Source organism: Phalangium opilio, unplaced genomic scaffold, assembly GCF_054372755.1.
Source record: "Phalangium opilio isolate 3A_F unplaced genomic scaffold, DU_Popi_V2 ptg000209l_1, whole genome shotgun sequence".
In the NCBI taxonomy this organism is placed as follows: domain Eukaryota; kingdom Metazoa; phylum Arthropoda; class Arachnida; order Opiliones; family Phalangiidae; genus Phalangium; species Phalangium opilio.
The window spans coordinates 11,197,946-11,270,034 of NW_028324217.1; the positions used below are offsets into that span (position 1 = coordinate 11,197,946).

At 36.8% G+C, this 72,089-nt stretch overlaps 6 protein-coding genes and 1 long non-coding RNA gene across 7 annotated transcripts in view; 5 read left to right on the top strand and 2 right to left on the bottom strand.

Moving 5' to 3' along the window:
- The first annotated feature begins 7,366 nt into the window (after positions 1-7,366).
- On the top strand, positions 7,367-26,316 carry LOC149619136 (uncharacterized). Its single transcript, XM_089855806.1, has 8 exons — positions 7,367-7,469; positions 8,718-9,500; positions 9,555-9,720; positions 9,948-10,162; positions 10,206-10,483; positions 15,644-16,768; positions 21,782-21,907; positions 24,756-26,316. Exons 1-8 carry the CDS (start codon positions 7,367-7,369, stop codon positions 26,190-26,192), a joined length of 4,233 nt encoding a protein of 1,410 aa, XP_089711932.1. The 3' UTR covers positions 26,193-26,316.
- LOC149619137 (uncharacterized) lies at positions 7,379-10,314 on the top strand. The gene is made up of 2 exons (XM_089855808.1): positions 7,379-9,514; positions 9,631-10,314. Exons 1-2 carry the CDS (start codon positions 8,690-8,692, stop codon positions 9,892-9,894), a joined length of 1,089 nt encoding a protein of 362 aa, XP_089711934.1. The 5' UTR covers positions 7,379-8,689; the 3' UTR covers positions 9,895-10,314.
- On the bottom strand, positions 18,880-21,365 carry LOC149619138 (multiple inositol polyphosphate phosphatase 1-like). Its single transcript, XM_089854285.1, has 3 exons — positions 20,308-21,365; positions 20,129-20,234; positions 18,880-19,365 (listed from the first exon to the last, which is right to left on the bottom strand). The coding sequence occupies exons 1-3, from the start codon at positions 20,368-20,370 to the stop codon at positions 19,085-19,087; spliced, it is 450 nt and encodes a 149-aa protein (XP_089710411.1). The 5' UTR covers positions 20,371-21,365; the 3' UTR covers positions 18,880-19,084.
- Positions 26,317-27,868: 1,552 nt separating the features above from the next.
- Positions 27,869-29,192, top strand: LOC149619139 (uncharacterized). The gene is made up of 2 exons (XM_089854286.1): positions 27,869-28,286; positions 28,398-29,192. The coding sequence occupies exon 2, from the start codon at positions 28,601-28,603 to the stop codon at positions 29,012-29,014; it is 414 nt and encodes a 137-aa protein (XP_089710412.1). The 5' UTR covers positions 27,869-28,286; positions 28,398-28,600; the 3' UTR covers positions 29,015-29,192.
- An 8,138-nt stretch (positions 29,193-37,330) lies between these two features.
- LOC149619140 (uncharacterized) lies at positions 37,331-39,204 on the top strand. Its single transcript, XM_089854284.1, has one exon. It carries the CDS (start codon positions 37,331-37,333, stop codon positions 38,060-38,062), a length of 732 nt encoding a protein of 243 aa, XP_089710410.1. The 3' UTR covers positions 38,063-39,204.
- Positions 39,205-52,365: 13,161 nt separating this feature from the next.
- On the top strand, positions 52,366-55,115 carry LOC149619141 (uncharacterized). The gene is made up of 2 exons (XM_089853862.1): positions 52,366-53,021; positions 54,723-55,115. The coding sequence occupies exons 1-2, from the start codon at positions 52,513-52,515 to the stop codon at positions 55,021-55,023; spliced, it is 810 nt and encodes a 269-aa protein (XP_089709988.1). The 5' UTR covers positions 52,366-52,512; the 3' UTR covers positions 55,024-55,115.
- A 16,929-nt stretch (positions 55,116-72,044) lies between these two features.
- Positions 72,045-72,089, bottom strand: part of LOC149619142 (uncharacterized) — a 3,026-nt gene continuing 2,981 nt past the window's right edge. The window contains exon 6 of the long non-coding RNA XR_016375173.1: positions 72,045-72,089. This exon is cut by the window's right edge and continues 1,141 nt beyond it. This is a non-coding gene — a long non-coding RNA (uncharacterized LOC149619142).

Genomic DNA, 72,089 nt, shown 5'->3' on the forward strand with positions numbered 1-72,089 from the left:
CACTGAAAATACTGCATTTTTCCCAACCCTTTGAGAAAAACTTGGTTGCCTTAGAAAATATTGATGCAGCTATACATGCTAGATCCTCGAAGGCTATGTCACCTTCATTCCACTGTAATCCACATATATTGTACGCCATCCATGTATTTGTCCGTTTGTCCTTGTAATTAAGGTCTTGATAATCATATGGTGCTTTGAAATGAAAAACCGTACTTTCCTATGGTGCTTTGAAATGAAAAACCGTACTTTCCTGAGTTTCTATATTACAAAAGGCTAACTCTTTTATGATGTATTCGTTCTTGGCTCGAAGAAAATTCCCTTCGATAATAAGTCATTTTTGGATTAATTAGTTTAAGTACAATACATTTAATTTAAAATGTGATTGACGTACAAACATGATAAGGAGTCTTTGTTTATCTCAAGCACACTTTCGAAAGAATATTTTTCTTCTTTAGAATCGCCTTATCTTATCTTAAAACTTGATAAAATCCACCAGTGATGGCTTTAACTGAAGCCCACCGCTTTTTGATTTTGAAACCCCACCCATGTTAAACCCTATGGGATTTTAACATGTGTTTTTTGGGTCGCCTCAATTCCACCTCTTTTCCACCTTAGATAGTGCAGGTTTATATACCAATAATTTTTGATATCTTTATCTCACAATAGATAAGATAACCACCATAACCGCCGCTTTTTTGGTTTAGTTCTCTCATCCCTCGCTATACTGAGCTTTCGTCGCTTTTTGATCTAGCTCTCTCAACCATGTTAAATGTCTATGGGAGCCTGCAGTGCGCCAAGTCCCCTCGTCCAATAAACACTCGTTTTTGATAAGTGAAACTGATAAGATAAGAGATAAGATAAGATAAGTACTGATAAGATAAGATAAGTACGATGACGTCACTGATAGGTGATAAGATAAGCACGATGACGTCGCAGGAGAACGATACGGTAACGTTTTTGATAAGTGAAACTGATAAGATAAGAGATAAGATAAGATAAGATAAGATAAGATAAGATAAGATAAGATAAGATAAGATAAGATAAGATAAGATAAGATAAGACTGCAGGCTGCAGGCCTGCAGTGTGCCTGCAGTGTGCCAGAACTGTCAAAATTACTCTACTAAGGTAATTCTTAACGCCACCTATAATTTAGTTTTCGTACTAATATCAGTGGCGGCGCCAGGGGTAGGCGACACAGGCTACAGCCTACTTTTCGTTTCAATTTGGGGGCCCATAAACGCCGTTAGGGGCCCAGCGACGCCCTGAATTTTAATGTAGTATATTTTGGCCCCACTTTCGTTGAGAAGGGAAATTATTAAAGCCCATTGTTTCTACTGACAAAAAGGATGTGAAAAATTTCACGTAAAAATAAACATGTCTAAGGGATCGTAAATAAACTACGTCACATTCTTATTGAGGGAGGGGGTTTCGAAATTTGTGACGGTCCGTGACAAATGGGGGGTGGTGTCAGATTTAACATTAATTTTGATACGAAGTTAGGACTGTTGTGTAGTTGAATGTAATTAAATGCGAGTGAGATTAACACTTAACCAACTCCATACATTGCATTTAGCTATTTTTATGCAAAAAGTTTTTAACAATAAGTATCCCGATTCCCGAGTACATAAAGACTATGTTTCAAAATCCAAATTCTTCTATTCCGTAAAAAGCAGGGGAATAAAATTATGGAACTCTATCCCACACGACATAAAAAGAATTAATTCAATATCTGTTTTTAAAACAAAGATCCTGGAATATGTCAAAGATATTGTTTAATTTTAACTAACATATTTAACTTAAACCGGACTCCTAAGTAAACCAGTTGTAAACTGATAGGAAATAAAGCTATTGTTATTATTACTATTATTGTTATTAAAACCCGCGGCTGTCGAAAAAAAAATCGCAATAAATATGACGCTAGAAAATATTGATGATCTATAGAGTAATGGCATCTGCATGCCTTGGCTATGTTACACTCTATGAGAAATTAACATGGAGTGCCACTACTCTATTGGTCGAGAGAAATAACGTAACCACTTGACTACCTGGTCAGCGCTTTTTAGGATAAAAGGGAAAGCAAATATCTACCCATGTAGGATATCAGCTTTCGATTATTTCACGCGAATCTGATTGAAAAGCGCCCAAAAAAGCGCGTTTGAAAACGGGTTCTGATTTCACTATAGTGTTATGCTTCAGTTTTTGAAGCAAAACCTTGAAAAGCTCGATGGAAAACGGGCCTTAAGGACTGCTAAATATAGAGTACGCGTAGTTTCAGCTTAAACTCTCTAATGCAACTGTTTATTCGCCACTAGCATTAGCTAGGATGAGTCGGATCCCCTTTCGGATTGAAATGGTTTCGTTTCTTTCGCACATTTTTGAAATCTGAATATCATGATCGATTAGACTAAGGTATTTGTCTATCAATGTCGAAACCTATAAAGTGTGCCCCTTTAACTAAGCTTTATGGAAAATGTTTTGAAGCTTACAAAAAAAAGCACAGACCGGCTTTGAGTTACGATAATAAATACTCACAAACAATTTAAACAATGAATTCTAAAATTTTCTTAACAATAATTAAAAGGGGCCCATATTTGTGAAAAACCTTTAGCCTACACCAAAGAATATCCTGGCGCCGCCACTGACTAATATACGGGATCCGCAGTAGAATTCGTCCGCTATGCTAGGCGTAGCTTAACCATGGCGTAACCTTTGTGTAAATTGTGCTACTATGGAACTAACTAACGCTTAGAAATTCATTTTATCCCTAACTTTGAAACATAATTTATTTACGGAACTAAGTATTTAACACTTTAAAGGTTGTACCGTTGTTTTTAAAATAATTATAAACATGGATATGTGTGTATAGTGGTTGTAGAAGTGACAATCGCCAAGCTCATAAACAGTACATGAGATATGCAGAGTTTATCGCTTTTCCTAAACCTAAGCGTAATTATGAAATAGCAGACTGCTTTTAAGGCTTTTTGTTACCCCCCCCCCCTTTTAAAAATTGAATCACTTTTCCGGTTCGCACCAAAATCTCGCTAGGGTGCGTTATCACCGAACATTTCTCAGATATTCACCCTTGCGGACCGTCCCTAGCGTTAGTTAGTTCCATGGTGCACACGAGACATCTAATCATTTATATGACAAATATTTCGAAACTTCGCGAAGATATGAAAACTGTTCAAGCACTGATGTGAAACCTGTCATTCACGAGTGCTTCATTTGCAAAACCGCGTTTTTTCAACATAAAGGAACGAGATTTTACCTCCAAAACTTCAAACTGCGAGCTTCCCATGTTATATTGGAAAGGTTATCTCCGAAGCAACTCGCCGAATATGGTGTTTTTTCATATCCACGATTGAGAATCCAGATCGAAGACTTCGTCATTAAAAAGGAACCTGAATAAACACAAGCCTTGTTATTATAAAACTTGAAAACATAACCATTTCTGAGCTCATATAATATGATATTCAGTTTACTTTAAGAATTTAAGGGTTTTGTTTTTGTAAAAATTATATTGCAACAAAATAAAAAATACTTTTCACGTCATGAAAGAGTTTTTGATTTGCTTTAAAGATAAGGTTTTTTCTCAGTATAGAATAGGGTAGCATTATTAGAACAGCCTGAGTGTCGTCATAACATGCTTGTTTTTTATCAATACTTTTTATTTGGAAAAAAGTGATTTACAGTATCATTCTTGGTTTGCTTTCAATAATTGAAGCTGATAAGTTAGTAAGATATGTTCCATAAGTTTATCACTAATTACTGAGAGCTTGTCCTGAAGTGACGTTGGTGAAACGTCATAGATTCTCGTGAAGCGACGCCTGGTCAGGCGCTGTCAAAGCGTTAGTTAAAACTAAATAGAAATATCGACTACAATTTCAGTCAAACCTAGCGCCTAGTCAATTCTCGCTTGTCGTTCTCGAACTAGCTCTCAGTAAGTCTCTATCACTACGAAATATATTTCGTACTTATGGAACATTACTTATAAACTTATTTAATACTAATGCACGTTTTATATGTGTGCATCGAAAGGATATGTATTACATAAAATGGTAGTTGGGGGTCTTAACGTGTCGATGAATTTCACGTAAAAAAACGTCTTCTGATGGGGGATTTGTCAGAAGACTTGAATAATATTCTATTGCGATTTCTGTCTCTTTCAGCAACCCGACTCGAGCCCGTAATGAAATCAAAATAAGACATGACTCTATTCTGTTCCTGTTTGGAGGAAAAACCTTCAGAGGAATATGATGCTATACTCTCTTTCATTTTTTCATCCATACATTTTCGATATAGAATTATGATTTATTGTAGAAACAATGTAGGTCATAGAATGAAAGTGAATTAACGGTAGACAAGCTATATCGTTGGTGTAGGGTCAGATAGAGCATGCAGATTCTTTATCCAATTAACTCACTCAAAATTAACAAGGACAAGATGTGAGACTGACCAACGAAAAAGTTCAAAGTTTCAGAGTGGGTAATTTTTTAAATAAAATGTCAAAATACACAAATTTATTACTGAAATTACGCGTTTAGTGGGTAACTCAAAATTTTTGGTCCGATTTCTAAATTTATAATCGTTATTTTCAACACCACCACCATCGGAAATCGAATCCGGGTTCTTGAAAGTCCGATGTTAAGCTGGCTAGCCTGTTAAAAATATACGAGCGGGGTATGAAAATGGGGGAGGAAGGAGTCGGTGCGGGCGACGGTGATTCTACCAAGGATTATTTAAAATGTCTAAGGATAAAACGCAGAGAAGGAAATATCCAGTGATGGGCATTTTTGATATTTTTCTTCCCTCTCCCACTCACACCTTTTTTCAAATATTGACCAAAGCGCCGCTCTCCTCTCCCATCTCATAAGATGGTGAAATATTTTTAAACCTCTCCTCTCCTTATTTTATCAAATTCAAATACAATTCCATCTCATCTCACGTGATCAAAATGGCGGTTTTCTATTGAAACCTCTCCTCTATGGCTCACCTCTTTTATTTTATAAAATGGAACCAAATATCAAGCGCACTACTGTTCGTCAGTGTTATTGAAAACTCATTTTTGAGTCCTCTCCTTTCAGTAATATTCATTTTCTCTCATTTCATGGCAGCCCTAAAATCAGAGCCTTAGTTTGGCTCTCCTCTTCTCCTCTCCTTTCAGTTTTTTTTTCTAGTAGATATATCTCTCGGTGAGTTTATCCCGGGTTTTGTATATCATCTCATTTTAAGCACCTGCAATGTCATCTGATATTTTTCACTCATCTCATTTAAACACCCATGAAGCCTTAGATTTGAACTCATAACTATTTCTTCAATCTCACATCATTTTATTATTAGCGCTCATCTCATTTCATTATTAGCATTTATCTCATTTAAAAGGGTGTTTTATTATATTACACGGCTCGAGCAAGCTTCAATGAAGTGTACTTTTTGTTTTTATACACGAGTATTTGGTGTTCGTTTATGCACCAATGCTATAAAATAAGGCGCAAAGTACCTTTTCTCAGTGAGCATCTAATAGAGTTTAATCAAAGCTAACCAGATAAAAAATTATGAAAGGCAAAATTAAAAGAGATGAAGTCAAACATTATTAATAAAATTGTCATTGTTCACAAAGACGGGAAAGTGTAAAAGATAAGTGTAGAATATTAATTGCCTGAAATAACAGATATTCAAATTTTCCATTTCGAAAACATGATTATAAAACATCAATAATTTGATAAAATTCTTATCTGAATTTTTTTCACCAAATTTACTTCAGTAAATATAATTTAACATGAAAGATCTGCATAATTTTAAAAAAAGAACACGTTTGCATTTTATTTTCTCTCATGCATTTACAATTAGGTTGAGAATTCGGCCCTATAAGAAGAATAAAATAGACAGAAATTTTTTTTCGTTAATTGTAAAGTTTTCGAAGTTTTAAAATTTACGTGTTGTGTAGCTCTCAAGATATCACGATCAATCTACAGATTTTTTCGACACTAATAGTGAAATCACAATGAAAATGCCTATGTTATTTTCCGCTTAGTATTATTTCCAATTTTAAAATTTTAAAATTTAAAAATTTAAACCATATCTATATTTCCAATTTTATAATATAAAACTTTAATCTGATGAAGCTACATTTTTTCATATATCTGAGTATTTGAATCTTCTATAAGCAAAATATAAAGTAGAACATTGTATCCCTTAAAAAATTCTTGAAGGTGACTTATTTTCTAGAACTACTAGAAAAATACTGTGTTTAAATTTTTTGGGCAAATAAAATTTAGGTGAAAAAACTAGGATAATAATTTTTTCAGATAATTAATGATTTATAATAATTTCTTCAAAAAGAAAAATTTGAATATCTGTACTTCAGGCAATTAATCTTTTACACTTTCCCTTTTTTGTCTACAAAGGCAGTTTTTATTAATATCTTCTAATTCAGTCTTAATATTATTTAAAATTGTTTAGAATCATTGGAAAGAAAACGTATTAGGGCGTAGCGCGTCCATCGGTAATCTAGGTTCATTACCAGTAGTCGGTAATCTACCGCTCTCTTAGAATATTAAAGCATATCTTATTAACGCGTGTTTTAAATTCTTTGAACCCCTATAAATAACATAAGTCGCTTCAAAGATAATCTCAAAATTTATCAAAAGTACAAACTCAAAACACGTTATCCCGTAATCTCCGTTTAGCTGAAAAACAACTGACATCCTCAACATAATTAAATAAACCTTTATTATGGTTGAGATAGTAGGGTTTCGGCTTTGAAAGTAACTCATTTAAGTTTCAGGCGGTGCAAAGTTTCTCTTTTCTATTTTTCAGTTAGAAACAAGTATTTTTTACATACTGCCCAAAATATGTCTCCCATCAACCACTCCTTTCATTCAGTATCTCACCAAGCACTTCTATCATCAAGTATAACGACATCTCGTCAACCTCTCCTTTCATCGAGCTTAAAAAACTTCTCATCAACCACTCATTTCATGACACATAAAAAAACCTATTTCATATCAACCACTCATTCCATGGAAAACCCAAAACGGATATCACAGACTCACTTCAAGAAAAAAAACGCTCAAAAATAGCCTCTCACCTATCACTCCACTCATGGACTACCGAAAAATCATATCTCACATCCAACTACTCTCTTCATGATCGAAAATAATTGCTCTCAACACTAGGTTATCTCTCCGAGTTTTGAAAATAATATATCTCACCACTAAAGTTACTCGTGGAGGTTGAAAAACCACCTCTCATCTCAAACTCACCTCCAATTTCAAATTTTAGTACCTCTCCTCTCCTGCTCATATCACAAGCTCAAAAAAGCCCTCTCCTTTACTCAGAAATTACTCAAAATTAGGAGTAGGAGATGAGAGCGCCCATCACTGGAAATATCGAAGGTAGATGTTCCAAACGGTACCTAGCGGGCACAATCGGCAAACCGGAAAGCCAATATTTTGAAGCGTCAACACGTGACCGGGTTCTTGAAAGTTTTGTCGCTCTCTGTCTGCTCTAGCAGATCTACCAAAACCTAAGTCTTGCCTATTAAACTCAATTAATGTAAACTCACCTCGTATATTCTTGCACTGAATGTTTGCTTTAGTCAAGGATTATTGCTTTAATCTATTATTAAAATTAAATTATGATTTTTAGTAACTAACCTCATTCTTGAATCTTGAACTAAATGTTCTTAACGACCGTTGACAATTCGAAAAAGAACTCTATACAGCATGCTTTCGCGAAAATAGGATAGGTGGCGCCATATTTATATTTCTTTTCCGTTTGACGCACCAAAACAGCAGGTGGAGAAGAGGGGGATGGGTTAAAATTTCGGAACAACTAGAGAACAATCCCTTACTATAGAAATCTGTGTGTGCGTTTTATCCTTAGACATTTTAAATAATCCTTGATTCTACAGAGGCGCGCTTTGGCGATTTTGCCCATAGGTTTAATGGTTTCTTCTTAGCTACTTGGTATCGATAGGACTAATAGTTTTACCCGAGTAGTTTTAGTAGTAGAAGTATTAATGACTGAAGAGAGGAAGTAAGTAGGGAGATAGCGACATGTGATTCACGTTTCCACGTAGCCATATATTAGAAAATACTTCGCTAGGATAAAGTTTATTGAAGTACGTAAACGGTGTGGTGTTATTATGAGCTAGGCCATCTTGTTCTTTAAAATCCCAAAGACCAGCGCTTTTGAGAAAGAGAGGTCGATGACACTGCTCGTGCTGCGTGGAGCCCAGTGTTCAAGCTAACCATCTCCTGGCTATGTAGTACCAGCCAGTCTTATATACGGTGCCGTTGGAGAATGGAGTGTCTTTAGCGTTGCTCTTAGATCGGAAATAAAATTTCTCTGAATAAGTACGTAAATACATTGTAAAAATAATTTAGATCATTGAATGAACGTGAATGAAATCAAAGTAAGTGCGATTTGACAAGTTCAGTAAGTAAAATCTTTTTTCATTAAGACAGACAAAAAGTCCTACGGTGTTTAAAAAAGCAAGCTACTTCTTTCTTACGTGGATGAATTCAGTCTCAAGACCAACGATGAAATATATATCAGTATGGCCGTTCTTCAAGCCTATTGAAACCTTGACGTTATTATCTGTAAAGGAGTAGAGACTAATTTCTTGGATACCAGCTTCATAAAAATATATAAGAACATAAAGTTATTACGATCATTTATTGGAATGTTTCGCCCAATTAAATTCATAAAAGCTGAGAAGCCGGACTCGGATGAGGTGGAAAATTTGGAAACACCTTCAAACGTTTTAGTGAAATGTCCAATCATCATTAAGAACGATGATGACGAGACTAGCACTTCTAAAGAAGAAGATTCGGTTCATCCCCCAGCGGAAAACACTGACAATGTGGAAGAAGTTACTGAGAATCAGGAACAAAGGAAGTTATCCCCATTAATGCAAGAAAGACAAACACACGATGCTAAGAAGCCTTTTAAATGTGATGTCTGTGGCTTGTCGTTTAATATTAAGAAACTTTTAACAAAGCATAAGGTTAGACACTCGTCTGATCGTCCGTTTCAATGTGAACTGTGTCAGAAGGCCTTCAAATCAAAAAGTAATTTGACAAGTCATCAACTCCTACACTCGTCCAAACGTAAATTTAAATGCCAAGTGTGTCAAAAGGCCTTCAAATCAAAAAGTAATTTGACAAGTCATCAACTCCTACACTCGTCCAAACGTAAATTTAAATGCCAAGTGTGTCAAAAGGCCTTCAAATCAAAAAATAATTTGACAAGTCATCAACTCCTACACTCGTCCAAACGTAAATTTAAATGCCAAGTGTGCCAAAAGGCCTTCAAATCAAAAAGTAATTTGACAAGTCATCAACTCACACACACTTTGGAACGCCCATTTAAATGTAGAGTGTGTCATATGACCTTCAAATGGAAAGATAGTTTGCTAGCGCATCAACTCACACACTCGTCCGAACGTCCATTTAAATGTCAAGTGTGTCATATGACCTTCAAATGGAACGTTAGTTTGACAGCTCATTAACTCACACACTCGTCCGAACGCCCATTTAAATGCCAAGTGTGTCAGAAGGCCTTCAAAGGCAAAAAGGGCTTGTCACGACATCAACTCCTACACTCGTCCAAGCGTAAATTTAAATGTCAAGTGTGTCATATGACCTTCAAATGGAAAGAAAGTTTGACAGCGCATCAACTCACACACTCGTCCGAACGCCATTTAAATTCCAAGTGTGTCGAAAGGCCTTCAAATCAAAAATTAATTTGACAAGTCATCAACTCACACACACGTTGGAACGCCCATTTAAATGTCAATTGTGTCCTATGGCCTCCAAAAGGAAGTGTGTTTTGACAGAACATCAACTCTCTCCCATGTTGTGTAACTCTAGTTACAAATCACAATAAGACCTTGACTTGAAACTTCACAAATGTTCTGAATGCGATAAAACTTTTAAAAGATTGCGGGCACTAAATGCTCATAAGGCTCATCATTCTTCAGAGCGAAAATTTAGATGCGAAAAGTGTGATAAATCTTTCAAAATGAGATCGAGTCTAAATTTGCACAAGAGAAGACACTTTGAAGATAAACCATTCAATTGCGAACATTCTTTCCAAACCATCGCTACTAAACCATATCAATGCGACTTATGTGACGCTAAATTTGAAACCAAAAGTAGTTCAAATCGTCACAAGATTTATGTTCACCAGAACGTAAGGCCTTTTTCTTGTGAACAGTGTGGCAAAGCCTTCAAAACCCCTTACACGTCAAAGCGACACATCAAAAGGGTCAGAAAGGGTGCATACTGATGAAAGGCCTTTCAAATGTACGCAATGCGGTTCAGCCTTCAAATGTGGCACACATCTGAAAAGACATAAATTGTTACACTGCCGTGCTAAATCTTTCAAGTGTTCTAAATGTCATCTGTGTTTCCCTTCCGAAACATCCCGTCGTGCACACGAGACATCTGTGGCAGCGCGTACTGAATATCTAAAGGTTTTGTAGGTCTGATTCGATAACTAGTACCCGCGTTTAAGTTAAAGTAAAACGACTGAAGTTTAGTAACGAGAAAAAAACAAAGTTTTTGTTTATTGGCAAAAAAAGACTGGTTGATACGAAAAAAGTTATAGTTTCAAAAGGGGTAAAAAATTACTATCTAAAAAGTCCTTGCGATTTAGCGGTCAGTCGATTTTAAGGGTCAGAGTTAGGCCAGAAATTTGTTAAAGTATTTCGTGGCGCAAAAACTGCCCAAAAAAACGGGTTACGACCAAGTGCGAGTCGATGAGAGAGAAGGCTAAGAGCTCGTTTCAATCTGATTATATTTTGGGGCGCGAGGTCCCTTTTATACTTTTTGGTCTAACAAAGGGGGAATGAAATTTACAAGATAAATATTTTGCGCGCCAAAATAGTTGCTACCTAGGTTAAAGGTTCTCGAACTCAGAGCGCGGGATCTCTTCTTTTTTTAAAAAACCCCAACGCAGAGAGTTCGCGAGTGCCCATTGTTAAAAAAAGGGTTAAGAATTCACGGTATTATTCGCTATGTAAAGAGATATTTGGCGCTTGTAAAACTTATGCTAACAGAAGTACATAATTTGAAGTATACCGGATTTTTAAGTGTTTTGATATTTAAAGTAAAGTTAAGATCTATTTATCATTTAAACTAAGTAAATAATAAGTAAATAATTTGGGGATTTAACAACATCTAATCATTTGTATGACAAATATTTCGAAACGTCGCGAAGATATGAAAACTGTTCAAGCACGGATGTGAAACCTTTCATTTACGAGTGCTACATTTGCAAAACCGCTTTTGCAAATGAATACGATTTGTTTCAACATAAAGCTGTGCGATGTTCTCTCCAAAACTTCAAATTACGAGCTTCCTATGTTGTATTGGAAAGGTTATCTCCGAAGCAACTCGCCGAATATGGTGTTTTTTCAAATCCACTATTGAGAATCCAGATCAAGGACTTCGTCATTAAAAAGGAACCTGAATAAACACAAGCTATGTTATTACAAAATCTCAAAACTTATGAGTAAGGTTTTTGTATACTAGGCCTATGCATTGGATCAAATAAAAATACTTCTCATGTCATGAAAACTTGTAGTCTTGGATGATGCCAAATTGTTTCTGTTACCTAAACAGATCAAAGCTTATAGAGCCGCATTGAACAGGTTAGTTCTTGAACTTATTCGAGACTTAAAGCAAAGGGTTATCTAACATAACGTTATCCTTTAAATGAACGTCCTTTTTCTAAATATAAAAGAAAAATATTAAGCAAAAGTATACACGATGTCTTATTACAAAATAATTAGCATTTAATTAGTCTTAAAAACGAGGACCACTGCGCCACCATTGGTTAAGTGGCGTCTCCCCTTGCCTCTCTCAGCCTGTGAGAATTCAACCAATTCCGTAAGGGTAAGTGGTTCGGTTTAGCAGACGGCACTTAACCAATGGCGGATGTCGCAGTAGTCCTCGTTTTAAAGACTAATTAAATGCTATTTATTCTGTAATAAGAGATCATTTACTTCTAATATTTTTCGTTTTATATTTAGGAAAAGGCCGTTCTTTTAAGGCATGACTTTATGTTTAAAAAATACCTCACCCATAGGGTAGGCCCACAATTACTGTTGTATATGGCAACAGTTACTAACAAATAAAGATCTACCGATCCCGAGTAAAAATTAGACGAATCAAAGTTAAAATAGTACACCAAACGTTCATAAATTAACTAACATAATTTGCAGCTTATAACCTTAGCTACATTTTTTTTTCCAAAATGGATCAAGTTCCGAAACAATTTCGATGACAATCTAACCTAAAACAGCTGTCAATTGAACAATTGTACTGTTTCGCAAACGACGCGCAGCACAGGTATCTTAATACAAGTTCGTAAAATAAAGTGACCGGAAATAAATTATAAAAACAAATTCAAAATAATGTGCAACAAAAATAAACTTAACATAATCAATTTTTTGCGACAAATTTTAAAGTTACAATATGAGTGTTTTCAAAAGCACCGTATCAAAACATTTTTGGACCCCGTTATGAAAAATAGTTCAATACCATTTTGATTTTCTTCTTCTTTGTCTCGCATAAACTAGTAAGTCTGCATTTGGAATAAAACTTTGCACTTACGCTAAAATAATAAATACAATAATTTCTATTGTACTTATGCTAAAACGAAGTCAGATCATATCCAGTTATATTTTACTCTAACAAATCGATACCAATATTCAATGACGTCAAGCCCGTCGTCTACTTAGTTTTACAATGATTTGCAAGTATTATGACGTCACTAATGTCTCAAATGTTCACGCTTGTAGGAGGGAAGTTTGATTCTGGAGTACCACAGTTGCATAAGTTTATAAGATATGTTCCATAAGTATGACACTTAATATACTTCGTAATGCTAGAGACTTACTGAGAGCTAGTTCGAGAACGACAAGAGAGAATTGACTACGCTCAATTTTGCAGTCCATTTTCCTGTTTAGTTTGAGACAATGCCTCACCAGGCGGCGCATTACGTCACTTCATAACAAGCTCTCGGTAACCGGCGACAAACTTATGGAATACATCTTATGGACTTTTATAGTCTGGGTCCATTCGTAGCCGCCTGAAAATATCAGAATGCTTTTCATTGTTGTGCATCATTGAGTTAATTATATTGTTGTAGCGAAGGTGCTTATGCCCAACCTAAAACCGGGGTACTATGGTTAAATTTTCAATAGCAGTAACGTTGAAACCAAGCCTTTCCGTAATTTGATCTAACCATGAGTTCATAACTCCTGATCTAACGTTGTGTTTATGGCATTTGATGTCAAAAACTTAAGCTCTTCCTCCGGCTTTTTTTCTTGTATTTTTTATCCCGAATTAGTTTAAAGTAAATAAACAATTCCCATTTGCAGTTGGAAGTAAAAATTCATATTTGTAACTTTGAATTTATTGAGAAATCGACATTGTTATTTTGAAGAGTCACTACAAATTTAACGACTTTTGAAACATTCTTTACTTTAAATACATTTCAAAGTTTCGCAACTGCAACTGTTTGTGACCGTTTGGCAACAAGTGGTACCTTCGGGACAATTGTCGCAAGGAGAACCGGGACAAACATTTCCGCAATGTACAATGAGCTCTGGACATTGACCAGCTGAAAAACCAAAAACACGGACTAATATTTCTCTTAAATTCATAAAATATGTCAATTTCTTTTCCTGGAAAAAAGGTATTAATTATGTTTTTTGAAGTTGGTCTGTCATATCGTAAGGAGTAAAAAATTCAATAAAAATTTCTACTTAAAGCTTTCCTGGACGATGATCGTCATCGCCAAAAGAACGTAGAAAATCGAGACCTTGACGCTGAACATCTCTTATTGATGGACAATAATTCAATGAATTCTTATATTTAACAAGTTAATCGATACCGTTCTTAATGTTCTTGTTTACTAAAATCAACAACCTTTAACCAACACGTTTTATGATCTTTACAACTAATGCAAAAATAGCTTACCCAACAATTATTTAAATTTCGAAAATAATAACAACTGGAAACTTGATATTTTATTGAAATGCGCTTGCGACTCGGCTTGCGACGGTATCATTTCTCAAATGAATCGAGAGAATGGTATTACCAAAATCACATAGTGTTGTAATCTATGTGCTTTTGGTATTACACCATGTAAAAATTTCATTACTTTATGTATGTTAGCAAAAATTGGAATTTATTTTACATTTAATGACAACGCCTGATGCGTTATTTTAATTAAGAAAAACGATTTGTCTGAATCTCATGAAAATATGAGACGGTATGCAAATACGAAGAAAGTTAATATCGTTACATATAACCAGGGATGGATTTTATTTTAGAAGTAGGAATGGAGAACGATTAGTCTTCAGTCCGACTCAGCCCAGTATAGAGCCCCTCCTGCCAACACGTAACGAAAAGTTTAAATTATCTTATTGGCTCACTTAAACTACGTTTTGATGACGTTGCTGACGTCGAATAGCTGTGTCGCAGACTCATGCCATCTTGGATGTAAACAATCTCCTTCCGTGGAGTAATGATTACGGAGGCTTAGATGCAATGTAGCCTTGAATTAATATAAATTCAAAACCAATTTTATATATTAAGTTAAGAGGCGTTCGCAAGACATTGAAAAACATACGATTCACAATTAATAAAAGCTTCTAGATGCATGGTCAAAAACGAATGCATCACTTTCATTTAGGCCTAATTCCGTGAAATAAGAAAAAGTTTTTAAAGATTTATGTTTGTTGCATTTATCTTTTAGTAATTTTTAGAATTTCTTTAGGCCAGTAGTTCCCAAAGTTTTCGAGGATGGTTTGCTAATTATAAATCTAAGGCACACCTTTCCTTGTGGATTTTTTTCTTATTTCTGAGACCAATATTTGGCTTTACATTATTGTGCATTTTTTACATCGGCGACAAGAAATCCTAACAAAAACATTAACATTTAAAAAACTGCTACACATGAGTCAAATGTCCTATAAATTTTCCAGTCAAACAGGGGTGTCACTAGACCCATGTCCAATAAGAAATTTAAATTATTTCCGCCCCTGGTGATACCCGTTTTGAGGCCGATTAGACGATGGACTTGCTTCTATAGCGCTTGAAGTCAAAAGCGTGATCGAGTCAGCTGTGTTCTGAGTAACGAAGCTGTCTGCTACGATTTTCGGTATGTGGAATCCGTATTCAATGCGGCGTATTGGCGCCCTTTGTTGGTAAATGGTAATTTTAGCGTTAGAATTTTGAGCCATTTGGGCACGTAACTAATAAAGTTAAGACAATTTATTAAAGTACACAAATTAACTTTAATCAAACAGCCATTTAACCTTCGCCCGTGGTTCGTTTACAAATAACTGCCATATCACAGTTAACTTCATCATCGAATGAATGTGAATGAAATCAAAGTTAGTGCGATTTCACAAGTTCAGTAAGTAAAATCTTTTTTCATTAAAACAGACAAAAGTGTTTAAAAAAGCAAGATACTTCTTATGTGGATGAATTCAGTCTCAAGACCAACGATGAAATATATCAGTATGGCCGTTCTTCAAGCCTTTTGAAACCTTGACGTTGTAAGCTGTTACCTAGGAGAGACTAAGTTCTTGGATGCCAGCTTCATAAAAATTAAGTAGTTACGATCATTTATTGGAATGTTTCGCCCAATTAAATTCATAAAAACTGAGAAGCCGGACTCGGATGAGGTGGAAAATTTGGAAACACCTTCAAACTTTTTACTAAAATGGCCAATCATCATTAAGAACGATGACGACGAGACTAGCACTTCTAAAGAAGCAGATTCGGTTCATCCCCCAGCGGAAAACACTGACAATGCAGAAGAAGTTACGAAGAATCAGGAACAAAGGAAGTTATCCCCTTTAATGAATGAAAGACAAACACACAATGCTGAGAAGCCTTTTAAATGTGACGTTTGTGGCTTGTCGTTTAATAGAAATTCACTTTTAACAAAACATAAGGTTAGACACTCATCTGATCGTCCATTTAAATGTCAAGTGTGCCAGATGACCTTCAAATGGAAAAAAAATTTGACAGTTCATCAACTCACGCACTCGTCCGAACGTCGATTTAAATGTGAAATGTGTCAGAAGGCCTTCAAAGGCAAAAGTGACTTGGCACAACATAAACTCATACACTCCTCCAAACGTCCATTTAAATGTCAATTGTGTCATATGGCCTTCAAATGGAAATCTGCTTTGAGAGACCATACACTCACTCACATGTCCAAAAGCCTAAATTTGCACAAGATTAGACACTTGGAGGATAAATCATTTCAATGCGACATATGTGACGCTAAATTTAAAAACAAAAGAAATTTAAATCGTCACAAGATTTGTGTTCACCAGAACGAAAGGCCCTTTTCTTGTGAACAGTGTGGCAAATCCTTTAAAACCCCTTACAAGTTAAATCGCCACTTCAAAATTGTGCATACTGATGAAAGACCGTTCAAATGCACGGAATGCGGTTCGGCCTTCAAATCTGGCTCGTATTTGAAGAAACATAAATTGTTACATTGCCGTGCTAAATCTTTCAAGTGTTCTAAATGTCATTTGTGTTTTCCATCCGAAACATCCCGTCGTGCACACGAAGAATCTAATCATTTGTATGACAAATACTTCGAAACTTCGCGAAGGTATGAAAACTTTTCAAGCACTGATGTGAAACCTGTCATTTACGAGTGCTACATTTGCAAAACCGCGTTGCAAATGAATACGATTTGTTTCAACATAAAGGAACGAGATGTTCCCTCCAAAACTTGAAACTGCGAGCTTGCCATGTTGTATTGGAAAGGTTATCTCCGAAGCAACTCGCCGAATATGGTGTTTTTTCATATCCACCATTGAGAATCCAGATCGAGAACTTCGTCATTAAAAAGGAACCTGAATAAACACAAGCTGTGTTATTATAAAACATGGAAATATAACAATTTATGAGCTCATATAATATGATATTACTTTGAGAATTTAAGGGTAATGTTTTTGTAAACCTTTCATTTCAACAAAATAAAAATACTTTTCACGTTATGAAAGACAATATATTCTTTAAGCGACTCGGAATATAGCAAAATTATTAACTTAAAACTGGTTTTATTAGGGTTTTTTCTAAGTTATCAAGTGCCATGTTAAAAGCTGACGGCTTTGATTTTTCTAGTGAAAATCCACGATCGGATACGCGCTTTTAACATATGAAAGTAATTCTTTGGACGGGCTTCTATAGCGCGAGCAGCGTGATCCAGGAGGCTATGCCGAGACCAAGGAATATGTTAATTTTATAATAATTTTCACTTTTAAAAGAGATGATATATTTTCTTAAAACAGCCACCCTGATCGAACAGTTTCCATTCTAAAGTGATTAACCTCAAGAGCCCCGTTTCAGAAAAAGTTAAAAATGTAAAATTTCCATGATTTTCAAATTTAGCGCGAGATTGAATTGTAGAGAAATTTTTCATGGATGAGATGTCTTATTTCTAATACCATAAGCTCTAATACGTGAGTAGATTGAAGTGGGAGGAGGATGAAGGAAGGCTGACAGTGACTCCTGACATAGCCCACTCGATCACGCGCGTCACGACGCAAGCTGCTCGCGCGAGCAGCTTGCGTCGTGACGCGCGTGATCGAGTGGGCTATGCTCCTGAGTAACGATTCTAACGAAGCTGTCTGCTACTTTCCTGCGGTAACTTAGGGTGAGCCGCACATGGGCGAGTGACGAATAAAGTTGAGGCAATTTATATAAGTATACACAAATGAATTTTAATCAAATAGCCATTTAGTCTTCGCCCGCGGTTCGTTTACAAATAAAATCCAAATCACAATTAACTACGTCATCGCGAAACGATTCTTGAAAAGTATTGAAGTCACAAATGGAGGAGTGGCAGCCTTTAACCCTAATAGGTTGCCCATTCAACTTGGTTTCCACTTTATAAGAAGCTGAATCGTTTACGCGACACTTGTAAAGTGCCAGGACTAAATTGGCGTTAAATGGACTAATGCTGCTGGATTTGTACGTCTCACGTTGTCTGGAGCAATAATTTGACGCCAATGGTGCTGCAGCATCCTTCATTAAGTTGAAAATGGAACAGACTTTCTTGAAGGAACGACCGTGACTAAACATCAGGACTGCTTTAGGATTCTCCGGTAAGGTTATTTTTGTCCTATTAGAGTTAATTACAATACTTTTATACTTGAACGCTTGATGCTATACAATGTACAACAGATCAAATTAATAGTTGTTTGTAGCAAAATGTTGCCGCTGTATCACTGACGGTAAAATAATTTGTTTGGTAAATGTCAGACCTACAGAGAGCTTTGGGTTGGGGAGGTGGTTAAATTCCTGAAATAATTTACACGGCCATACTGGTGGGTTGAATGCGGGGGAAAAGCAGAAATCCTTCAATATGGCTGCCAGAACTAGTATAACAAAGCTAGAAATATAAATGACTGATCTGATTTCTCGATTTTATCCTGTATATTCCTCAGTACATATTTGTGCAAAAATTATGAACAGTAAAAGCAGCGATTGTGATTGGAACAATCATAAGTTTATAAGATATGTTTCATAAGTATGACATTCCTATACTTCGTAATGCTAGAGACTTATTGAGAGCTAGTTCGAGAACGACTTAAGCGAGAATTGACTACACTCGGTTAATTTTGCAGTCCATCTTCCTAACTAGACTGTTTTAAGGCTTTGACAGCGTCTTACCAGGCGTTGCTTTCTTCGAGAATCTATGACGTTTCACTTACGTCACTTCATGACAAGCTCTCAGTAACCATTGGCAAAGTTATGGAATACATCTTATGAATATGCAATAACTCATATAAAACCTAAGCTATCTGGGTCGTTATACCTTAGCCAATATGGGGGCAATCCAAGCCACCTGTAATAGTAGAGCACCAATAGAACCTTTTCAAGAGCCTGGTGTTTTGACCACCTGGTTTCCTTAATTCGGAACGTACTATGTGTGGATCCAATGACGTCAGATATGGCTTCAAACCAAAGAACTTTAGGTGGACAGCCACTTTGGATCCACATGCCAGATGTTCCATCGTAACCCAAAGTCAAGCGGACGATACCGCGATCTCCTCCCTCTTTTGAATAGGGTCCATTATATATAACATGAAAACTTCAACGAACCTGAAGGTATGCAGGATGTCTTGTACAACAGGACAAGCTTGTTTATAATTTCTCTCCCTCGCGTAACCATCATTGTGATAATGAATTAAGTCGTCCAAATACTCAAACACTTTCAAGTCGCTTTCGCTTAAAAAATTGCAAAATACAGATTTACCATAAAAAGCAACCTCGTGGGCGCAAATGGTAAACATGTCCATGCCATCAGCTGCAATTCAAACATCTCCAAATAAATTAAGATCTTTCATTAAGTCGTAATTACGAGAATGTATAAATAGTAGCACCAGAAATATATAATACTTCTCTTCGAGAGAAGTGTACCACAAAGCGGGGTAATTGTAACACGATACTTCCCAACATCAGAATTAATATTTGGAGGCAGGTTACTAAACCGAATCACATACGTTGTAAATAGTTCCCTCATCTTTACTCTATTAGCGCTTAACTATTTGCCAAGTCGCATTCATGCGCTTGTGGATTTTTGTCCCACGTCAAGACAATCAAGGTTTGAGGGTTGATTGCTGAGGATTTAGTAAATACCAAACAGTTATAGAATTCACGGTGCGAAAGTTATATACCCATCTGAAGTTTGATGAGCAGCAGAGTAAACAAAATGGGGGTGTGAGCCTGGGAAGAATCATGTCAAGTGACTAAAGTATTAAGAGGAAACAGATTGTCATCTTTTTTTTATTATCCCCTCCGGTAGCACTCAGTAATGACCAGTATGGCTGAAACGTTTCATATGAAAAAATGCACAGGGGGTGGAGATCTCCTTCGTATTTGCTTCTTTCTTTCAATTTAAAATGATAGCCAATCAGGAACCTTTCATATTATCACGTAAGCAAAATGGCGTACGTGTTATACCCCACCCAAAAAACGTTTCATCATATTGAGCTAGGTTTTATGGCAAGATGCGCATTCGTAACTCACCTGCTACTATGTATACATTCTTGACAATGATTTATAATTACTTAATGAAATGATAAATCCAAGGCGTTTTGAAATGCTTTCGAGTGTCAAGTTTACAATGGGTCCATTAGCAAATCGAAAATACTCTTTTGGGCGGTATTCCTTAAGCTATTTAGTGAATAATTAACATTAAAATATTGCCAATGTCATGAAAAACTATATTATAACGTTACGTTCATACCATGAGTCTGCTGTCGCAATGTTTATAAAATCGCAAAATTGGATTGATTCGATGGCTTAACATTGGAGGTCCTAAAATGCGACGCGTTTCAAATTATTAAAATGACATCAAAGATAACGTAAACTTCATACTTCTAAGGCCCAGCAAGCCCTTTACAAAATGGCGAGCTGTTATTTCGGTCCAATTTCCGTCCGTATATCCGATTTTTAAGTCACCAATGGACATAGCTGTCCGCGCTCACCTCAATTTAGCGAGCCCGAGCGCGAATTGAGCGAGGCTCTTCGAAATAATTGATAAAGTCACGAGCCCGAGCCGAGCCCGAAGGTTTATGAAAAAGTTCTCTGAGCTTGAGCCCGGGCTCACAATACGTCACAAACAAAGTGAGCCTTGAGCTGAGCCCAGGTTCAACTGTAAAATCAACGAGAGCTTGCGCTGAGCTCTCTTACAAATGTTTTGGCTTTCCTGAGCTCGAGCGAGGCCAACTGAAAACTATGAGACCGCTCATGTTGAAAGGGCGCTCACTATTTTGAGACTGCGCTCAGCTTGGCTCAGCGCCGCATTCAGTGCCAACAGAAACTAGCGTAACTCATTGGTAGATGAAGTTTTGAATTTTTTTTAATACAAATGTAGTGCAAGTCATTTGGATAGTAAATATGTATTGTAGTTTTGCATTTATCGCGTAAAAATAGCTGCAAAATAATTTATTTCAACATCTACACTGTTTGGAAGAAATATTCTCCGGCAATATGAGACCAAGCTCGAGCTTGAGCTTACTAAATTGAATGAGCCCGAGCTCGAGGTGAGCCTTAAATTCTATCGATTTTGAGCCCGAGCTCAGCCCGCGAAAGATATTAGAGAGAGTTTGAGCTCGAGCTTAGCCCATCAAAATTATGCGAATGAACCCGAGCCCGAGGCGAGCTCATTTATAAAAACTAACTGAGCTTGAGCTCACATTGAGCTCTAAGGAAACATTGTTTCAATTTTGAGCTTGAGGTGAGCTCGTTGTCAATTTCTATAAAGTAACGTGAGCTGAGCTGAGCCCAAGCGATGGTGGACAGGTATGCCAATGGACATATCATCTAAAAGAGTGGAATACCTCTCTTTGAAGCTCTTGCCTTAACGATGTCGTAAAATAGTAAACAAGTTAATTACAGATAAGTTTTTAAGGTTTTTTACCCATTTTATTGGCGTCGTGAACGTCGGCTTCGGAGAGCGTGTTAGCATTTTCGATACTTATTCTCGGTTTCCATTCTTGCAACATGAGTTTAACCTTTTCGCATAATTTAACTGTGAAGAAATGGCAGGTTTAAATATTAGTGATACCAGGAATACATAGATTATTTTCCACTTGGAATCTTTAAGAGGCCATAGACCCCCTACTAACATCTGATTGAAGGTAAGGGGAAGGGCTTAAAACTTTGAAAAACCGCCAGCTCCATCTTCCTCGCGTTTCATTGGCTATTGACATATGCAGGACCACCGTCGACCTCAAGTTTACTCGTTCACAACAGGCAAAGAGAAATTGTTTACATTTGGGTTCGGCGCTCATGGGTCGCGGGAGGAAGAAATCTTATGTATTCCTGATATCACAAATCATAAGGTAATAATGACATCATTAATGTTAGTTCACTATTACCTTGTGCTTATATAAATATCGATACATTCCTGGGTAGTTGATTTTGATAAAAAGTGTTTCTAAGCAAAATAAAATTTTTCTTTTGTAAATTTCATATACTTTTCCCTGAATCATGACTGTTCAAAATATTTTTAATGATGGCTGGTAGTGTCTGAATCATGCTTTTAACGAGTCTTGGAGGTGGATTATTAGCGCTATGGCGATTGTAAGCGTAAATTTGAACCAATTTGCAATCTCCGGTATCTTTTAGCGCTTGTGCACGAGATCTTGAAAAGTCGTATCTTGTAGCAGTCGCGAAGTTCTTGTAAATTGCCTTTCCTCGTTTCTCACATTCAATTTGAACATCGCGATCTAAACACAGTTCCGAAATATCACTTGAAGCGTCAGAAAGTAATTCGTCATTTGAATAAACGTATTGGAGAATTAGCATCAAGGTGGAAGTAATCTTAAAAGATAAAAGAGGTTTATGTCAACGATCAGAATGAAATTAAACTATGTTTAAAACCCCCAGAGAAAAAATTGCACATTGTTACTCTGTTTACTATGGTTATGAAATGCCATACTTAGTTATTTAGTTTGTTAGTTATTTAGTGGGATGCACACGAATAGGCAGTGCACGCGATTCCATGGATAATGCAATCGTAAAGGGGACTGGTAAAAGCGACAGCTTTGATCGGTCAAAAATCGTGGCAAGAGGACGGTTATCAAGTTAAGCATAAAGCTAGGGTTCGAAAAGGAATTGTGCAACGTATCTTATAAGTGTTTGTAGAAGTGTGGAATCAATATTAAACTCGTGGTATAAATGCAGAATTTCGCATTGTTTGATTTTCACGTATGAGTATATATTGTCTCTAACTTCCTTCAGTTTTACGACTTCAGAACCGGTAAATATTTACATGTATACAAAGCCTTCCCTCTCTAGGAGGCGGTTAGTCGCGGTGATGTTACTTTCGAAATTCCATGGACATCGGGAACGCCTTCAATAGATCAGTAACCTGATGGATTTAGCTTTTGTGGTAAACGAAATTTTTTACTGCATGGGATTATTTATGATTGTTTTTATTTTCTACGATTTACGGAAAGTGTAACAATTTAGCTATATTAGAAATGGCACCTTAAAGTGTCGTGGTCACTGTATCCAACGAATATTGAATTGGGCAGGCATATCTGAAGTTTATGTGGCACTCTTCCTAACTTTAAAGTGTATGCGAAATACTGTATAACCTTAGATCGTTGTTGGGTGCTGTACAATCTTTAGCACAGGTCTTGGAACCACACGGAGTATTGCAAAATGATTTTTGCCCTTGTTATAAAGGATAACTTATTTGAGACGAATCTGACGATTTTTTAGAACAGGACAAAAAACTATTCCCTAGTATTTCTAACGCCGAATAAAAGCAGACCACATTTCAGATCTTAGGTACCAAGTTCGGGGAAAAGGTCCGGGATTCCTGGGTCCTTGTACGAACTCTGTATAGCTGGGTGTGGAGGTAAGCCCGAATTCCATAGTCCCTATCAGCATGGGAAATAAGGCGGTGGCACAGGGCAAATGACCAGTTTAAAAATTGCCTGGACCAGTTTAAAAATTAAACCGGAGAGGGGGACAGTGATCCACGGGACCAATAATTATAATAGTTGAGTTAATGTCTGGACTCTGGTTATACCTTTGAATTTTCTTAGTAGTCTCGTGGACCACTGACCCCCACTCCGATTTAATTTTTAAACTGGTCATTTGCCCTGTGCCATACCGCCTTATTTCCCACGCTGGTTCGGACTTCAGACTGTACATATTTTACGCAAAATAGTGTGTAACATCTTAAATCTAGTGCACCCGCCAAGCTGAGTACTCCAAAATTATCATTTAAGCTCAGTAAATTTACATACCATAGTCAATAGAATAGGGATTATTATTAAACATTTTCTGAATTGTTTCATGATAATTGTCGACTGTTCCTGGAATATTCCGTTTACGTTATGTAATTCGTGTTATACAAATAAAATTTATATTTTAAAAATTCGCGCGTATGTAGTACTGTAAATGCAGGTACTCGTATGTAGCGAAACCCCTCGCTAGATACTTTTCTCTTCCTGGTTGAAACTGCGTGAAGCTTTCGATTTTTGACCTCGCAGGGGTTAGAGCAAAACAGGGAAACACGTGATAAATGCCTTGCTCACGCATTTATTTGAAAATATCCTTCCTGTGTTTATGATTTATTTACATCTTCTTCCTGTATTTATGATTTATTTAAAAGTTAATTTACTCCATGCACTGAACCAGGAATCATTGAGGCCCACATACCTCCAGTATTAATTTCAATTCAACCTTTTTTTCGGAATTTGTGAAACATTTTAACTCTTACCTTTTTCTTTCTTACCTTAGTGCCAATGCCCATTTCCCAAGCGAGAGGTACACAGTTTTCTGGGTAGAATATGAGTAACGTCACCGTTACTTTGCGGCAACACCTTTCAATAGATTTACGCAGTGTTTGTACGTATCTATAATGTTGACCATTTTCAGATTATTGAATGAATGCTTATTTAATCTAATTTAATTAATATATTTTCAGAAGTTCCATAAGTAAATCGTCTCTTATTAAGTCAAACAAAAATTTACAACCCATTTTAATAAGCGAGCGAAAGCTTACATTGAAGAATTATATCTCAAGACCAATGATGAAATATATCGCCACGGCCTCTGTGTATGCCTTTTGAAACCGACAATTTGTAAGTTGTAACCGACTGGAGCGTAATTTTATTTCGGTGTCATCTTCATAGAGATAAAAAATATAAATTAATTAATATCATTTAGTAGAATATGTTTCGCCCAATTAAATTCATAAAGACTGAGAAGCCGGACTCGGATGAGGTGGAAAATTCGGAAACGCCTTCAAACGTTTTAGTGAAATGGCCAATCATCATTAAGAACGATGATGACGATATTACCACTTCTAAAGAAGCAGATTCGGTTCATCCCCCAGCGGAAAACACTGACAATGTGGATGAAGTTACGGAGAATCAGGAACAAAGGACGTTATCCCCATTAATGAATGGAAGGCAAACGCGCAATGCTAAGAAGCCGTTTAAATGTGACGTCTGTGGCTTGTCGTTTAATCATAATTCACTTTTAACAAAGCATAAGCTTAGACACTCATTTGATCGTCCGTTTCAATGTGAACTATGTCAGAAGACCTTCAAAGTCAAAAGTGACTTGACACGGCATAAACTCACGCACTCGTCCGAACGCCCATTTAAATGTCAAGTGTGTCAGAAGGCCTTCAAAGGCAAAAGGGACTTGGCACAACATAAACTCACACACTCATCCGAACGTCCATTTAAATGTCAAGTGTGTCATATGGCCTTCAAAAGAAAATGTATTTTGACAGAACATCAACTCACTCACATGTCCAAATATGATTTGTGTAACACTAGTTACAAATCACAATATGACCTTGACTTGAAACTCCACAAATGTTCTGAATGCGATAAAACCTTTAAAAGATTGCGGGATTTAAAAAATCATAAGGTTCTTCATTCTTCGGAGCAACCATTTAGATGCGAAAAGTGTGATAAATCTTTCAAAATCGGATCGAGCCTAAATTTGCACAAGAGAAGACACTTGGAGGATAAATCATTTCATTGCGACTTATGTGACGCTAAATTTAAAAAGAAAAGCAATTTAAATCGTCACAAGATTTATGTTCATCAGAACGAAAGGCCCTTTTCTTGTGAACAGTGTGGCAAAACCTTCAAAACCCCTTACAAGTTAAAGAAACACTTAAAAATTGTGCATACTGATGAGAGACAGTTCAAATGTAGGGAATGCGATTCGTCCTTCAAATCTGGCTCATATTTAAAAAGACATAAATTGTTACATTGCCGTGCTAAATCTTTCAAGTGTTCTAAATGTCATTTGTGTTTCCCATCCGAAACATCCCGTCGTGCACACGAAGAATCTAATCATTTGTATGACAAATATTTCGAAACTTCGCGAAGATATGAAAACTGTTCAAGCACTGATGTGAAACCTGTCATTTACGAGTGCTTCATTTGCAAAACAGCTTTTGCAAATGAATACGATTTTTTTCAACATAAAGGTACGAGATGTTCCCTCCAAAACTTCAAATTGCGAGCTTGCCATGTTGCATTGGAAAGGTTATCTCCGAAGCAACTTGCCGAATATGGTGTTTTTTCATATCCACGATTGAGAATACAAATCGAGGACTTCGTCATTAAAAAGGAACCTGAATAAAAACAAGCTGTGTTATTATAAAACTTGAAAACAATACAATTTATGAGCTCATATAATATGATATTGAGTTTAAAGGAATTATAATATGATATTCAGTTTAAAGGAATTATAATATGATATTGAGTTTAAAGGAATTATGATATGATATTCATGTAAGGGTTGTTTTTGTAAAAGTTATATTGCAACAAAATAAAAATACTTTTCACGTTATGAGAGTATAGTCTTTAAGCTTAGTCATGATTAAATAGGAAGATCGACTGCAATTTCTGCAAAACCGAGTGTAGTCATTTCTCGCGTGGTTCTGGAATTATCTCGAGCTGTAAGTCTCTAGCATTACGAAGAATTGGTAGTGTCGTACTTATGGGACATACCTTTTAAACTTATGTAATACCAAAGGCCTATTATTATATTTATAGGTGTGCATAGAAAGGATGATTACTACATAAAATGGTAGTTGGGGGTTTTGTGTACAATTTCGGCTAATCTGGGCCAACTATTTGAAAGTTATTTCAAGAAATTAGTAATTAGATTTTGCTTAATTAGTTCATTGGAATATGTGTAGACCTTTTTAACTATCCGAAAATTTGTGTCTACGTGAAATTAGTCTTATTTTAAAGATATACAAACTTTTACGGAACCGATTTTATTGACGATGCAACAATTTCGGATGAAGGAATTTCAATTGCCTTATTGTCTTAAGTTTTGGTTTGCTTTTAGTCGCCACTACTGGGATTCCCTTCGAAATAATGTGAAAAATTTTTACATGTCTCCATCTGTTGAATGGTCTTCTCTATTTATTTGTTTGTTCTTATTTTTCTTCAAACTAATACTTTTTGATTTTGAAATTCATCTCTAGAAAGATGAAACTTAACGATTCTATGAATATAATTTTTTATATATTGCTGTAAAATTTTGGGGGGCTACGAGCAATATTTTGGTAGGGTTTACGGATTATTTTGAGGGGGTTGTTAGAAATTTGGGGGGGGGGGTTAGCCCTCACAAAAGGCCTAGCACGCCACTGTGAAAACAGGGGAGGGTTCACGCTACGCACTGGCTATTCTAAGGAGAGAGGAAAAGGAGATAGAAGCAGTCGGTGCGGGCGACGGTGATTTCTTTAAACAGACGCGCGCTTTTGGCTATTTTGCCCTTAGGTCTATTGGTTTCTTCTTAGCTACCTGGGATCGATGGGACTAATAGTTTTACCCGAATTGTAATAGTAGTAGAAGTATTAATAACTGAAGAGCGGAAGTAAGTAGGGAGTTGGCGACTTGTGATTCACGTTGCCTCGTAGCCATATATTAGAAGATACTTCGCAGTTTAAGTTCGCCAGGATAAAGTTTATAGGTGCTTCAATAAATTTTCTATCAAAGTTTCGAGTAGGAGTAAAAATCTAATGCGAGGGCAGGAGATGTAGCTTCGCGGCAGAATAGATAACAAATTTATCTTTGTAGTTTTGAAGAACGCGTCGTCTGCTACTGATTCTGGAGTGAGATATTGACGAAAAACTTGAAATATGTAAACTTCAAGCAAAGAACTTAAGTCGTGCAACCGTGTTAGGGGAAATACTTCTTTCATTACAGAATGCAATAGTTACACATTTTGAAATGAAAATATAAGTTTTCATCGGTTTCCCAAAGAAAAACCCGTTAGAAAAACTGAATTTTTGGCTTGGCGCGACCGATTTTTAAACCGACCGTGGCGCGAGCAGCTTGCCTCGTGAAGCGCGTGATCGGGTGCGCTATGAACCGACAGATCAGAAATTTTCTATCAATTAAGTTTCCCCTCATCTCTCGTGTCGGGGGGGGGGGAACCACGAAGAGAGAAATTTATTTAAAGAGCTATTGAAGTTGGGACAGCGAGAGAACGTAAACGATGTGGTGTAATTATGGGCTAGACCATCTTGTTCTTTAAAATCCCGAAAGACCAAGGCTCTTGAGAAAGAGAGGTCGATGGCACTGCTCGTGCTGCGTTAAGCCCAGTAGTCAAGATAACCATCTCCTGGCCATGTACCAGCCAGTCTTATATACGGTGGCCCTGGAGAATGGAGTGTCTTTAGCGTTGCTCTTCACTTGGAAATCAAATTTCTCAGAATTTGTACGTAAATATATTGTAAAAACATTTTAGATCATAGAATGAACGTGAATGAAATCAAAGTTAGGGCGATTTCACAAGTTCAGTAAGTAAAATCTTTTTTCATTAAGACAGACAAAAACTCCTATGGTGTTTAAGGTAAAAACACGGAAGAATCCAGACTCAAGACCATGCAACGATGAAATATATCACCATGGCCGTTCTTCAAGTCTATTGAAACCTTGACGTTGTTATCTGTAACCGAGTAAAGATTGATTTCTTGGATGCCAGTTTCATAAAAATATAAGAACATAATGTAGTTACAATCATTTATTGGAATGTTTCGCCCAATTAAATTCATAAAAACTGAGAAGCCGGACTCGCATGAGGTGGAAAACTTGGAAACACCTTCAAACTTTTTACTAAAATGGCCAATCATCATTAAGAACGATGATGACGAGACTAGCACTTCTAAAGAAGCAGATTCGGTTCATCCCCCAGAGGAAAACACTGACAACGTGGAAGAAGTTACTGAGAATCAGGAACAAAGGAAGTTATCACCGTTAATGAATGGAAGACAATCACACAATGCTGAGAAGCCTTTTAAATGTGACGTCTGTGGCTTGGCGTTTAAAAGCAATTCACTTTTAACAAGGCATAAGGTGAGACACTCATCTGATCGCCCGTTTCAATGTGAACTGTGTCAGAAGACCTTCAAAGGCAAAAGAGACTTGGACCTGTTAGGCTGTTAGACGACCTAGAAGAACTTTAAATTTCGCGGGACTATTTATCACAGCCAAACAGTGGCGACATCTGTACAAATCATCTAGTTTTATATGTATGTACGCGTGGTTACAATCTACCAGCATTGTTGTTCTCTCGCGTTCTGGTCATGTCACTTCATGTCATTAAAAGCACAATTTACATAAACTAAGTGATTGATTTTTATGTACTTCCACTAAATATAACAGGTTATGGGCCCCGCACGTCTGTGTTAACGCGTAAACAAGAAGAAATTACACACTGAGAAACTAATGTCAAAGAAACAATCGTTTTCACCATGTTTTTGATTGTTTAATGCTGTTATCCAGAAAAACCTCCAACAAGCCTTAATATATACAGGTAGTCGCTGTTTTTTGAAATTACATTACCTTATTTTTAAATTTACAGCAAAACATTGTTTTTTATGTTAACGACTGTGGAAAAAACAGCTTGTTTTTATTTCTCCAACGGAAGTGCAGGATATGTTATTATTAATAGAACGTTGCTGTTATCCGAAAAAACGTATTCTGCCGGGAAGAATACAGTAGTGTTTAATTAAAAACACAGATAGTTACACTATTAAGAATAAATTAAACCTATATTTTACTGTATAATCCACCGTAAATTAAAGTTTTGCATACTATAATTTGAACATTAAGTACTTCACTTTAAACCTTGAAGCACTTTAATTTTAACCTTGAAACGCTTTAATTTAAACCTTGAAGCCATATAACCTAATCTTACCTAACCATGCTAAGCCTTTTGGAAAAGGTCCGTGTTTATTATGAAAGTACCCATATGAAAATAAAAATATTTTGGAAAGTCAGTGAATTGCTAATTTTAAAACCAATTTTTTTAACTTTGCAATCTCTTCTTCGTTAAAATTTCAACCTACTTATTTCTAAAACTGACCGAAAATGTACAAAACGTGTTAGGCGACATTCTTAAAAGCGTTATGCGACACTCTTGGAGTGGCGTCGCTAGGCTTTTTATGGGGGGTATAGCGCCCCCAAATTTCAAAGTTAGCCCCCTCAAAATAATCCGTACACTAACTTCTAAATCGTCGACTTTAGTTATACAGTTAGAGAAATTTCCGCTTCAAAAACCTCGTTAGTGTCAAACTGTTCCAAGTTCTCGCACTTCCAGGGATTTTCTTTTCTTTAAATATGGTAGAGTAGATTAGGTCAAACGCGTTTCTGGTGCTCGAAAAACTCTTCGTGAAAAGAGATTATTAAATTTAACGAATACGTCTGTATCTACTGCTGGGATATTATGGCCTCCAAAACCAATTTAATACCCGATGCATTTATACTAATTTATAACTTTCTGCCTTTTTCAGAAGTTATTAAATCGGTGAAAATGACCAACTTACCATGCAGTTTCAAGCTGGGTTTGAAGTCGATCAAGTGGCCAACTTTTTATGTAGTATCACATTAATGCGAGAACTACCCTTGTTTGTTAGAACTGTCCTCTTATGTTCTCTCAAGGTTGAACCTTGCTAAGCTTATAGCGCTATTTGCTGATAAATCAACCACTCAGGAAGGTGTCATGCGACACTAAGAAAGCGTTATTTAAACTCGGAAAGGTGTTATGCTGCACCCTTTAAGGAATTGCACAACACTCATAAGGGAGTAAAAATTAACTTTTAGTTCTATATAAGAGTTAAAAAGGTGTTAAACTGAACCTCTGTTGCACCATTTTATTCTTATCTTTGACACTAATTGCTCAAATAAGTGTTATTAAACCCTTTCTGGGGTGTAAATGAACACTTGTAATGGTGTCAAATTTGGACCCATATAAACTACTTTTAAAGGTGTTAAAGCACACCGCTTTTTCTAAGAGTGTATAACAGCAACCAGTATAAATCTGCCCTAATGGACAGTATGTTAAAAACAGCTAGTCGTCTTATATAAATGACAAGTTGCATCTTAACCAACAGAGCTTAATGTTTTTAATAAAGGTTTGAGTGCTTTTAGTTTAACAGCAAAGAGCGTCTTTATCAAAATAAGCTCCGGGATTTATAACTGTTCTAAGAGCTGTTATTTTTACAGCAACCCTATTTTTTTAGTGTACCATAAGCGGTTTGAAACAACATGATGTGTTTTTATTTTCACAGCAAACCACGTTTTAATCCACAGTGCTTAGTGAGTTTAAAACCACATATTTTACTGTTAGTTTTACAGCAGCAGACATTTTATGTAACTGTGATTTATTGATAATAAAACAGCATATAGTGCTAGTTTTTTCATTGGCCCCTACAATATATTCAACGGTTAAGACTGTCTTTGAAACAACCTCTGAAGCGGTTATTTTAAAAGCTACAAACGACCCTGAATACACGAACAATTAATACTTAAAACTGTTAGTTCCACTGTTTAGAAAACAGTATTGTTGACGGTATTAAAAACAGGGAGGATGCGCAATTAAATTAACATCATCTTGATGGCATACGCTATTGCCATTACCATAGTGTTTATTTTACAGCATTTTTATTCTGTGTGTACACTAAGACAAGTCAGACAAGAAAAGTAAGCGATGTATATGCTTTTCCAACCCACCTAATAAAGTGACCAAGGCCTAACGCACCCACGAGGAAGCCGACACAGAGAAGAGTCTAACCTTTAACAAAGACATTCGTAAGGCACAGTTGATGAGCCGCAGTTAAGTGAAGATACTGCACACAGAGAGGACAAACGTTTAACAAAGACATTAGTAAGGCACGATTGATGAGCCGCAGTTAAGTGAAGATACTGATATCGAATATGTACTGTTGTTAACGCGACGAACGTTGAATCAAAACTACTGAAGAACAACCTCTATAAAATAACATTCACCATGGGAGACGAGTATAAAGTGGAGAAATTAAACTCGAAGAATTATCGTTATTGGTCTTTGAGAGCCCAGGGACTGTTAGAAACTAAAAACTGCTGGAATGCCGTTAATCCTGGTTTCCCCGATGAAGCTACGGCAACGCAACAAGCGTTGGACCACAAAGCAAAGGGAATTTTCTACATGATACTTAACGATGAAAGTCTGGACGATATTGCCGACTGCGCTACAGCGAAGGCCATATGGAATACTCTGAAGAGTATACATACAGTATACGACACATGGCACGGTTTATTATTATTGAAGGATTTTGTAAACACAAAGAAACTTGATGAATCAATAGGTGATTATTTAACGAGACGTAATGGCCTATATCGTAAGGTGAAAGACGCTGGATTTGAGTTCGAAGAAAAAGCGATAGCAGGGTTTGCCGTTTTGGGACTACCGTCAGAATTTGAGTTTTTGTCACGGAGTCTGAGACTCGACCAAGGTGATCTATGCATGACGAAGCTTAAAGCAAAACTCATAGAAGAAGAGAGACGATTGCAATTTTCCAAAGATAACGAAGATGGAAGGGAACGTTCTTCTTACCGAAACGAAACTAAAGCCCTTGCTACTCAAGCATTCTCTAAGGGTAGAGGTCGTGGAATTAGCAGAGGCCGGGTTCGAGGAGGTCCTGCGAGGCGGTACTCGGAACAAAATGACGCACCTGGAGGTACCAGAAGAGATACATCCAGAAATCCAACGGCAGATTATTCAAACCGACGATGCTATAAATGTCTGGAGTTTGGGCATATCGCAAGAGATTGCCCATATGACGAGGTAGAAATGAAGAAAAAATGTGATGAAAATACTACTAGCAAAATGCACTCAGCATCAATAGCTAAATTAAGCAGTACGGAACTTGTCAAAGTAGAAAGCGATGCACATATTCACCATTTAGCGCTAAAAGCCACGAGAGAAACAAATCGAGATGCAAATGTAAATAACGTTTGGGTGATGGATAGTGGGGCGACGGACCACATGACGTCATCTCGTGAGAAATTTGTTACTTTTCAAAGCTATAATACTGATATCGAAGTAGCTGGTGGAGGAAATCTAAAATGTACCGGCAAGGGAAATGTTCGTATCCAATTAGCCAAAGAATGTGGAGGCTGGAAATTAACTTTTCGTAACGCATTATACGTACCTGAGTTAGGAGGCAACCTCATGTCTGCATCTCAGATAACTGACAAGGGTCTAGAAGTTCTACTCAATAACCAAGAAGCTATCATTGAAAGGGAAGGTGACATCATTGCCAAAGGAAAGAAAGAAGGGAATCTATATTATTTCAAAGAAGAGATAAGTCCTATTACTGTCAAATCATTGGTTACCAAGACGAAAACCACCTCTGAAGAAGTATGGCACAGACGATTGGGTCACCTGCATATTGCCGCGGTTAAACAACTAGCTTGTAAAGATTCCGTAGTTATAGAGATTGACGAAGATCCTCAAGATGAAAAGTGCGAGGTTTGCATGAAAGGTAAACTAAAAATGAAACCTTTTCCTAAACGGAGTTTGACTAGAGAGACAGAAACGTTACGTTTAATACACTCGGACGTCGTAGGACCGATAACACCTATTTCCAAAGGGGGTTCTAAATACTTTGTAACCTTCATCGATGACAATACAAGGTACACTGAAGTCCATATGTTACAACGCAAAAACCAAGTAGAAGATAAATTTGACGAATATAGACGAAGAGTGGAAAATTTTCAAGGAAAGAAGATCGTCACACTCAGAAGCGACAACGGGGGCGAATACCTTGGGAAATCTTTCCAAAGTAAATTAACGGAACTGGGCATAGACCGTCAACTGACAATCCCAGGAACACCACAACAGAATGGCGTTGCCGAACGAGCTAACCAAACGATTCTTGATACAGCAAGATGTATGTTAATAGAATCAGGCATGCCCACATCATTTTGGGCAGATGCAGTACATACGGCCGCCTACGTAAGAAATAGATGCCCAACAGTTGCAAATGAAGGAACGCCTCCATTAGAACTTTGGAAGAAAAAACCCCCAAATTTATCACACGTTAAGGTTTTTGGATGTCGTGCTTGGGCGGTAAATAAACAGAGATCCACTAAATTCACGGACAAAGGCATAGGATGCATCTTCATAGGATATGACACACACGCAAAAGCATATCGCCTTTGGGATGAAACGAATGACAAAGTTTTTATAAGCCGTGATGTAATATTTGAGGAATCCAAATTTCCTTTCAAGCATCCAAGGGAAGAAGTGGCCACAAAGTCTCTCAACCTCAATGACACTATATGGCGTGCATTCGATGTAGAACACCATCCCATGGGTGTACCAGAAATGGCCACTGAGTCAGAGATCGATATTTCTAGTTCCGATGAGAGCTTTGATGACGAGAGCACTCATAACGAGGAGGGGAATGGAAATATAGAAGAAGACAGGGAAGATGGAAATAGAGAAGAAGACAGGGAAGATGGAAATATAGAAGAAGACAGGGAAGATGGAAATGTAGACGACAGGGAAGATGGAAATATAGAAGAAGACAGGGAAGATATAGAAGAAGACAGGGAAGATGGAAATGTGGATGAACCGCAGCAAAGACAATCGCGAGCGGGTAGACCACTCAGGAAACCAAATTGGATGAAAGATTATAAATGTAACACAGCAGCAAGCTTAACAAAGAAATCAGACCCACAGTCTCCAGCCGAAGCTTTGAAGGGTCCGGATAGTCATAGATGGAAACAAGCTATGCTTGAAGAAACAGAAAATCTTTTACGCAACGACACATTCACTTTCTTAAAAGGTCCAAAACCAAAACAGAGGGCAATTCGTTGTAAATGGATATTTAAAACCAAGTATGACGAGAAAGGTAACTTAGCAAGACATAGAGCGAGATTGGTAGCGTTGGGCAATACCCAACGACCCGGATTGGATTTTGACCAAACCTATTCACCAGTAGTGCAAATGAAAACTACTAGAATTCTTTTTGGTATCGCGGCTGAGAAAAATTGGGCGATACATCATTTGGATATAAAGGCTGCGTATCAAAATGCTAATATCGATGAAGATGTTTACATCGAAACGCCGGAGAATTTTCAAGAACTATGTGAAGAATTGAGAAGTTCTTTCCCTCATATTCCACCAACAACAGAACTACAAGATACTAAATTAAAATTGAAGAAAAGTATTTACGGTTTACATCAATCAGGTCGTTTGTGGAATATACACCTGGACAAATTCCTTAAATCCCAAGGACTACTAAGATCTCGAGCAGATCCTTGCCTATATTATTGCAAGAATAAAGAATTTTTGATCACAACCTATGTCGATGACCTTGTACTCTACGGAAGTTTAGAAAACATTGAACATTTCAAGAAAGCTATACAAGATCATGAGTGAATCATATACTAGCTCCCTATAAGTTACTCAGTCACACTGGCCTAATGTATCCAGCATTTTCTTCCGAATAGTAGTCGAGAGGAGGGGAGGCGGGTGAAAGTGATAGTAGACGGCGCCCTCTCTTAGGGCTTTGAAATTAATATATCGAGAACTTGAAAGTGACGATAGTTCCAAATGGTATTAACGGTTTTGGAGGTTTGACTTCTTTGCGTCACATTCATTCTTTTGCTTATTGAAAAATAATTTTGGTTTCACAACAGGCTTCGTTAAAAATGGGTTGGGCCTTTCTTTAAGTTTTTCTATTAATTCTTTAAACGCATTATTAAAAAGTTTAGTAAGGTTTTCGAGATGACTATTAAGTTGTTGTTTAGCTCTTATTTTTTGATAAAGTTTGGTTCTCTCACCATAAATAGTTCCTGCCTCTGAATGTTGCCTACGGAATAAAATTTTTTATTCCGTAGGCAACGCTCTGAAGTCTGAATTTAAATGAGTTTCTATCATTTGGGCTTTGTCAAAAAATATCCAAAATTCTGCCATTTTAATGCGAAAAAAATAAAACTTCCTATTGCGCCAACCCTAACCCATTAAAATAATTTCAAAGATAAAATACGACTCTGAACCGTCCGCAAACAATCACAACATTTCTAAAACGTCGTATGCTTATACTAACTACCTTTCAGTTCAAAGTTTCATTGGTTGATCTCCTTTTCCGGTTTTTTACCGGAAATACGTAAGCGCCGGGAGAAGTGTTATTTTCTCTCACTGTAGGTCGCATATAGGTAACAGTTTTTTGGCGGGAAGAAAACGCTGGATACATTAGGCCAGTGTGGCTGAGTAACTTATAGGGAGCTAGTATATGATTCACTCATGACAAGATCAATTTGAAGTTAAAGATCTAGGGGAGGCTAAGCACATCTTATCAATGAGAGTAAGAAGGACACAAGATGCCATCATCTTAGACCAAACATTATACGCCAACGAGTTACTCGAAAGTATGAGTATGTTGAACTCCAAACCTGTATCAACACCACTATGCTTGGGAGCAAAATATCAATGCTGCCAACCAGGACAGGAACTAAGTGAAGAAAAGGCTGTTCAGTATAGACACGCTGTTGGTAGTCTGCTTTATTTAGCGACGCATACAAGGCCGGATTTGTCGTTTGCCACAAGCTACTTAAGCAAATTCAACCAAAACCCTTCTACTGAACATTGGACAGGAATGCAGCACGTTTTAAGATACCTAAATGGTACAAAGGCATTGTCGATACATTATCAGAAGAGTAACAAGAAAATGGATGTTTTCACTGATTCAGATTGGGGATCTGACATTGAAGACAGGAGATCTTTCAGCGGATATGTAATCAAAATTGGAGGAGCGGCAGTTAGTTGGTCATGCAAGAAACAAAAATGTACAGCACTTAGCACAGTCGAAGCCGAATTCGTTGCTCTAAGCGAATGTGGAAAGGAATGTACATGGATCAGGAATATGCTGGAAGAAATTGGTCAGGCCAAATTCTTAGGCAACCCGTTAGAAATCAAAATCGACAACCAAGGCGCGATGAAATTATCTGAGAATCCTACCACGTCAGAAAGATCAAAACACATCGACTTAAGACTGTTTCACATTCGTGATTTGATTGAAGCAAAGAAAATCAAGTTATCATACGTCGCTTCACAACTGAACCTAGCTGACGGACTGACCAAAGTATTACCAAGTCCCAAAATGAAGCAACATCTTGAAAGTTTGGGGATCATAGATCCAGGAGGGGTGTTAGACGACCTAGAAGAACTTTAAATTTCGCGGGACTATTTATCACAGCCAAACAGTGGCGACATCTGTACAAATCATCTAGTTTTATATGTATGTACGCGTGGTTACAATCTACCAGCATTGTTGTTCTCTCGCGTTCTGGTCATGTCACTTCATGTCATTAAAAGCACAATTTACATAAACTAAGTGATTGATTTTTATGTACTTCCACTAAATATAACAGGACCAACATAAACTCATACACTCTACCGAACGTCCATTTAAATGTCAAGTGTGTCAGATGACCTTCAAATTGAAAAGTACCTTGTCACGACATAAACTCATACACTTGTCCGAACGTACATTTAAATGTCAAATGTGTCATATGGCCTTCAAAAGGAAATGTGGTTTGACGGAACATCAAGTCACTCACATGTCCGAACGCCCATTTAAATGCCAAATGTGTCCTATGGCCTTCAAAAGGAAATTGGGTTTGACGGAACATCAACTGACTCACATGTCCAAATATGATTTGTGTAACTCTACTTACAAATTACAATATGGCCTTCGGTTGAAACTTCACAAATGTTCTGAATGCGATAAAACCTTTAAAAGAGTGCGGGAACTAATAAATCATAAGGTTCTTCATTCTTCGGAGCGACCATTTAAATGCGAAAAGTGTGATAAATTTTTCAAAATGAGATCGAGTCTAAAATTGCACAAGACTAAGCACTTGGAGGATAAACCATTCAATTGCCAACAGTGCGAGCGTTCTTACCAAACTAAATATTTGTTAAACATTCACAAGAGAAGAGTCCATATGACTACTAAATCATTTCAATGCGACTTATGTGATGCGAAATTTAAAACCAAAAGTCATTTAAATCTTCACAAGATTTATGTTCACGAGAACAAAAGGCCTTTTTCTTGTGAACAGTGTGGCAAAACCTTCAAAACCCCTTACACATTAAAGCAACACTTCAAAATTGTGCATATTGATGAAAGACCGTTCAAATTAGGGGTGTGCGAATAGCACTTTTTGGGTATCGAACCGGTTATCGAATACTAAATAATTTTCCTTATCAAATACCGAATCGAATAGTTTATTCCAAATCGAATACCGAATAGTTGGGCCTTGGTAGATTTTTTACTAACCGATTAATCGCCAATAGTTAACCCTAATACTCGCGAATACTAGGCTAAACTATTCGAGATTAATCGGGTGGTAACCCTAATATTCGCGAATAGTTAATACAAAGCATGGAGAAAAATATTTAGAAGCTCCTAAATTTCAAAATACCTCTCCTCATTGGTGGTCAAGTATTTCTTTAAATGTTCCTTGGCACTTGCTAGTAGTTTTTGATTTGAGACAAATAATATCGGGATGTTATTTTTAAAATAAGGTGGGTCTCTCTAGTGCCATGGACCTAAATTTATGGTAGTCGAACTTTAACCGAATAGTCAGTTCGGTATTCGATATTCGTATCGAATAGTGAAAATGAGCTTATCGATTACCGAATCGAATTATTCGGTTCGGTATTCGATCGAATTATTCGATTGAAACGGTTAACCGCACACCTCTAGTTCAAATGCACGGAATGCGATTCGGCCTTCAAATATGGCTCACATCTGAAAAGACATAAATTGTTACACTGCCGTGCTAAACCTTTCAAGTGTTCTAAGTGTAGTCTGTGTTTCCCTTCCGAAACATCCCGTCGTGCACACGAAGAATCTAATCATTTTTATGACAAATACTTCGAAACTTCGCGAAGATATGAAAACCGTTCAAGCACTGATATGAAACCTGTCATTTACGATTGCTTCATTTGCAAAACAGCTTTTGCAAATGAATACGATTTGTTTCAACATAAAGCTGTGCGATGTTCTCTCCAAAACTTCAAACTGCGAGCTTGCCAAATTGCATTGGAAAGGTTATCTCCGAAGCAACTCGCCGAATATGGTGTTTTTTCATATCCACGATTAAGAATACAAATCGAGGACTTCGTCATTGAATAGGAACCAGAATAAACACAAGCTGTGTTATTAGAAAACAGGAAAAAATAATATTTTATGAGCGCACTAAATATGATATTCAGTTTACTTTAAGAATTTAAGGGTTTTGTTTTTGTAAACATTATATTGCAACAAAATAAAAACTTCTTTTCACGTCATGAATGATAGTCTTTAATTAGCTTGTAAGATAAAAAAATTCCCGACGTAAAACTGGTTTTATTAGGGGTTTTTCTCAGTTTAAAATAGGCTAGCATTATTAGAACAGGCTGAGTGTCGTCATGACATGCTTGTTTTTTATCAATTCCATTTATTTGGAAAAAAGTGATTAACAGTATCATTCTTTGTTTGCTTTCAATAATTGTAGCTGATAAGTTAGTAAGATATGTTCCATAAGTTTATCACTAATTACTGAGAGCTTGTCCTGAAGTGACGTTGGTGAAACGTCATAGATTCTCGTGAAGCGACGCCTGGTCAGGCGTAAAACTAAATAGAAATATCCACTACAATTTCAGTCAAACCTATAGTCAATTCTCGCTTGTCGTTCTCGAACTAGCTCTCGGTAAGTCTCTATCATTACGAAATATAGGTAGTGTCGTACTTATGAAACATTACTTATAAACTTATTTAATACTAAAAGCCTATTGCACGTTTTATATGTGTGCATCGAAAGGATATTAACCACATAAAATGGTAGTTGGGGGTCTTAACGTGTCGATGAATTTCACGTAAAAAAGTCTTCTGATGTAAAAGTCTTCAAATGTGGGATTTTTCGGAAGACTTGAATAATATTCTATTGCGATTTCTGTTTCTTCCTGCAACCCGACTCGAGCCCGTAATGAAATCAAATTAAGGTATGGCTTTATTCTGTTCCTATTTGGAGGAGAACCCTTTCATTTTAACACCCAAACGTTTTCGAAATAGAATTATGATTTACTGTAGAAACATTGTAGGTCTTAGAATGAAAGTGAATTAACGGTAGACAAGCTATATCGTTGGTGTAGGGTCAGATAGAGCAGATTCTTTATCCAATTAACTCACTCAAAATTATCAAGGACAAGATGTGAGACTGACCAACGAAAAAGTTCAAAGTTCCAGAGTGGGTAATTTTTTAACTAAAATGTCAAAATACACAAATTTATTACTGAAATTACGCGTTTAGTGGGCAACTCAAAATTTTTGGTCCGATTTCTAAATTTATAATCGTTATTTTCAACACCACCACCATCGGGAATCGCATCCGGGACCTTGAAAGTCCGACGTTAAGCTGGCTAGCCTGTTGAAAATATACGAGCGGGATATGAAAATCGGGGAGGATTCGCGCTACCTTACTAGTAAGCATGGGCGAATACCAGTTTTTGACTGTCAGGACGAATATCGAATAGTGAAAAATTTTCTTATCGAATACCGAGACGAATAGTTGTTTGGGAACCGAATATCGAATAATTAGGCTTAACTTAAAATTGCCCTTATCGAATAGTTATCGAATAGTCCTAGAAATAGAAGGATTAAAATCAATTTAAATTATATTTAGAATTTAGAAGCAATTAGAATTAGTACCGAGATGACAAGTATTTCTAACTTTCGTTTATTAATGTTATTAATTATTTACTCCAAAAATGTCTAAGTGGCCAATAAAAAGCGTGGAAAAAAGAAGAAAAGAAAAAACGGTCCACAGACAAACTTTCACACTCTATAGAGTAGTAGCACTTCAGGCCTATTTTCCCATAGAAACTTATACATTAAAAAGTGTAACTGCCATTACTTTTATAAAACATTTTTAGGGTTAATATTTTTGTTTTCTCGAATAGTTAATCGAATATTTAACGAATAGTTAGTCGAATATTTAACGAATAGTTAGTCGAATATTTAACGAATAGTTAGTCGAATATTTAACGAATAGTTAGTCGAATATTTGACGAATAGTAGGCCCGAATAGTAAAATTCACTATTTGATATTCGTTCGAATACCCGAAATGGGGCTTATCGAATATCGAGACGGTTATTCGTCTCGATATTCGATCGAGTTATTCGTGTTACTCGAGTATTCGCCCATGCTTACTTACTAGAAACTACACTCTGGCTATTCAAAAGAGAGGAAAAGGAGTCGGTGCGGGCGACGGTGATTCTACAGAGGCGCGCTTTGGCGATTTTGCCCATAGGTTTAATGGTTTCTTCTTAGCTACCCGGGTTCGATGGAACTAATAGTTTTTACTCGAGTAGTATTAGTAGTAGAAGTATTAATGACTGAAGAGAGGAAGTAAGTAGGGAGTTGGCGACATGTGATTCACGTTGCCACGTAGCCATGTATTAGAAAATACTTCGCTAGGATAAAGTTTATTGAAGTTGGAATATAGCGAGAGTACGTAAACGGTGTGGTGTTATTATGGGCTAGGCCATCTTGTTCTTTAAAAGCCCGAAAGACCAGTGCTTTTGAGAAAGAGAGGTCGATGGCACTGCTCGTGCTGCGTTAAGGCCAGTAGTCAAGATAACCATCTCGTGGCTATGTACCAGCCAGTCTTATATACGGTGGCCTTGGAGAATGGCGTGTCTTTAGCGTTGCTCTTAGCTCGGAAATAAAATTTCTCTGAATTAGTACGTAAATATATTGTAAAAACAATTTAGATCATTGAATGAACGTGAATGAAATCAAAGTTATTGTGATTTGACAAGTTCAGTAAGTAAAATCTTTTTTCATTAAGACAGACAGAAGGTCCTATGGTGTTCAAAAATGCAAGCTACTTCATTCTTACGTGGATGAATTCAGTCTCAAGACCAACGGTGAAATATATATCAGTATGGCCGTTCTTCAAGCCTATTGAAACCTTTACGTTATTATCTGTAACGGAGTAGAGACTAATTTCTTGGATACCAGCTTCATAAAAATATAATATCATAAAGTAATTACGATCATTTATTGGAATGTTTCGTCCAATTAAATTCATAAAAACTGAGAAGCCGGACTTGGATGATCTGGAAAATTTGGAAACCCCTTCAAACGTTTTAGTGAAATGGCCAATCATCATTAAGAACGATGATGACGAGACTAGCACTTCTAAAGAAGCGGATTCGGTTCATCCCCCAGCGGAAAACACTGACAACGTGGAAGAAGTTACTGAGAATCAGGAACAAAGAATGTTATCACCGTTAATGAATGGAAGACAATCACACAATGCTAAGAAGCCTTTTAAATGTGATGTCTGTGGCTTGTCGTTTAATATTAAGAAACTTTTAACAAAGCATAACGTTAGACACTCATCTGATCGTCCGTTTCAATGTGAACTGTGTCAGAAAGCCTTCAAAGCGAAAAGGAACTTGGCACGACATAAACTCATACACTCATCCAAGCGTCCATTTAAATGTCAAGTGTGTAATATGACCTTCAAATGGAAAGTTAGTTTGACAGCTCATCAACTCGCACACTCGTTCGAACGTCCATTTAAATGCCAAGTGTGTCAAAAAACCTTCAAATCACAAAGTAATTTGACAAGTCATCAACTCACACACACGTTGGAACGCCCATTTAAATGTCAAGTGTGTCATATGACCTTCAAATGGAAAGTTAGTTTGACAGCGCATCAACTCATACACTCGTCCGAACGCCCATTTAAATGCCAAGTGTGTCAAAAGGCCTTCAAATCACAAAGTAATTTGACAAGTCATCAACTCACACACACGTTGGAACGCCCATTTAAATGTCAAGTGTGTCATATGACCTTCAAATGGAAAAATAGTTTGACAGCTCATCAATTAGCACACTCGTCCGAACGTCCATTTAAATGTCAAGTGTGTCAAAAGGCCTTCAAATCAAAAAATAATTTGACAAGTCATCAACTCTCTCCCATGTTGTGTAACTCTAGTTACAAATCACAATATGACCTTGACTTGAAACTTCACAAATGTTCTGAATGCGATAAAATTTTTAAAAGATTGCGGACACTAAATGCTCATAAGGCTCATCATTCTTCAGAGCAAAAATTTAGATGCGAAAAGTGTGATAAATCTTTCAAAATGAGATCGAGTCTAAATTTGCACAAGATTAGACACTTGGAGGATAAACCATTCAATTGCCAACTGTGCGAGCGTTCTTATCAAACTAAATATTTGTTAAACATTCACAAGAGAAGAGTTCATATCGCTACTAAACCATTTCAATGCGACTTATGTGACGCTAAATTTAAAACCAAAAGTAGTTTAAATCGTCACAAGATTTATGTTCACCAGAACGAAAGGCCCTTTTCTTGTGAACAGTGTGGCAAATCCTTCCAGACCCCTTATACGTCAAAGCGACACATCAAAAGGGTGCATACTGATGAAAGACCTTTCAAATGTACGGAATGCGGTTCGGCCTTCAAATGTGGCTCACATCTGAAAAGACATAAATTGTTACACTGCCGTGCTAAATCTTTCAAGTGTTTTAAATGTAGTCTGTGTTTCCCTTCCGAAACATCCCGTCGTGCACACGAGGCATCTAATCACTTGCATGACAAATATTTCGAAACTTCCCTAAGATATGAAAACTGTTCAAGCACTGATGTGAAACCTGTAATTTACGAGTGCTTCATTTGCAAAACAGCTTTTGCATATGAATACGATTTGTTTCAACATGAAAGTTTGAGATGTTCCCTCCAAAACTTCAAATTGCGAGCTTCTCATGTTGCATTGGAAAGGTTATCTCCGAAGCAACTTGCCGAATATGGTGTTTTTTCATATCCACGATTGAGACTCCAGATCGAGGACTTCGTCATTAAAAAGGAACCATTATAAACACAAGCTATGTTATTACAAAATCTCAAAACTTATGAGTAATGTTTTTGTATACTAGGCATATGCATTGGATCAAATAAAAATATTTCTCGTGTCATGAAAAATTGTAGTCTTGGATGATGCCAAATTGTTTCTGTTACCTAAACAGATCAAAATTTATAGAACCGCATTGAACAGGTTAGTTGACGAAAGGAAAGTCTTATATCCAGGTAACAAGTTTTTGAAAATATGTAATTTTCAATGTCATCCACGTTTCATGTGATCTTGAACTTATTCGAGACTTAAAGCAAAGGGTTAGCTAACATAACGTTATCCCTTAAATGAACGTCCTTTTTCTAAATATAAAAGGAAAAATATTTAACAAAAGTATACACGATGTCTTATTACAAAATAATTAGCAAAAGAAGTATTTAATACTTCTCTTTAATACTTCGAGAGAAGTATTCCACAAAACGGGGTAAGTGTAACGTCATGATGATTCTTCCCAACATCGGGACATTTGGAACAAGGTTACTAAACCGAATCACATACGCGAAAAATAGTTCCCTCATTATTTCTCTATTAGCGTTTAACTATTTGGCTAAAGGTTATCTCCGAAGCAACTCGCAATATGTAATTTTCAATGTCATCCACGTTTCATCCGATCTTGAACTTATTCGAGACTTAAAGCAAAGGGTTAGCTAACATAACGTTATCCCTTAAATGAACGTCCTTTTTCTAAATATAATAGGAAAAATATTAAACAAAAGTATACACGATGTCTTATTACAAAATAATTAGCAAAAGAAGTATTTAATACTTCTCTTTAATACTTCGAGAGAAGTATTCCACAAAACGGGGTAAGTGTAACGTCATTCTTCCCAACATCGGGACATTTGGAACAAGGTTACTAAACCGAATCACATACGCGAAAAATAATTCCCTCATTATTACTCTATTAGCGTTTAACTATTTGGCTAAAGGTTATCTCCGAAGCAACTCGCCGAATATGGTGTTTTTACCTCTCCGAGTGACGTATGTCACGGAGAGGTTCTAATTTCGACGTGTCTGTGTGTGTGTCTGTCTGTCTGTCTGTCTGTCTGTCTGTTGTTATTGACTTACACCCCAGGGGACCGTGTTCGCAGTTTCCGAATTGAAGCAAATGTGTTCGCTATTTCCGGACCGTATTCACAGTTCCCGGAAATTTCAAAACTTGAATCTACCCACAAATCAACTGGCCACTATTACTTCATCTGACTAGTCAATTGTCTATTCTACATGAATACCAATCTGTACTTATAGGCTTCAAACACCACCATTTTGTGGTCTTTGTCCATTCCACATAGACACCAGTCTGCACTTACTGGCTTCTATCACCATCATTTTCCGGTCTTTGTTTTTGTCCATCCCACATGGACACCAGTCTGTACACCTGGCTTCTAACACCACCATCTTCTGGTCTTTGTTTTTGTCCATCCCACATGGAGACCAGTCTGTACACCTGGCTTCTAACACCACCATCTTCTGGTCTTTGTTTTTGTCCATCCCACATGGAGACCAGTCTGTACACCTGGCTTCTAACACCACCATCTTCTGGTCTTTGTTTTTGTCCATCCCACATGGACACCAGTCTGTACACCTGGCTTCTACTCCTTCAGGTTAAGACATACGCGGCGATCGGCCAGGGTTACGAGAAACGTCCGGCCTCCCAATGGTGGGGCTTCCACCAAAGGTTCACGCAATTGCGCTGTTCTTATCCATAGCTGCGATTCGACACCCTTATATACTACCTATTTGATGAAGGCGAAGCAACCGGCGTATGCTTCATTTCAAACGCCAATATTAGTCAAGTCTCTCAAGAATGTTTAATTGTTCTTTTTCAAAACGATGTAACGTTCAATAAGGCGAATAACTAACGAAGAAAATATTAAATATTAATTATATTTATTTTAATATTTAAGATAATCTTGTTTCTCAATTCAAAATTAATACGGAAAGAGTTAAAAGCAGTCTATGTTTTTGTCTGTATGTGTCCGTCCGTTGTTACAGTAGTGCGCTGCGTTAGAAGTTCGTTTTGTTTTGATGTGTAAAGAAACCATAATATTCCCTTTATCCTTAATATAAAGTGAATATGTGGAAATATTTTTCGTAATTATGATGCATTTAGTACTTTTGTAGCTTTAAAGCTCTATTTCATTTTGATATTCCAAAGATTTTTTTTAATATTATTATTTAAAATGGATGTTTATATATTACTTAAGCTATACTACATCTGTTTATAGCATAATCCTTTCTAAAATCACAGTGAATACAAGCACAATGCTGCTATGTTGGTCAAATGACGTCTTATTTGTCAATAGGCCTAGTGAACCAAAAAGTAAACGTTTGGGTTTGGTTTTCGTTTCTGTATGCAGAGACATTAACGGTTCAGATTGAGCCGAAAGTTAAATACACTTTTAAATAATTAGGCTTAAATTTTATTATCATGGTGGAAATCTGGGTCGCGTTCAGCAGAGCCCAGCGTTGCTGAACGCGGCCCAGGGATTTTGTTTTTGAATTTTGACGTTACGGTGCTTAGCGCTGAGCTAGCGCGGTCTTCAAAGAAAATAGTCGGCTTTTTGGATAACGTGACGTAAAACGCGTAGTTCTCAGCTTGGCGTAAAAACTATGCAGGAATTAATACAAATAGCTCTATGGGACTATAGCTATTTAATTGGCGTGAAACCAGTTGATCACGCGAGAATTTTAAGAGATATGTTAGTTTCTAATTTTAATTATAAAAGTTGTTATCTATCTCTATAAATATGTTATCCTACAATTTTTGTTAAGCCTTGGTACCTTGCACGCTTTATTAGGCTAGCGTCATTTATAAAACGCCGATGACCCGTTTTTCCCCCATCGGATGATTTTAATGTGTACAAGTATATCATTATTGGATGTAAAATGTCGTCTGATTTACAGTAAATTTGCTATGCTTTGTATACTGCTTTAATATTTCATAAATTTTAACTTAAGAAACATTTCCATATCTGGGTAAATAAGTTTGTAAGTAGTCGTCTTGACTCGGAGAGGTAATATTTTGGTTTTCCCAACTTGTTTCTTATCCACGATTGAGAATCCAGATCGAAGACTTCGTCATAAAAAAGGAACCTGAATAAACACAAGCTGTGCTATTTTAAAACTTGAAAACATAACCATTTCTGAGCTCATTGTTTACTTTAAGAATATAAGGGTCATGTTTTTGAAAAACTTATATTGAAACAAAATAAAAAAACACTTTTCACGTCACGAAAGCTAGTCTTTAATTGGCTAGTAAGATAACAAAACTCCCAACATAAAACTGGTTTTATTAGGTTTTTTTTTCTCAGTTATAAACCGCTCTATGTTTATAATAGGTTAGAATTATTAGAACATGCAGAGTGTCGTCATGACGTAAATGGTATTGATAAAAAAACAAATATTTGGGAAAATTAAAATGTGAGTAAGAATATCATTTTTGGTTTGCTTTCAATAATTCTAGCTGATAAGTTCATAAGATTTATTCCATAAGCTTGTCTCTGGTTAGTGACGTAGGTTTAACAGCAAAGATTCTCGTAAAGCGACGCCTAGTGAGGCGCTGTCAAAGGCTTAGTTATGATTAAATAAAAGGATTGACTGCAATTTCTGCAAAACCGAGTGTAGTCATTTCTCGCGTGGTTCTGGAACTAGCTCGAGCTATAAGTCTCTAGCATTACGAGGAATAGGTAGTGTCGTACTTATGGGACATATCTTTTAAACTTATGTAATACCAAAGGCCTATTATACTATTTATAGGTGTGCGTCGAAAGGATGATTACTTCATAAAATGGTAGTTGGGAGCCTTGAGTCGGCATCTTGTGTCGATGAATTTCGCGTAAGAGAGCGTCTTCTGATGGCGTATTTGTCGGTAGACTTAAATCATATTCCGAGGGGGGTAATTACTTGTTTAATCTGGTGTACACTCGTTGAGTAATCCCGAATAAAATTCAGTAATCCAAGATAATTTTAATAATCTCAAGAAAAATCTGCAATTTCAAAATAATCTCCTTAATACTAAAAATTTAGGTTAATACCGTATTAATCTCCCTTAATACTTGAAAATTGCCGTTAATCGCAAGAAAAACCACAATATTTCGTGAATCCCAGAAAAATTTTGATAATCCTTACTATTTTTATAATCATAAATTAATAGCAAATAATCCCCTTAATCCATGAAAAATGTCGTTAATCCCAAATAAAACTTAAAATATTTGATGGATTCTTATTTTAATACCAGTGAACCCCTCCCTCCCAAAAATCGTAATACCGGTGAATCCCTCCCAAAAAACGTAATACCGGTGAATCCCTCCCAAAAAACGTAATACCGGTGAACTCCTGTTTAAAAACGTAATACTTGTGAATCGCTGTGAATCCCTCTTTAAAAACGTAATAAACCCCTGAATCCCTCCCAAAAAGCGTAATACCAGTGAATCCCAGCTTGAAAATTTAATCCGATTTAATCTTACATAAACCTTCTTAATCCTAATGAATCTTCGAATTAAAAGTGTAATCCCATTTAATCTTGCCTAATATCAAATTAACCGCCAACAGATTACTTCGTCATTATTAATCCCACTTTTTGTTGAATAATCCCATTTTTTTAATACTTTGTAATATTTAATCTGGTGTACACCTTTTCAGGGAGTTATTTCCCCCTCGGACTTTTCTTTGACTGATGAACTGTCAAGATTCCAGTAGTTTACAACTCGTTTTGGACTCCCGTCATCTACTCATAATATGCGAGTCGTAAGGGATTGGCCAGTGGGTGACGATACTGAGACTTTGTTTTCACCCCAGATTGGTTTTTATTAAAATAATTATCCACTCTAAAAGCTTGAATCCTTCTTAATATAATAGAACCTGTGAACCCATCATTTTCACTTTGGAAAATATAATAAAAAATACTATCTTTCTAGATGCTTGAATCCTATTTCAAATAAAAGTACAAGTCGAAACACACGTCTCACTAATAGCGTTTTTCTTTGAGGTGATCTGAGCGCTCCCGGAGCGCTCCGAAAAAAAAATCGTCTTTCATCGGAAAAAAAACGAGCTGCTCCGAGACGGAGGCGCGTCTTACATCGACCCAAGGTTGTTGGAGATATTGCTTATAAAGGTGTGCCAACGCGACCGGTTTTCGACTCGGAAAATACGCGACGAAGAGAGAAAGTTTCGTGACGTCATATTCCGACCTCCGAGAGTCGGAGTTGCCTGTCACGGGTGTCTCGCTAGTTCGTAGGCTTGCTACGATGTTTTTTCGTGGAGGTTTTATTTTAATGGTACGTTTAATTCTCCAATTTTTATTTGAAATGTTTGTTATTCATGCTAAATACGATTATCATGAGGTTAAAAAAATCCAACGTTGAGGTTTCTTTAATCATTCGCTGTCACACTAGATATTCTAGGATTAGGTTACATTAGGAATGGGTCAATAGATTATGAAGCCTGGTTTAATAAGTGTATTTTGGTTTAATTTAAAACTTTAATGTACTTATTTTTTTGTCATCGGTTATTGCCCATAATTTAATGGATTTTTACCTACAAAGCTTCGTAATCAATTGTACTAATTAAATAGTCTAAATCCGCTCAAACTCTACAGTATATTAATAAAATATTTGCAAATCTCGGTTCTTAAGAATATTTTCCGTTGGTTTGTTTTAGAGGCTCATAACACTACACAATGCCAGGAATGAGGTGTGCAGTGGCTCTGTGCAACAATAGTTTGTTTGCCACAAAACAGAATCCACAAAAATGCCACATAATTTATCATGCCTTTCCTAAAGACGAAAGACGTAGCATTTGGATAAACAAATGTAGGAGAAAAGATGTTTTTAACCCGTCTACAAGTGTTATTTGTTCCGTTCATTTTAATGAGGAAGATTATGAGCGTAATCTCAAAGCAGAATTGTTAAACTATCAACCAAAAAAACATGGAAAGCTATTAAAGAAAACTGCAATTCCCACCCAAAACCTAGGTATTGAGGTTTTAATCTGTGATACTACAAGAAATGAAAGGCAAGCACGAACCCGAAAACGAGAAAGACAAAAAATCGCTAAGGATGTGTTAAACTCAGAGTCAACCTCAATTAATTTTGACTTGGCTAATTCGGAGCAACAAAAACAGGCTGTTAGCGAACTTAGCGTTGAAAATATACCAAAAAAGCGCAAGTGTTGTAGTTGTGAATCTTCAGAAAAAGAACAGAACCTACTTAAAATTTGGCAATCAAGGTATTCAAATATGAAGCAAAAATATGTGAAGAAAATCAGGCAAGTTAACTCTTTAAAAATCGAAAAACGTATATCGGAAATTTCCAACAAACAACAGAAAAAAGAACTTAAGCTTTTGAAAACTAAGAGAAACAAAAAATAACTATTAAACCGCAAATGTTCCGAAATACAGTACAATTTGTTTCAATAAAAATTGTTTAAATGTTTTGATAACTTCAGTTTTAAATTTTAATAAACAAGTTATTTAAAATTATTTAATATTTATTTTATTTATTTAAAAATGCCGCGCTTCTATAAAGTAGCGAATAACCTATAGAGCTATTTCAGAGGGGGTAATGGCTACGTCACCAATGCTATTTGCCCATAGAGAAAATCTGCACAAAATGGCCGCCCTGGTCCGCCAAAGGCAGGCCCAATTTTCGTAGCAGACGAAATTTTTCCCCCACTGAAATAGCTCTATTCCATAGCGCGTAGTAAATATCTCGGGCGCTCGCGGAGGTCGGATTCTGACGTCACGCGCGAGGAGAGAAAAAAAACGCGAATTCGGAATTGAGCGTTGGCACCCCTTGACATCGACCCAGTCGCTCCCTCCCGTTTTGCTCCCGGATTGATCCCAACCGCTCCGACTCTAGAGACGGAGCGACCAAAATGGAGCGCCTGATGACGTCACAAAACCGCTCTGAAAACACTTTTTGTCTTTCATTGGGAGCAACTACATTTGGTCCTCCGAGCTAGAGCGATGACGTTACACGAAAATATGGAGCGATCTCGGAGCGCTCTCGGGCGACCACAAAGGAAAACGCTGTTAAATTTCAGCTTATTTGGATCAATAGGACAAAGGATTATGGATTTGGCCAAAAAACCGAAATCCTGGCTCCTCCCAAGGAACTTAATGTTAATTTTCGTTTCCTTCGATATTTTTAAAAAGTCGCGCATGCAAATATAGCGCGAGCAGCTTGCGTCGTGATGCGCGTGATCGAGTGGGCTATGGTTCCTCACTCCCTCAAGACAGAGTCACAGACAGGGCCGGAAATAAGCACAGGACAGTGGACATTGTCCAATAAAATTTTAAAATGTCCCATAATTTTTTTTAAAGCTAAGGGGGTCACTGGACAGTTTGACCAATAAAGCTTCCGAAGTTTTGATAGCTTGACTATGAAGAAGCGACACTATTTTGGCACACTCCAGTCACAATGTCCTATAAATTTTCCAGTCAAACAGGGGGTCACTGGACACATGTCCAATAAGAAATTTTTCTTATTTCCGGCCCTGGTCACAGAACGACCAAAATCAGGAAAATAAAGGAAAAACCTCGGGCGAAAATTTTGCCGGACTCACGATGGTAAAATTGCTTCAGATCTACGAAACCACGCGAAACGTATTGACTATAAATGCCGTATATAAAGAAAACATGATTTTCTTAACATGATATTTTATTGATAATGTCACCAAAAATAGAAGGAAAATATTAAAAATAAATAAATTATCTCTTATTTAAAAGTAATTATTTGGTCTCTTTTTTGTCGCTGACTAATGGTTCATCCAATCGCGTAGGGGTAAGGAGTTCTGGATTGCAGACGCCTCTAAACACGAGAAGGAAGTAGTCAGCGTTTTTAAGACTAATTAAATGTAATTATTTTGCAATAAGAGATTCTTTATTTTTCCTTTAATATTTATAAAAAAACACCGTTTATTTAAAGGGGCTAACCGGACCTCTCCCGAGGCAGTCTGCCTTTAGGGACGGGGGAAAACACTCAGCTTTTTGGCCATAAGGAGTGGCGCCACTGTCGCGGCGGGGGGCTAGGCATTATGCTTCCCAACAGTTTGACCCCGCAAGCCTCCGGTGGCGCCCTTTAAGCTATAATGTGTAGAACAAGGCTTTTTCCTTTAGGAAGTATATTTGGTGATAATTTCAATAAAATTCCATGTTAGGAGACCGCGATAATCAGGTTTTCCCGCCCCTTTATGGTAATTTAGTTTAGTAATTAAAAAATGAACCTGGCATTTTTCTGTAATGAAATATAGCCTAATAGTTTCCGTATGTGTTGAAGGAGAGAGTGAAGGTGTAGAAACCGCCATATACCAGGCATTTTTCAGTAATGGCACATGTCTAAATGAGACTATTTGATGTTAATTTCATAAATATTCCATTTTAGGGGCGTGTTATTCAGGTTTTCTTCAATTACAGCATTTTATAGTGGTTAGTGAATAATTGAAGATGGGTTTTGTACCTTTTATTTGTCTGAACCAATTTATCCACCGTGAGTACGGCAGAATTTTCGTCTAAGGTTTTTTTCTCTTTTATTTTGCTACATCGACCACGGTTTCCCTTCTCAAGTTTTCATTCCGGGATCGGATTCGGGAAATCACTTGTCATTCTAGTAGTACGCTAGGCTTTGACGGCAGATTGACTATTTCTGCGGGGTTCCATTGCAAGATTTAAACATGTCTCTTTCGGTTAACAATAGTAATGACGAGGCTATCGCTTACAAACGCGTTTTGTATTTGCCGGACATTTTTTCAACTGATTGCAGAGTCGAGTTTAACGTTTCTTTTGGGCATCGGCATCATCAAATTTTTTTCACGCAAACAGAAATCGACAATGATTACTTCTTGAACTTAACCGTTGGACCGTTAAGCCTTAGTTCCCCTTCGGCGGTGGCCTTTGGACCAGGATACCATTTCAAGTTAGAATTCCTGAACATGGACGAGGTTTGCGTCTTCAGCTTTATCGGATTGTGGTGTAGTTTCAAAGAATATAAAAAGTTTTGTAACTTGAGTGAACTCAAGCGTACCCATGGAATGGTATCACCATGCGTCGGAGAGCGTGCTTTGGTACCAAGTCACTTAACTACCCTTCTTAGTGTGGGGTCATTGAATAGTTTGACTAGACGTGAAAGAGAGCGGACTTCGAGCAGTAGGTTGACAGATGCCACCGCTTTAGAATCTTTAAGGTAAGTTTAAAACCTTTTTGGTTAAGGGGAGTACAAAATAAGTTATAAAACAGTCTTATCAAAGTGTGAGATTCTTGTGTTAACTAAAGAGAACAAGTTAGGTTGTGCAATTGGCTATGTTCAACCAAGGTACCGGGGGATTTCAAAACCGACACCGAAACAACTGTGCGACCAGTGATGCCAGCAGGTGAGAAAAATGGAATTTCCCTTTGTAACCCTTAAAATTTCCCTTTTTGGAGCAAAATTTCCCTAGTTCAGGGTTGCCAGATTCTGCGCATAGAAAATGTTAGAATTATAGCTTGACAACTGTTTTCGGCTATGTATTTTCGTAACGTTTACAATGGGTCAGTTATTTAGCAGACGACTTTCGGTAATTCAATGTTTGGAAATTACTAAAAACAGTAGCAGGGTTGCCATCTAATAAGAATCCAACGTAATTAATAGGTCAATTTGATGAAGTTGTTTAATTTTCTATGTTGAGATAGTAGGTTTTGAATAAAATATTTCTTCCCATGGAATTTTCCTAGATTTAGCAAATTTTTGGTGGAATTTCCCTTTTCCCTTTTTACCGTTTTTAGGAGTCAAAATTTCCCCAGATATGGGAAATTTCCCTCAATCTGGCATCACTGTGTGCGACACGTGCCGACCATAAAACGAATATAGATAATTTAATCCAATTTGATTAAATTATGGTGTATGTTACTATCACTCAAAAATTCATAATACCCATGAAAGTACATATTTACCTACGATGGCCAAAAAATTCATAATAGCCATGAAAGTACATATTTACCTACGATGGCCAAAAAATTCATAATAGCCATGAAAGTACATATTTACCTACGATGGCCAAGTGACGATATGTATTATGTAAACAAACTGTTTAAAACTTCATGTAAAACTTGGTTGTACATGGGATCTCAGAACAGCTTGCGGTGTAGTAGCACGGATGAAGGATGCGCGTGAAAAACATTCGACGCTCAACAGGATGTGCAACTCCCTATACTAAAAAGTTGACAACTCGATACTAGCGCCGCCTGGCTACCAGCGCTGGAAACACTCGCATGAAAAATAAAATGTACTGGGCATAAGAAAAAAACCAAGGTTTTGCTTCTAGCAGACGACGCTAAGGAAAAAAATCGACGGTAGGGCGTGTTTTTTTCTTATGTCCAGTATTTTTTATTTTTCACGCGAGGGTTTCCAGCGCTGGTAGCCAGGCGGCGCTAGTATCGAGTTGTCTACTTTTTAGTATAGGGAGTTGCACATCCTGTAGAGCGTTGAATGTTTTTCACGCGCATCCCTCGTCCATGGTAGTAGGTACAAAGTGATATTTTTTTGCACGTTAGTGTTTTTGTTAGGATAACAATTTAAGTAGTATTGGAAGTATATTGTTGAAAATTGGAGGAAATTGTCACACTAGGCATTAAAGTCTCATGCTAAAAAAGGTTCTCTGTGTCTCTCATTCAATCAGAGTATCCTTGCTGATTATGGTTTTTTAAAAAATGTTTGGAACTTAACATCTGCACTTGGGCTACAGGATCTAGATTTGGCTTTGCCATTTTTTATGTTGAGCTGAAAACGGAAATAATTTCTTGTACTTATTTGATAGTGAAATAACAAGGCGCGTTTTCGTGATTTATTGAAACTATATTTTTCAATACATTATGCACTCTTTAACTAGTAATAAACTGCTATACCTAGGTCTTTGATTGACGAAGATGTGTTTGCTGATCCAGCTATTGACATCAAGAATATCTTAGCTTTGAAGGAGTCAGGGTTCAGAGTTTTGCGTGCAGCAATCAGTGTTGGAAACGCTGCCAACTTCTTACAAGTCGCTGAGAAATTTGAAGATCATGAATTGCAAAATATAGCCGTGGATTTTATTGTCAAGCATTTCAAGCAAGTTAAAACAACTTGCGGTTGGCGTAACCTTCCCGACTCTATGGCTAAGGAACTTTTGTCCACTTTCTTGGACACACTTAACGAGGGTAAAAATACTTGAAAGAACCTTGCTCGTTTTATTTTGAGTCATCATCTGAATCATTAACACGTTTTATTTCAAAGTACAAATAAAAATATTTCTTGAAGAAAGAATGCTTTGTGTTGAAATTGATAATTAGTAGCACCAGAAGGAAATGGACCGAAGTTATTAAAGAATGAATAATTAACCAAATACATTGGCCCCGTCGAGGGGGGTTTAAACGTTGATTCATTTGTTCCCCAGTTTCTACTGAGAAAGGTCGTGCAATGGTTGATGGGACACTATCTGACGCGCCATCTTAGAGCGACCTTTGGAGATCAGTATTACAAAAATTTGGCGTCTGCTATTGCTAGGCTTAGCTCTTTAGGCAGTTTTCAATTTGCTCTGTGGCTGTAGATGAACTGAATTCATTTTTAAATGGAAGGAAATTTGCGGCCTTTCGTGCTTTCGAGACTTGATTCGTACCTAAAATCTAAGACCATTAAACACAGATGGACTAGAATGATAAGCTAAAACCCCTATCTTTAAACTTCAGCGCGTATCGTCGCCCCTAGCGGGAGAGTCCCGAAACTTTTCAAAGCATAGATCATGTGACCTTTATCATGTCGTCTGCTCTGTTGAATTTTTATGATTATACGGTCTAGGTACGGTTAGGTTTTTCTCTCCGCTTTTACGGCATTTATGTTCGTTTTCATATAAGTAATTTAAAGGATTAGTTTGGGTATTTAAGATGCCAAGCAAAAGGTGCGTTTTCGGAGTTTGTAAAAATGATCAATGTTATTCTGATAAATCCCATATGAAAGGCATTAATTTCTACAAAATACCAAACCCCAAATATCAACTTTCTAAAAGTGAACCTAACATAGACTTTAGAGCTTTAACGGGCCTAATGTCGTCTGCTATTTCACGCGCCTGTTTGTTTGATTGGAAATAGTTTCAATGTTGGTCGCGGCGTGGCGCTAGAGAGACGCTTCCCACAAGGAACCACCCGCCCAATCTTCATTCCAGTCCATCTAAAATTAATAGATTCTGATACTGCGAAAAGGTATGTGGAAAATTTGGTCGCTTTGTACAACAAGCTTAAAATCCAATGTAAGCCTCAAACGCCTAAAAAAATAGGAAGACCCCAAAAAAGACCTGTTGAACGACAGTTTGCCACTTAAGGTCTAATTTCATTACTCAAAACAATAGTCATGATGAAGCTATGCTTTACTATGTTATTTTATACAAAGGCTTAGCCTCTTTGCTGCCCGAATCTTTATTTTTAAGAGCAATTTCTCCTATTTTTCACGTTACCGCTTTATTTTTAGTTGCCACTTTGGGCAACAAATTAAAATTACATTGTGTATTCACGTTTTTAGTTCTTAAAAGTTCATTCAGCCAGCTTTCGTTAAGAACTGTTGAACAAACCCCACCTATGGAGGCCGCCATTTTAATTCACTCAAGCAGACTCTAGTCTAAACTCTCTCGACCGTTCGAGGGCGCCCTTTGAAAACGGCGCGATGGAAAGACGTCACGAAAAGCGCGAAAGAGGGTCGGGGTGGGGATAGAGTAATGGGCAATTGTACTTAACATTAAAACAATAGGAGTGTGACAACTTCGGTTCATTTACTTCCCGTAGCACCTTCCCCAAAACAACCTATAGGGGCTTTCTGCACTGTGGATTGTGGAACAAATGACGATCTTCCTAAAAGAGCTTAGCATAGCGGGTGGGTTAAAAGGGAGAGCGGGTTGAACAGCCCCTTTAATGAATTTAAAAGCTTAATTTTTTTCAGGTACACATGAAAGTTTGTTCACTTGAATAAATCGTTACTTTAAAATTCTATATGAAAATTTTGTGTTTGATCTAATTTTTTTTAAGGTGTTAAAAATTTTCTTACCTATCTTGAAATAAGTCTTGAGGCGTAATGGAAATCTGCTAGGATGTGAGATTATTATAATATCTATGACGCAATTTTTCCTTCAAATATGTGAATTTCATTGGAGAACTTTTCCATTAATTAGTTTCAAATTTAAAATCTTAATTTGCAACAATATGCTGATTCGATCTGGTATTTAGAATTGAATTTTTTAGGTACTTTTGGTCATAGTCTTTTCAGTACGAAACAATAGTCAGGGGAACCTTTCGACGCCTTATTAACAAAACTGAAAACGCATGTGGTGCAATGCGGTCTGGATAAACCAAATCTCACAGACTCCTTACTGGAAACAGTAATCGCAATTGGTTCAACATACCCCCAAGTATAAAAACAATTATTAAAACCAGAAGCGCCAAACCTAAGCAAGTGGAAGAAACGTCGATGCGGCAGTCACAAATCAATTACCAACCAAAACTTTCCACACTAAAGAATCAATTTGATGAACAAATTCCTGTCCTCCATGAAATATGGAGACACAAGACCACTCATCAACCACGTTGGTAACAAGACTTCCGACTCCATATATGCAACTAAAAACAACATACACCATACCCCAAGCGCACCACACATGGTGCCCCCGCCGCCAACTATACAGAATGGCTACGACCAATAGTAGTTGATCCCAAAACCCAATGACGACATCCGCATTTACCTCGACCCAAGAAACCTGAACAAGGCTCTTCTTCGAGAAAAATACCCAACGACGACATCCACATTTTCCTCGACCCAAGAAACCTGAACAAGGCTCTTCTTCGAGAAAAATACCCAATGACGACATACCCGTTTTAGTTGTAAACTTTCGAATCATAACAAATATTTCAGGGTTGCCACAGTACCTGGAAATCCTGGAAAATCTGGAAAAGTCAGGGAATTTAAAAATGGGCCGGAAAAGTCAGGGAATTTTAAAAATTTCAGCAAAGTCAGGGAATTTGATTTTAGTGGGTAAAACGTCTGGGAATAAGTCTTTATTGAAAGAGTAATGAAAGTTTCTCCTCATGCTCTCTCAACACAGAAAACTCGAGATTAATCCTTAAAAATGTCTAGAATTGTTTTTGTAAAGTAAATGCTCTCTTGGACTGTTATTTATAGTTTAAACGTTTCTTATTTGTTTTTTGTGCAACAAATACATGGGAAAACTTAATGTAGAGAGTTTATTTAATTATAAGCACTTAAAACGTGCTGTAAACATTCACACTTTCGGCCTAAAAGGTCAGGGAAAATCTGAGAAAAAGGTCAGGGAAAACCTGGAAAAGTCAGGGAATTTGGTTCTGCTAATTCCGTGGCAACCCTGTATTTGAACTACGCAATTAAAACCAAATTTCTCATATCGATTAAACTTAAATTCAAATTGCAAAAGTAATTTCTAAATTCTGGCCCTTTGTGGGTTTGAAAAAGTGTCGCCAAGGATCGTGTATAAATGTAGTTTTTTAAGGACTACTAAGCAAAACTCGTTTTGTATTATATATATTTGACGTCAGCTAAAGCAGTTAAGCAAACCAAAATTTAAAACTATTGTTACTGCGCGTCATTTACGTCGTAGGCACTGCAAGTTTTATACTTTTTAGAAATTTATTATAATTTTTGTAATATAATTATGTAAAATTAAACCAATTAAATTAAGTATTAATAGAATTAATTTATCGGGACTCTACACTGGACTTGAAACCTAGTTCTTAAGCTGACTTGAGGACTCGATACCAATTAAAATACTTGACTCGAGGTTCTATAAGAGCTTTTTTTAGAACTCGAGACTCGACTCGCACAGGCCTTCCTATTCCTTTCTCTTTTGGAGCTCACTCAGCACAGCTCGGACCGCTTCTATATCCTGTTCCTCTCTCTCTTGGAGCTCACTAAACACAGCTCGGACCCTTCCTAGATCCTTTCGTTCTCACTCCTACTATCTCTGCAAGCCTCTTTCAACAAGCAATTGTAGAGGAGACAGTAACTCTACTCTCATGCTGGCTATCCGATGCTCCAGGGTTTGATTCCCGTGGTTGTGGAGAAGAAAATAAATATTATAAATTTAAATATAAACATAAAAACTTATTGAAGATAGAGCTAGTGCCACCTAGAAGTGGTTTTGCGAAATACTATTAAAAATAACGAACGAAACAACTTCTACATCATCTTCTTCTACACACCAGGTCAAACTAATATCCCATCCTATATACAATGTGGCTAAAGAGGCCTTAGGAAAAAACCTCTTTCGAGCCGAGTAGAATGTATGCGCGAACTGACCAAAGCTATTCGTCGTTTCTTCTTGGTTCTGAAGATGTGAAAAACAACCGGCTTAACCGAAAAATCTTTTTTTTTTTCAACTTCGCAGCACCCGTTTTTTAATATGAAAACCGAATCAGTTTTTTATTTCACAAAATTAAAATTTCCCTTTTTCCGATATTCTCTATCATCCAGTCACTTAAATTAAAAGTGCTTATGCCCACCCAGCTATTTGCAGTTACGTCACATCCTTTGTGTAACTTCCTAGTTCCGACGGCTTTTTAGTTTTTCGTCATTTGGTACTTAGCTTCCGTTGGCTGCTAGCTATCTGCCACCTTGGATCAATATCAAAGGAGACAAAAATTTTAAAAGCCAAGGCTTAGTTCGAATTTAATTTCAATTTCTTTTAATCATTTTTCGTTATTATGGATGACCGCGAAACTTCTCCTTCAAATCTCAACACCTCTGGTCCCGCGTTCTTCCCTGAAAGCATTCTTTCAGTGCCAAGTAATATCGAATTTCAACCACAGAGCTACTACAAGCCCGAAGGAAAAATGGAAGAAAGGACGCCCTAACGCATCTGTTTCTATATCCTCCAAACGTACTCGTGCCAATATGCAATCTGAGAAGAGAAACCTTGCCACCTGCTCGTCTTGCTTGCTAACTGTTGATGACACTCAGTCTTTCAGTGTGAGGCCTGTTTCTCATGGTGCCATATTGCATGTGTTAATGTGTCTTAGGTGTTATTTGACCTACATAGTAACCACCCATGTGACAACCTTATGCTCTTCTGTAATGTTTGCATCGCAACTGGCCCTACAGTGATACGAACCCTCTCTTCTATCTCCGACACACTCGTCTCAACTAAACAAGAACTAACCACCTTATCAGCGGACTTCACTACCCTGAATACTGAACTTATTACCTTACTCATGATTCTCACCAAATCAAAACGATAGACTTACCACCACTGAATGCCCAGAATGAATTCATCACTCAAAAATTTTCCTTAATAGATGAACTTTCTGACAAACTCGTCTCCACCGACCAAGAACTCACCAATTTATCGATGAACTATACTACTCTGGCTGCAAAACTTGGCGACCTTACTTTCGAACCAAACCAAATTAAACAGTCAGATCTTCTACAACTTCAAGCTCAGAACCTAATCCTCACTGAAAAACTTAACTCAATGGATGAATATTCCCCCTCCTCCTTACCCGGCATAACATCACACCACCTACAGGAGGCCCTACAAAACCCTCAAAGATTCGGTTCCTTGTCGTTCTGAATTTCAAGAGCTTGAGGGTCAACTTAACTGTCTCCGAGCTGAAATGTCCTCGCTAATTACTACACCATCTCTCAGTTCAATCATGGAAGAAATTGACTCCCTTAAATCTTTCTCAACCATTCTTACCGAACAAGTTGAGGCCCAGAGTGATGAGATTTCCTCTATAAAAGCAGAGCCTTCATGAGCCTCAAGAGCCAAATAATTTTCCCTCTATGGTACGGAGCTCCCATGATGTGACCCTCTCCTCCAGCTTTTCTAGTCAACCTCAGGCCAATGAGAGGCATACAGACATTTCACGGCACCAGGGGGAATGCCCCCTCAAAAGAATATCCTGCACCCTCAAATAATATTTAACTTTGCCCCTAAATGCCCCCTTAAAATTTTCAAAATGCCCCCTTATCAATTTCACTTTGCCACTGTGGTATGCACAAATATTGAAATTATATATGAAAGTATTTTTTACTTTATGGTCTTTACCCTTAATATATATCACTGATACACTATAATTTTTTTACTCCAAGTCTTTATCCTTGAGATATATCTTTGATTCACTTAAATGTTTTTTTTCTTCACCCTTTATTTGTATCCCTGTTGAATTTTTAGCTTTATATCTTCATCGTTAAGTTCCTGGTTTTGTCTTCGAAATTATTTTATTGTCAGGGTAACATTTGGAGCCTCAACAGTAACTTGCAAGGCTAGCTTTTCCCGCTTTATTCGCTTATTTCACTTCAACGACGAGCTACGTCATATCGTGGTCTCATGAAAGAAAGAGCAACTTAACTTTGCTAGCCTACGAAAAAGATCTGACTAGAAATCTAGATTTAGAATTGTTTATTAACAAATTTAAACAGAAAAACCTCGTATAGGCATTCATTGTAATTTTTATTTTTAATCTAAAAATATTGTTTTGCTTTCAAATGTTAAGCGAGTATCAATAATGAGATATCTGCAGAAATATTCTTTGACAACGTTGAAATTTATGTTATTCTATATCAAACAAGACGACCCAAGGGCTCGTAGTAGTAGCCACATCGTTAACAGTATAGCCCCTCGATGCGCTACCTTTAACTGTTTTAAAATTTAGCTTCTAAACACCACCGTCTTCTGGTCTTTTGTCTATCCCACATGGACATCGGTCTGTACATACTGGCTTCTACTCCATCTTCATTGAGGTTAAGACGTACGCGGCGATCGGCTAGGGTTACGAGAAACGTCTAGCCTTCCAATGGCGGGTTCTTACTCCAAAGGTTCACGCAATTGCGATGTTCTTATCTATAGATGCGATTAAAATCCTTTATATACTACTACCTATTTGAGTAAGGCGTAAATATTAGTCAAGTCTCTCAAGAATGATTAATTGTTCTTTTTAAAAACGATGTAACGCTCAATAAGGCGAACAACTAACGAAGAAAATATTTAATATTAATTATATTTATTTCAATATTTAAGATAATCTTGTTTCTCAACTCAAAATTAATACGGAAAGAGTTAAAGCAGTCTATGTTTTTGTGTGTCCGTCCATTGTTACACTAGTGCGCCGCGTTAGCAGTTCGCCTTGTGTTGATGTGTAAAGAAATCATAAAGAACCATAATATTCCCTTTTTCCATAATATAAAGTGAATATGTGGAAATATTTTTCGTAATCATTATTTGAAATGGCTGTTTAAATATTTCTTAAGCTATACTACATCTGTATATAGAATAATCCTTGCTTTAGTGATTGCATGAAGAACGCTAAGACTTGCACTCTGTTGGTTAAATCAAGTATTAACCGTAATAGGCCTAGTGAACTAAATAGGAAATAATTGAGGCCCGACGTTTAGTGAGCTATGGGTTTTGATTTTGATTAACGGTTCAGAGTGAGCCGAAAGTTAAATACACGCTTAAATAATCAGGTTAAGATTATATAATAGAAGAAAAGATCATAGTGGCAATTAGATCAGTGAAAGGGCTAATGGTAAACGGGTAGTAGCTACCGAGTTTTCATTCTTTTTATGGTCCGCATTGACTATATCAGAGCGTTTAGCCACAAATCAGCTTTCGTGTTATTTATCGTTAACATTCATGTTGGCAAACTAAGAATATTGTTGAGGTGAGACGAGACGATAGTGTTTACACCTCAAACCAGTTGTGAATGTAGCTATCAGAATATAGGGTAAATAGCTGAAGCGTAGACAATTGGGCCTTTACAAACACATAAAGTTTATATCTCTCCAAAATGTATACACTTCATTTCCTGTTCTTTTCCCCATTGACTGATGTGTCCAAGATTTATCCTTATTGGGTGTAAAATGTCGTCTGCTTTACGGTATATTCGCTATGTTTGGAATACTGTTTCAATAGTTCGTAAATTTTTACTTAAAAAAAAAAAAGAAATAATTCCATATCTAGGTAAATAAGTTTGTAGTAGTAGACCTCTTGACTCGGAGAGGTAATATTTTGGTTTTTCCAACTTGTTCGTATTGTTTTATCCTTATATTTTACTAGAATTTCAACACAAACTGGTAAATAATAACATTAAAAAAATTAGTGTTTAGATGTACCATGATTCAAGAATTGGTGGGTCTACATCCTAAAGTATACAAAATTTTATCGGAAAAGGGTGAAAAGAAAACTAAAAAGGAAACGTGTCGCAAAGAAACATATATAGGCCTACGCCACGCAGATTATCGGATGTGTTTGTTCAATAAAAAATTTCTATTAACTCGACCTGATATCAAATAAGGCCTAAATTATATCGCGGACTTTATTTAACTGACCTCGATTGTCCAAACTTGAAATATTTCTATCAATATAATATAGTTGAAAACGTTTTCAAATTCTAAGCCTAAATTCAATTAAAAGGTGCGGTAGAATAACATTTTCATTAAACATTGCTGTTAAATAACTAAATTCATTAAGAAATTATGCTTTTTGAATAAAACGTGGTTGAAACTACTGTAAAATGATTAAAACCTTTTGTTAAATGTGCATAGTTTCGGAACAGGAAAATATGGTCTCGCCGATTTGGTCGCGGGACTAATTGGTCTCACCGATTTGGTCTCGGGACTATTTGGTATCGTGATTATATGGTCTCGGGACTATTTGGTATCGTGATTATTTGGTCTCGGGACTATTTGGTATCGTGATTATTTGGTCTCGGGACTATTTGGTATCGTGATTATTTGGTCTCGGGACTATTTGGTATCGTGATTATTTGGTTACCTAATTAGTTGCCACCTTTTCCAAAACAATGATCCCAATAATTCGTTGCCATATAGTTCCAATAATTCGTTGCCACCTTTTCCAAAATATGCTTCTTTTAATTAGCTGCCACTTTTTCCAAAATATTCTCCTATTAATTAGGTGCCACCTTTTCAAAATATTCTCCAATTAATTAGCTGCCACCTTTTCCAAAATATTTCTATTATTGCTTATATAATTCTTCGTGCTAAGAGGCGGGTTTTTAATACTCATATAAGTAATCTTCTTACCTCCAAACAAGGTTGGGTTGGGTTAGACTAGGTTTGGTTAGGTTAAGTTTGATTTGGTTTGAATGGGTTGGGTTTGGTTTGGTTAGGTTAGGTTAGGTAAGGTTTGGTTAGGTTAGGTAAGGTTTGGTTTGGTTCGGATAAATTTAGCTGGTTAAAAAAATGCTGAAGGGGTGATATTTTTTTTAAAACGAGACTTTCGTGTCCAGAGACCAATTTTCTCGAGACCAAATGGTACCGGGACCAATTTGGCTCGAGACCAATTTGTCCCAAGGCCAAATCGGCGAGAACAAATTGTCGCGTACCGGCATAGTTTATAAAAAGTTACGATAAATGAGTAAAAGCAAATGTGGATGAGAGGGAAAGTATGACAATGGCCATAGAGCCTGTGTTAAAAAATGCGGACATCAAAGTTTCGCCAATAACTATTTAGTCTACTAGTGACTGATGGACTTGTAAACTCGCGACTGAAAGTAGTTCAGACATTTATGCTCCTTGGTTTAACCATAGCCCACTTGATCACGCGCATCACGACGCAAGCTGCTCGCGCTAAAGCTAAATTACCGAGATTTTTTTAAACGTATCTAGTTTTATGTGCTCTTCTATTGCTTCGATAACCTTACCTAAATCCATATTATACCTTCAAATACCTTTTAAAACATTACCAGCTACTTTGTCCTGATTGCAAACACAAATCGAGGAAGTTCTAGCATACACAATAGCAGACGACGTTACCCGCGTTACCGCAAATTAACACAAGACCTATTTTAAGGGAGTGTACAGGCCCAGTATAGCTACGCCAATAAAACGGTCAACTACGGCGAAACTCTGATGACTCGCGACTTTTGGCCATTTTCGTACTTTTCCTCTCATCCACTTTTGGTAAAAGATGGTTACATGTGCCGATAAATGATTTGAATATGCTGGAAAGTGTTCTTTGAAGTGTTAGGGACATAATTTTCGTCATCCACAAATTTAAAATACGAAAAAATTCCTTGAAAAATCTACTTTATTATGATATGTTTACTTTTTCATTTGGTTTCGTAGCAATTTATAAAATTGCAATCAAAGTATTGTGTTTGGGAAAGGCCTAGTTAAAATTTGGTTTCGTTTGATGACGTAGTAAGGAGAAATTTTCTCTCTAGATGTCGCTCACGTGTCGCCGCGTCAAGCCTATTTTATTCAGATTCGTGCGGCATTAGTAGACTCGGCGGAAAAGCAAAGTGCGAGCGCCCTAGTCACTCGGGCGTTCGCACTTTCTAAACATGGTTTTAATTGTACTTTCTTGGTTTTAAGTACTAGGTATTATTTTAATATTAAATTACGAAAAATTCTTCCACATGTCCATCGTAGCTAAGTTTACATGTTAACTCCATAGAAGCGTAAAACTCATGCCGCCAAACATTGTAACTGCTCATGCGCGGCCGTAAGTATGAATAGGTCTAAAACATGTAGAAAAAACCAACACACAGGAGGTAGCCCTTAATCTTAGGTTACTTCCCTCGCGCCAAGAGGCAACAACGGACGGAACCTGAGTTCACGACACGTGTGAGGCTAGTCAACTCGCTCTAGCGTGAGAAAAATAAGGCGGCCTCCCCTTCTGTGGTTTATAGTTCTGTCTCGCAATTAATGGAATAGTCTATACCTAGCCTTTCTCCTTTACCAGAAACCGGAGCCTCCGAGATGATCTAAGCCCGTGCCTATCGTTAAGCGAGAATATTTTTTTAACTAATTTAATTCGGCGTGTTTTCTCGCTTGATGGCACTTTTAGTACCCTAAAATAAAAATAAGTTCAGTCTCGTGACCCCGTCGACTGCTACAATATTAGGGAAAGGCATAGACGAAGAGCGGTGAAGTAACGGATAGTAAGAAAACGTTTTAGAAAGTTTCCGAAGACCTTTATTAAACAATAGAGATGGGCCGATACCAGTTTTAAGCGATACCGATCATTCGATACTTGGGAAACCGATACGTACGGATACCGATATTTTACCCGATCCTTAGAATAAACCGATATTAAACCGATACCGATATATCAATAGTAAAATAAAAAAAGAAAATAGATGCTAAAATATATGTTGGAAAACAGTAACTTTATTTTGATAATAAATCACGGCTTGTAGCTTATTCCAAAATGAGTATTTGAAGTAGACTAGATATGTAAAACAATTTTGAGAATTTCTAATATTTTTGGAAATTTTCTAAACTGTATGCGTATCACAGAAAATCACTTTTTCCCCGTGTTAACACACGTTCAACTTGAAGGTCAGGCATTCAAAGAAATAATACTAATTGTATTATGTAATAATGCAGTATTTAAAGAGTGCACTTGTTCAAAAACGCCAACTTTTCATCTTTTTGAGGTTTCAGGCGACTTCTCTTTGAAGTAACAGAATCCCCAGTTATACGTCGCCTCCTCACTCTGCTGTAATTCTCCAGGCTTGTGATTCATTAAATATTTAGTCTTATGGCGCCATCTACTCTCAACATAAATATTTTTCTTCAAAGCATATCGGTTCAATTTTAACCGATACCGATATACCGGTTAAAGCCAAATATCGTTACCGATACCGATATGGGATCGGTATCGGCCGGAGTCTACCCATTCAACAGAATACCATTGGAACGAATCCCACTCGTCCGAAAGTTTCTAGCCAGTATTTTAAAATCTAGCCCAATGGCGGTTTTCTATTAAATGGGAATATTTTCCCATTCAATCGAATCCTATTGGAACGAATTCCCTTCAACCGAAAGTTCCAAGCTAGTATATTAGTTTATTTGATTTCGAAGTGGTCTGCGTCCCACCGTGGTCTAGTGGTAAAGCGTCGGATCGTCACGCAGAAAATCTTCGTTCGAATCTCCATCAGGAAGGTGAGTTTACTAAAATCGAATGATAAGTATAATTCTGAATAATCGATAATAATCGATTTTAATATCCTTGCAGGTGCTGAATTTAGAAGGCGAATTTAAAATTCAGCAGTATTAAGGATTTCACAACGAGAAATATAATATTGTTAGGTTGAGTTACATATTGGATGTTTTAGCTGGGGTATTTTATTTTGGTTTTTTAGGTAAGTTTGGTTATGTTAGGTTCGGTTATGTTAGGTTTGGTTAAGTTAGGTTAGTAACATTTTATAAATCATTCAACAATGTTACGCCTTTTCCAAAATATTGATGTTTAGCTTCATTGACTTCTCAAATAATATACCTTTTCCAAAACATTACTGTTATGCTAGGTTAGGTTAGTAATATTTTATAAATCATTTAACAATGTTACGCCTTTTCCAAAATATTGATGTTTAGCTTCTTTGACTTCTCAAATAATATGCCTTTTCCAAATCATTACTGTTATGTTAGGATAGTTTAGTAATATTTTATCAATCATTTAACAATGTTACGCCTTTTCCAAAATATTGATGTTTAGCTTCATTGACTACTTAAATAATATGCCTTTTCCAAAACATTACTGTTATGCTAGGTTAGGTTAGTAATATTTTATAAATCATTTAACAATGTTACGCCCTTTCCAAAATATTGATGTTTAGCTTCTTTGACTTCTCAAATAATATGCCTTTTCCAAATCATTACTGTTATGTTAGGATAGTTTAGTAATATTTTATCAATCATTTAAAAATGTTACGCCTTTTCCAAAATATTGATGTTTAGCTTCATTGAATTCTCAAATAATACCCCTTTTCCAAATCATTACTGTAATGTTAGGATAGGTTAGTAAACTTTTATAAATCATTTAACAATGTTTCGCCTTTTCCAAAATATTGTTGTTTAGCTTCATTGACTTCTCAAATTATACCCCGTTTCCAAAATATTACTGTTATGTTAGGTTAGGTTAGTAATATTTTATAAATCATTTAACAATGTTACGCCTTTTCCAAAATATTGATGTTTAGTTTCATTGACTTCTCCAATAATATCCCTTTTCCAAAACATTACTGTTATGGTAGGTTAGGTTTGGTTAAGTTAGGTTAGTAATATTCTATAAATCATTTAACAATGTTACGCCTTTTCCAAAATATTGATGTTTAGGTTCATTGACTTCTCAAATAATATGCCTTTTCCAAAACAGTACTGTTATGTTAGGTTTGGTTTGGTTAGGAGGACGTATCCTCGTATTTGGAGCGGTTATACACTTCAAGTAAGTGTATCCCTTATGGAATTAAAAAATAAATAAATAAAACCATCAAATTCTACTCTATTTGAGTCTTTTTGGGTATGCAATGTTGGGTTAATTAGAATAGGAGACCTGGAAATTGGGTGAAATGGGGGGTAACTTTAATTTGTACCCAAAAAGTTATAAGTGTAATATGACCTTTAATTTTTCATATATTTACGTACAAAATATAAAAACATTAATTGGCTAAAACATTTTTATAAGAACATAACTATAGAGGCTTTTTAGACCAAATTTCTGCAATAATTTACCGCCAAATTTGGCTACATTGCGGTCGAATGGGATTCTGTCGAATGAGTATCGGTCTAATGGATTTCGGTCGAATGGGCCAGGAGCGTATCGGCCCATCTCTATTAAACAATCATGCCAAAGACGTAAAGGATAAAAAACCTAAGGTTAAAAAATTAAAGGTTATGAAGGTGTAAAAAACTTCCTTCTATGGTATAATAAAACTGTGAATTAGCAACTTCAAGAAGTTTTGTTTTACTAAAAAAACAACAAAGTTAAAATCTCATAATTAGTTTTATTGTCCATACAATCTAACCAAAAGATTCAAGAAAAAAATAGCCCCTAAAACAATTACATTAATTTTAGGGTGAAACCTTTCTCTTTCATAAAATTTTTATAATTGGCCCCTAAAATATCAACGATAATTTGTGGAAGACCCAGGTCGCATCGGTAATTAAAGCGCCATCGTTGGTTGTGAAACGCTATTCTATCACCCTTTTTTCACGCCAAGCTTTATCGTCGTATCCGTGAGTCCATTTGATCCAACCTTGCTCCAACTTGATCTTGATGCAGTTGTTCATTGGAGTCTCGCCCATGGACTTTCATTTAACATCGCTAAATATAAAACTCTCCATTTAGGTCGCCGTAATCCCCTATTTGACTACTCTATTAAGGCTACCACTTTAGCCACGCCCTCTTGTGAAAGAGACTTAGGAGTATTCATCGACCCCTCCTTAAACACTCTGTTCACACCAATAAAATTTCTAAAAGTATTAGGAGTTTGACAGGCATAATTCGCCGTAACTTAAACTTCAGCTCCATACCCCTATTAAAACGCTCTACAATTCATTGGTCCTTCCTTTCATTCACTATTGTTCACCAATTTGGTCCCGTCATTAGTTAACCGATATCCAATTATTACAAAAGGCCCAAAATGCTTACTCCAAGCTCCCGCATAAAATTAGTAACTGCCCAGCCCCCCCCCCAACGTCTCTCCACACTCTACATTGACTATCACCATACGACACAAAACCAACAACCTGTGCTTAGTATTTGATATTGTCCATCGCAACCTTGATTTGGACCTTTATTTATTTTTCACCCTCTCTTCCAATACAAGAACCCGTGGTCACTCACAGAAATTAACAAAACCACGGTTTGCTACTCCTTTCCGCAGAAGTCCATTAAATTAGTCTAGGAAGTAACCAAAAGCGGGGTTTGAGACTCCCCTCTCTTGCGTAGCAATACTGAAGGGCGACACATTCGCCACCTCGCGATAAGTATTCTCAGACCTCCGGTTTAGGCGCGACTCGTACGCCAAAATTTGCCCTATACACCCTTTCGACGAGTCTAAGAGGGAAAGGCGCGGGGGTAAAACTCTGCCTTCCATCTCTCTTTTTAACGCCTGCACTGTAGGCATTTTGGATCTGAGAGCGCGCAAACACGGCACTGGAGCAACCCCCTTGTATCTCCCTATACTAAGGGTTGCCTATGTAATAATTGATTATTTTCTTATTTTTCCAAACTTAATAAATTGCTTTATCTCTGTTATAACATGACCTTTAATATGAACATTTAAAAGATTTTCTAAAGGGAGTGCAAATACGAAAATGTGGGCAGATCACCTAGTTACTACCACATTATGACACCATGTTTAAGAGACGTTATGATATTTACGTAATAAATGTGGTAAATGAAATCGAGAAAATATAAATGATTTATTATGTTCAAAGACAATTTGATTGATTGTGAGATATATATAGTACAATTGTGTTTTTTATGGAATTCATTCAAACACCTGTAATGAAACTGACATTTTTTGACATTTTGTCAAAAAGGGTAAAAATACATTTATCCATTGTTGTTTTTATTCTTTGTGTTCGAAGAATCGAATGATTTTGTTTGTCTTGAAAGGAAACGTTCACGTAACATAACCTTATACCTTCAAAGAACGGCCTTTTTCTAAATACAGTATAAAAGGAACAAGACGACCCAAGGGCTGGGCTCGTAGTAGTAGCCACATTGCACAGAAAATTTGAGTGAATAGCCCCTCGATGCGCTACGATTAACTGTGCTGAAATGATTACCCGTAATCCCAAGTTCCCAACTTCAATCTTTCTACTTCTGTTATAATTATGTCAGTGCGACACAAACGGAAAACGTAAGTGAGTAGCCGCTCGATGCGAAGCCTTTAACAACACTAAAAAAATTATTACCCGTAACAAATGCCTAACCCTTAAAAGACGTACAGAATATTTTGAGTGAATAGCCTCTCGATGCGCTACCTTTAATTTTCTAAAATGATTACTCATTATGTTTACTCCACAACAAATTACCCACTCTTATAATTGTAGTGCGACACAAACAGAAAACAAGAGAGAGTAGCCCCTCTCTAGCCTTTAACAGCGCTAAAATGATTACTCGTAATCCTTATTACATTAATTGTAATAGTATGGCTCAAACAGAGAACTTGAGTGAGTAGCCCCACGATGCGCAACCTTTAATTGTGGTAATTGTCTCTCTCGAATTAAATATATCGAGCAAACGTAAAACACAATTCACATTGCGTAACCTCACTAGTACAATTAAATCTAAACTTACTATTATAATCCTCATAAATTCAACACCTTATCTCTTGAAGCCCGCCTAAAATAACACCTTACTTTTTGAACCCACTTTTAAATACCACCTTACTTCTTGAAACCACTTTTAAATACCACCTTTCTTCTTGAGCCCACTTTAAAATACCACCTTACTTCTTGAAACCACTTTTAAGTAACACCTTACTTCTTGAACCCACTTTTAAATACCACCTTACTTCTTGAACCCACTTTTAAATACCACCTTACTTCTTGAACCCACTTTTAAATACCACCTTTCTTCTTGAATCCACTGTAATATAATATCTAATTTCATCAACCCACTTCAATGCACCTTGGTTTACTTATCCAACGAACAATTACGACTTGGACCTCGATGGAGAACTATGAGTCATATTCGGGCAACTAACAAAACAATGTTTAGTTACTTATGGACAAACATTCAAAGTTTAGTGGGCTTCTTATTATAACCATCTCTTAGGAGTATTACTCGAGAAGTTTCTTTAATTGTGCTGCGAATTAAATTCTTTGAAGATTGAAAATATTTCAACTTACAAATCGCGTTTCCGTATGGCAACCAAACGCAAAGCAAACCCAAGAGCAATTGGATTTCCATCGTACACTTTTCAAGGTACCTAAAGGGCAACTCAATCTTTACACTTTCGCAGTTATTTATTTATAGGAATCTATGAACAAAACAAAGTCGATCGAAATCTGGAATTTAATGATGGATTAAGATGAAACTGCGATTGATAATTTGAACAACCTGGTTACGTGTTGCTCCGTTAGATCTGAAAAACCACTCAACCTTTTTAGACAAAGGAACTTACGTTAATGTCAGTTACGTCGACGTGTTTACTTAAAAGCTGTGTAGAAAGGTTTTTAATATGAACGGTAAAGGTTTAGCGAAAATGTCATTAAAAACCTGTCGTAGTTGAAATAAATCAACGCCGCTACGCATTCATAGCGTAAAAAAACATAATAAACCAGCAAAATGAAGGACAGTTTCGATTTAAAACTGACCTTGGACGTGTTGTTATTTAAAATTAAAATAAAGTTTTTGGATCGAAAATTCACGATTTCGAATTTTCAAACCAAAAATAATCTAAAATTTTGAAACCTTTCCAAGTTTTTCTTAAGTATTAAATGGATTATTTTATTGAGGTTGTTAAC

Coding starts and splice junctions, on each gene's coding strand:
- LOC149619136 (XM_089855806.1), top strand. CDS start 7,367: ATGAGAGCGCCCATCACTGGAAATATCGAAGGTAGATGTTCCAAACGG. Junction 10,484..15,643: donor CGCGTACTGAATATCTAAAG/GTTTTGTAGGTC, acceptor AAAATTAAGTAG/TTACGATCATTTATTGGAAT. Junction 21,908..24,755: donor CTGATATCACAAATCATAAG/GTAATAATGACA, acceptor ATCATTTAGTAG/AATATGTTTCGCCCAATTAA.
- LOC149619137 (XM_089855808.1), top strand. CDS start 8,690: ATGTTTCGCCCAATTAAATTCATAAAAGCTGAGAAGCCGGACTCGGAT. Junction 9,515..9,630: donor ACGTTAGTTTGACAGCTCAT/TAACTCACACAC, acceptor GCGTAAATTTAA/ATGTCAAGTGTGTCATATGA.
- LOC149619138 (XM_089854285.1), bottom strand. CDS start 20,370: ATGTTAAGCCATCGAATCAATCCAATTTTGCGATTTTATAAACATTGC. Junction 20,235..20,307: donor ATTGCGACAGCAGACTCATG/GTATGAACGTAA, acceptor TTCACTAAATAG/CTTAAGGAATACCGCCCAAA. Junction 19,366..20,128: donor TGGATTTATCATTTCATTAA/GTAATTATAAAT, acceptor TTTGAATTGCAG/CTGATGGCATGGACATGTTT.
- LOC149619139 (XM_089854286.1), top strand. CDS start 28,601: ATGTTTCGCCCAATTAAATTCATAAAAACTGAGAAGCCGGACTCGCAT.
- LOC149619140 (XM_089854284.1), top strand. CDS start 37,331: ATGACCTTCAAATTGAAAAGTACCTTGTCACGACATAAACTCATACAC.
- LOC149619141 (XM_089853862.1), top strand. CDS start 52,513: ATGTCTCTTTCGGTTAACAATAGTAATGACGAGGCTATCGCTTACAAA. Junction 53,022..54,722: donor ACCGCTTTAGAATCTTTAAG/GTAAGTTTAAAA, acceptor TGCTATACCTAG/GTCTTTGATTGACGAAGATG.